We start from the raw sequence: 72,089 nt of genomic DNA, 5'->3' as shown, positions 1-72,089 counted from the left end.
AGGAAAACACTGTGAACTAATGTATTCTTGTGTTCTGTGCGTTTTTAAGGCTTCTCTCAGCCTGCAAACGCCTTAATACTCAAGAAAGCACAAAAACTTAGTTTGAACAAAAAAGGTTGGAAAACTATTCACAGACCATCATACCATCATAAAACAGATAGATGTACATTCCTGAGGTGCTAGTTTGAGGAAAACACTGTGAAACAATGCATTCTTGTGTTCTGTGCGTTTTTAAGGCTTCTCTCGTCCTGCAAACGCCTTAATAGTGAAGAAACCACCAAAACTTAGTTTGAACAAAAAAGGTTGGAAAACTATTCACAAACCATGATACCATCATGAAAAGGATAAATGTACTTTCCTAAGGTGCTAGTTTGAGGAGAACAATGTTAACCAATGCATTCTTGTGTTATGTAAGTTTTCAGCTTTCTCTCGTCCTGCAAACGCCTTAGTAGTGAAGAAAGCACCAAAACTTAGTTTGAACAAAAAAGGTTGGAAAACTATTCACAAACCATGATACCATCATAAAACAGATAGATGTACATTCCTGAGGTGCTAGTTTGAGGAAAATACTGTGAACTAATGTATTCTTGTGTTCTGTGCGTTTTTAAGGCTTCTCTCAGCCTGCAAACGCCTTAATAGTCAAGAAAGCACAAAAACTTAGTTTGAACAAAAAAGGTTGGAAAACTATTCACAGACCATGATACCATAATAAAACAGATAAATGTACTTTCCTGAGGTGCTAGTTTGAGGAAAACACTGTGAACTAATGTATTCTTGTGTTCTGTGCGTTTTTAAGGCTTCTCTCAGCCTGCAAACGCCTTAATAGTGAAGAAAGCACCAAAACTTAGTTTGAACAAAAAAGGTTGGAAAACTATTCACAAACCATGATACCATCATGAAAAGGATAAATGTACTTTCCTAAGGTGCTAGTTTGAGGAGAACAATGTTAACCAATGCATTCTTGTGTTATGTAAGTTTTCAGCTTTCTCTCGTCCTGCAAACGCCTTAATAGTGAAGAAAGCACCAAAACTTAGTTTGAACAAAAAAGGTTGGAAAACTATTCACAAACCATGATACCATCATAAAACAGATAGATGTACATTCCTGAGGTGCTAGTTTGAGGAAAACACTGTGAACTAATGTATTCTTGTGTTCTGTGCGTTTTTAAGGCTTCTCTCAGCCTGCAAACGCCTTAATAGTAGAGAAAGCACAAAAACTTAGTTTGAACAAAAAAGGTTGGAAAACTATTCACAAACCATGATACCATCATAAAACAGATAAATGTACTTTCCTGAGGTGCTAGCTTGAGGAAAACACTGTGAACTAATGTATTCTTGTGTTCTGTGCGTTTTTAAGGCTTCTCTCAGCCTGCAAACGCCTTAATACTCAAGAAAGCACAAAAACTTAGTTTGAACAAAAAAGGTTGGAAAACTATTCACAAACCATGATACCATCATGAAAAGGATAAATGTACTTTCCTAAGGTGCTAGTTTGAGGAGAACAATGTTAACCAATGCATTCTTGTGTTCTGTGCGTTTTCAGCTTTCTCTCGTCCTGCAAACGCCTTAATAGTGAAGAAAGCACCAAAACTTAGTTTGAACAAAAAAGGTTGGAAAACTATTCACAAACCATGATACCATCATAAAACAGATAAATGTACTTTCCTGAGGTGCTAGCTTGAGGAAAACACTGTGAACTAATGTATTCTTGTGTTCTGTGCGTTTTTAAGGCTTCTCTCAGCCTGCAAACGCCTTAATACTCAAGAAAGCACAAAAACTTAGTTTGAACAAAAAAGGTTGGAAAACTATTCACAAACCATGATACCATCATGAAAAGGATAAATGTACTTTCCTAAGGTGGTAGTTTGAGGAGAACAATGTTAACCAATGCATTCTTGTGTTCTGTGCGTTTTCAGCTTTCTCTCGTCCTGCAAACGCCTTAATAGTGAAGAAACCACCAAAACTTAGTTTGAACAAAAAAGGTTGGAAAACTATTCACAAACCATGATACCATCATAAAACAGATAGATGTACATTCCTGAGGTGCTAGTTTGAGGAAAACACTGTGAACTAATGTTTTCTTGTGTTCTGTGCGTTTTTAAGGCTTCTCTCAGCCTGCAAACGCCTTAATAGTAGAGAAAGCACAAAAACTTAGTTTGAACAAAAAAGGTTGGAAAACTATTCACAGACCATGATACCATCATAAAACAGATAGATGTACATTCCTGAGGTGCTAGTTTGAGGAAAACACTGTGAACTAATGTATTCTTGTGTTCTGTGCGTTTTTAAGGCTTCTCTCAGCCTGCAAACGCCTTAATAGTAGAGAAAGCACAAAAACTTAGTTTGAACAAAAAAGGTTGGAAAACTATTCACAAACCATGATACCATCATGAAAAGGATAAATGTACTTTCCTGAGGTGCTAGTTTGAGGAAAACACTGTGAACTAATGTATTCTTGTGTTCTATGCGTTTTTAAGGCTTCTCTCAGCCTGCAAACGCCTTAATACTCAAGAAAGCACAAAAACTTAGTTTGAACAAAAAAGGTTGGAAAACTATTCACAGACCATCATACCATCATAAAACAGATAGATGTACATTCCTGAGGTGCTAGTTTGAGGAAAACACTGTGAAACAATGCATTCTTGTGTTCTGTGCGTTTTTAAGGCTTCTCTCGTCCTGCAAACGCCTTAATAGTGAAGAAAGCACCAAAACTTAGTTTGAACAAAAAAGGTTGGAAAACTATTCACAAACCATGATACCATCATGAAAAGGATAAATGTACTTTCCTAAGGTGCTAGTTTGAGGAGAACAATGTTAACCAATGCATTCTTGTGTTATGTAAGTTTTCAGCTTTCTCTCGTCCTGCAAACGCCTTAATAGTGAAGAAAGCACCAAAACTTAGTTTGAACAAAAAAGGTTGGAAAACTATTCACAAACCATGATACCATCATAAAACAGATAGATGTACATTCCTGAGGTGCTAGTTTGAGGAAAATACTGTGAACTAATGTATTCTTGTGTTCTGTGCGTTTTTAAGGCTTCTCTCAGCCTGCAAACGCCTTAATAGTAGAGAAAGCACAAAAACTTAGTTTGAACAAAAAAGGTTGGAAAACTATTCACAAACCATGATACCATCATGAAAAGGATAAATGTACTTTCCTGAGGTGCTAGTTTGAGGAAAACACTGTGAACTAATGTATTCTTGTGTTCTGTGCGTTTTTAAGGCTTCTCTCAGCCTGCAAACGCCTTAATAGTGAAGAAGGCACCAAAACTTAGTTTGAACAAAAAAGGTTGGAAAACTATTCACAGACCATGATACCATTATAAAACAGATAGATGTACATTCCTGAGGTGCTAGTTTGAGGAAAACACTGTGAACTAATGTATTCTTGTGTTCTGTGCGTTTTTAAGGCTTCTCTCAGCCTGCAAACGCCTTAATACTCAAGAAAGCACAAAAACTTAGTTTGAACAAAAAAGGTTGGAAAACTATTCACAAACCATGATACCATCATGAAAAGGATAAATGTACTTTCCTAAGGTGCTAGTTTGAGGAGAACAATGTTAACCAATGCATTCTTGTGTTCTGTGCGTTTTCAGCTTTCTCTCGTCCTGCAAACGCCTTAATAGTGAAGAAAGCACCAAAACTTAGTTTGAACAAAAAAGGTTGGAAAACTATTCACAAACCATGATACCATCATAAAACAGATAAATGTACTTTCCTGAGGTGCTAGTTTGAGGAAAACACTGTGAACTAATGTATTCTTGTGTTCTGTGCGTTTTTAAGGCTTCTCTCAGCCTGCAAACGCCTTAATAGTGAAGAAAGCACCAAAACTTAGTTTGAACAAAAAAGGTTGGAAAACTATTCACAAACCATGATACCATCATGAAAAGGATAAATGTACTTTCCTAAGGTGCTAGTTTGAGGAGAACAATGTTAACCAATGCATTCTTGTGTTATGTAAGTTTTAAGCTTTCTCTCGTCCTGCAAACGCCTTAATAGTGAAGAAAGCACCAAAACTTAGTTTGAACAAAAAAGGTTGGAAAACTATTCACAAACCATGATACCATCATAAAACAGATAGATGTACATTCCTGAGGTGCTAGTTTGAGGAAAACACTGTGAACTAATGTATTCTTGTGTTCTATTCGTTTTTAAGGCTTCTCTCAGCCTGCAAACGCCTTAATAGTAGAGAAAGCACAAAAACTTAGTTTGAACAAAAAAGGTTGGAAAACTATTCACAAACCATGATACCATCATGAAAAGGATAAATGTACTTTCCTAAGGTGCTAGTTTGAGGAGAACACTGTTAACCAATGCATTCTTGTGTTCTGTGCGTTTTTAAGGCTTCTCTCGTCCTGCAAACGCCTTAATAGTGAAGAAAGCACCAAAACTTAGTTTGAACAAAAAAGGTTGGAAAACTATTCACAAACCATGATACCATCATGAAAAGGATAAATGTACTTTCCTAAGGTGCTAGTTTGAGGAGAACAATGTTAACCAATGCATTCTTGTGTTCTGTGCGTTTTCAGCTTTCTCTCGTCCTGCAAACGCCTTAATAGTCAAGAAAGCACAAAAACTTAGTTTGAACAAAAAAGGTTGGAAAACTATTCACAGACCATGATACCATCATAAAACAGATAAATGTACTTTCCTGAGGTGCTAGTTTGAGGAAAACACTGTGAACCAATGCATTCTTGTGTTCTGTGCGTTTTTAAGGCTTTTCTCGTCCTGCAAACGCCTTAATACTCAAGAAAGCACCAAAACTTAGTTTGAACAAAAAAGGTTGGAAAACTATTCACAGACCATCATACCATCATAAAACCGATAGATGTACATTCCTGAGGTGCTAGTTTGAGGAAAACACTGTGAAACAATGCATTCTTGTGTTCTGTGCGTTTTTAAGGCTTCTCTCGTCCTGCAAACGCCTTAATAGTGAAGAAAGCACCAAAACTTAGTTTGAACAAAAAAGGTTGGAAAACTATTCACAAACCATGATACCATCATAAAACAGATAAATGTACTTTCCTGAGGTGCTAGTTTGAGGAAAACACTGTGAACTAATGTATTCTTGTGTTCTGTGCGTTTTTAAGGCTTCTCTTAGCCTGCAAACGCCTTAATAGTCAAGAAAGCACAAAAACTTAGTTTGAACAAAAAAGGTTGGAAAACTATTCACAGACCATGATACCATCATGAAAAGGATAAATGTACTTTCCTAAGGTGCTAGTTTGAGGGGAACACTGTTAACCAATGCATTCTTGTGTTCTGTGCGTTTTTAAGGCTTCTCTCGTCCTCCAAACGCCTTAATACTCAAGAAAGCACCAAAACTTAGTTTGAACAAAAAAGGTTGGAAAACTATTCACAGACCATCATACCATCATAAAACAGATAAATGTACTTTCCTGAGGTGCCAGATTTAGGAAATCACTGTAAACCAATGCATTCTTGTGTTCTGTGCGTTTTCAGCTTTCTCTCGTCCTGCAAACGCCTTAATACTCAAGAAAGCACCAAAATTTAGTTTGAACAAAAAAGATTGGAAAACTATTCACAGACCATGATACCATCATAAAACAGATAAATGTACTTTCCTGAGGTGCTAGTTTGAGGAAAACACTATGAACTAATGTATTCTTGTGTTCTGTGCGTTTTTAAGGCTTCTCTCAGCCTGCAAACGCCTTAATACTCAAGAAAGCACAAAAACTTAGTTTGAACAAAAAAGGTTGGAAAACTATTCACAAACCATGATACCATCATGAAAAGGATAAATGTACTTTCCTAAGGTGCTAGTTTGAGGAGAACAATGTTAACCAATGCATTCTTGTGTTCTGTGCGTTTTCAGCTTTCTCTCGTCCTGCAAACGCCTTAATAGTGAAGAAAGCACCAAAACTTAGTTTGAACAAAAAAGGTTGGAAAACTATTCACAAACCATGATACCATCATAAAACAGATAAATGTACTTTCCTGAGGTGCTAGTTTGAGGAAAACACTGTGAACTAATGTATTCTTGTGTTCTGTGCGTTTTTAAGGCTTCTCTAAGCCTGCAAACGCCTTAATACTCAAGAAAGCACAAAAACTTAGTTTGAACAAAAAAGGTTGGAAAACTATTCACAGACCATCATACCATCATTAAACAGATAGATGTACATTCCTGAGGTGCTAGTTTGAGGAAAACACTGTGAAACAATGCATTCTTGTGTTCTGTGCGTTTTTAAGGCTTCTCTCGTCCTGCAAACGCCTTAATAGTGAAGAAAGCACCAAAACTTAGTTTGAACAAAAAAGGTTGGAAAACTATTCACAAACCATGATACCATCATGAAAAGGATAAATGTACTTTCCTAAGGTGCTAGTTTGAGGAGAACAATGTTAACCAATGCATTCTTGTGTTATGTAAGTTTTCAGCTTTCTCTCGTCCTGCAAACGCCTTAATACTCAAGAAAGCACCAAAATTTAGTTTGAACAAAAAAGATTGGAAAACTATTCACAGACCATGATACCATCATAAAACAGATAGATGTACATTCCTGAGGTGCTAGTTTGAGGAAAACACTGTGAACTAATGTATTCTTGTGTTCTGTGCGTTTTTAAGGCTTCTCTCTGCCTGCAAACGCCTTAATAGTAGAGAAAGCACAAAAACTTAGTTTGAATAAAAAAGGTTGGAAAACTATTCACAAACCATGATACCATCATAAAACAGATAGATGTACATTCCTGAGGTGCTAGTTTGAGGAAAACACTGTGAACTAATGTATTCTTGTGTTCTGTGCGTTTTTAAGGCTTCTCTCAGCCTGCAAACGCCTTAATAGTCAAGAAAGCACAAAAACTTAGTTTGAACAAAAAAGGTTGGAAAACTATTCACAGACCATGATACCATCATAAAACAGATAAATGTACTTTCCTGAGGTGCTAGTTTGAGGAAAACACTGTGAACTAATGTATTCTTGTGTTCTGTGCGTTTTTAAGGCTTCTCTCAGCCTGCAAACGCCTTAATAGTGAAGAAAGCACCAAAACTTAGTTTGAACAAAAAAGGTTGGAAAACTATTCACAAACCATGATACCATCATGAAAAGGATAAATGTACTTTCCTAAGGTGCTAGTTTGAGGAGAACAATGTTAACCAATGCATTCTTGTGTTATGTAAGTTTTAAGCTTTCTCTCGTCCTGCAAACGCCTTAATAGTGAAGAAAGCACCAAAACTTAGTTTGAACAAAAAAGGTTGGAAAACTATTCACAAACCATGATACCATCATAAAACAGATAGATGTACATTCCTGAGGTGCTAGTTTGAGGAAAACACTGTGAACTAATGTATTCTTGTGTTCTATTCGTTTTTAAGGCTTCTCTCAGCCTGCAAACGCCTTAATAGTAGAGAAAGCACAAAAACTTAGTTTGAACAAAAAAGGTTGGAAAACTATTCACAAACCATGATACCATCATGAAAAGGATAAATGTACTTTCCTAAGGTGCTAGTTTGAGGAGAACAATGTTAACCAATGCATTCTTGTGTTCTGTGCGTTTTCAGCTTTCTCTCGTCCTGCAAACGCCTTAATAGTGAAGAAAGCACCAAAACTTAGTTTGAACAAAAAAGGTTGGAAAACTATTCACAGACCATCATACCATCATAAAACAGATAGATGTACATTCCTGAGGTGCTAGTTTGAGGAAAACACTGTGAAACAATGCATTCTTGTGTTCTGTGCGTTTTTAAGGCTTCTCTCGTCCTGCAAACGCCTTAATAGTGAAGAAAGCACCAAAACTTAGTTTGAACAAAAAAGGTTGGAAAACTATTCACAAACCATGATACCATCATAAAAAGGATAAATGTACTTTCCTAAGGTGCTAGTTTGAGGAGAACAATGTTAACCAATGCATTCTTGTGTTCTGTGCGTTTTTAAAGCTTCTCTCGTCCTGCAAACGCCTTAATAGTGAAGAAAGCACAAAAACTTAGTTTGAACAAAAAAGGTTGGAAAACTATTCACAGACCATCATACCATCATAAAACAGATAGATGTACATTCCTGAGGTGCTAGTTTGAGGAGAACACTGTTAACCAATGCATTCTTGTGTTCTGTGCGTTTTCAGCTTTCTCTCGTCCTGCAAACGCCTTAATAGTGAAGAAAGCACCAAAACTTAGTTTGAACAAAAAAGGTTGGAAAACTATTCACAAACCATGATACCATCATAAAAAGGATAAATGTACTTTCCTAAGGTGCTAGTTTGAGGAGAACAATGTTAACCAATGCATTCTTGTGTTCTGTGCGTTTTTAAAGCTTCTCTCGTCCTGCAAACGCCTTAATAGTGAAGAAAGCACAAAAACTTAGTTTGAACAAAAAAGGTTGGAAAACTATTCACAGACCATCATACCATCATAAAACAGATAGATGTACATTCCTGAGGTGCTAGTTTGAGGAAAACACTGTGAAACAATGCATTCTTGTGTTCTGTGCGTTTTTAAGGCTTCTCTCAGCCTGCAAACGCCTTAATAGTAGAGAAAGCACAAAAACTTAGTTTGAATAAAAAAGGTTGGAAAACTATTCACAAACCATGATACCATCATGAAAAGGATAAATGTACTTTCCTAAGGTGCTAGTTTGAGGAGAACAATGTTAACCAATGCATTCTTGTGTTCTGTGCGTTTTCAGCTTTCTCTCGTCCTGCAAACGCCTTAATACTCAAGAAAGCACCAAAATTTAGTTTGAACAAAAAAGATTGGAAAACTATTCACAGACCATGATACCATCATAAAACAGATAGATGTACATTCCTGAGGTGCTAGTTTGAGGAAAACACTGTGAACTAATGTATTCTTGTGTTCTGTGCGTTTTTAAGGCTTCTCTTAGCCTGCAAACGCCTTAATAGTCAAGAAAGCACAAAAACTTAGTTTGAACAAAAAAGGTTGGAAAACTATTCACAGACCATGATACCATCATAAAACAGATAGATGTACATTCCTGAGGTGCTAGTTTGAGGAAAACACTGTGAACTAATGTATTCTTGTGTTCTGTGCGTTTTTAAGGCTTCTCTCAGCCTGCAAACGCCTTAATAGTCAAGAAAGCACAAAAACTTAGTTTGAACAAAAAAGGTTGGAAAACTATTCACAGACCATGATACCATCATGAAAAGGATAAATGTACTTTCCTAAGGTGCTAGTTTGAGGGGAACACTGTTAACCAATGCATTCTTGTGTTCTGTGCGTTTTTAAGGCTTCTCTCGTCCTCCAAACGCCTTAATACTCAAGAAAGCACCAAAACTTAGTTTGAACAAAAAAGGTTGGAAAACTATTCACAGACCATCATACCATCATAAAACAAATAGATATACATTCCTGAGGTGCTAGTTTGAGGAAAACACTGTGAAACAATGCATTCTTATGTTCTGTGCGTTTTTAAGCTTTCTCTCGGCCTGCAAACGCCTTAATACTCAAGAAAGCACCAAAACTTAGTTTGAACAAAAAAGGTTGGAAAACTATTCACAAACCATGATAACATCATAAAACAGATAAATGTACTTTCCTGAGGTGCCAGATTTAGGAAATCACTGTAAACCAATGCATTCTTGTGTTCTGTGCGTTTTCAGCTTTCTCTCGTCCTGCAAACGCCTTAATACTCAAGAAAGCACCAAAATTTAGTTTGAACAAAAAAGATTGGAAAACTATTCACAGACCATGATACCATCATAAAACAGATAAATGTACTTTCCTGAGGTGCTAGTTTGAGGAAAACACTATGAACTAATGTATTCTTGTGTTCTGTGCGTTTTTAAGGCTTCTCTCAGCCTGCAAACGCCTTAATAGTAGAGAAAGCACAAAAACTTAGTTTGAACAAAAAAGGTTGGAAAACTATTCACAAACCATGATACCATCATGAAAAGGATAAATGTACTTTCCTATGGTGCTAGTTTGAGGAGAACAATGTTAACCAATGCATTCTTGTGTTCTGTGCGTTTTCAGCTTTCTCTCGTCCTGCAAACGCCTTAATAGTGAAGAAAGCACCAAAACTTAGTTTGAACAAAAAAGGTTGGAAAACTATTCACAAACCATGATACCATCATAAAACAGATAAATGTACTTTCCTGAGGTGCTAGTTTGAGGAAAACACTGTGAACTAATGTATTCTTGTGTTCTGTGCGTTTTTAAGGCTTCTCTCAGCCTGCAAACGCCTTAATACTCAAGAAAGCACAAAAACTTAGTTTGAACAAAAAAGGTTGGAAAACTATTCACAGACCATCATACCATCATAAAACAGATAGATGTACATTCCTGAGGTGCTAGTTTGAGGAAAACACTGTGAAACAATGCATTCTTGTGTTCTGTGCGTTTTTAAGGCTTCTCTCGTCCTGCAAACGCCTTAATAGTGAAGAAAGCACCAAAACTTAGTTTGAACAAAAAAGGTTGGAAAACTATTCACAAACCATGATACCATCATAAAACAGATAAATGTACTTTCCTGAGGTGCCAGATTTAGGAAAACACTGTAAACCAATGCATTCTTGTGTTCTGTGCGTTTTCAGCTTTCTCTCGTCCTGCAAACGCCTTAATAGTAGAGAAAGCACCAAAACTTAGTTTGAACAAAAAAGGTTGGAAAACTATTCACAAACCATGATACCATCATGAAAAGGATAAATGTACTTTCCTAAGGTGCTAGTTTGAGGGGAACACTGTTAACCAATGCATTCTTGTGTTCTGTGCGTTTTCAGCTTTCTCTCGTCCTGCAAACGCCTTAATAGTGAAGAAAGCACCAAAACTTAGTTTGAACAAAAAAGGTTGGAAAACTATTCACAGACCATGATACCATCATAAAACAGATAGATGTACATTCCTGAGGTGCTAGTTTGAGGAAAACACTATGAACTAATGTATTCTTGTGTTCTGTGCGTTTTTAAGGCTTCTCTCAGCCTGCAAACGCCTTAATACTCAAGAAAGCACAAAAACTTAGTTTGAACAAAAAAGGTTGGAAAACTATTCACAGACCATCATACCATCATAAAACAGATAGATGTACATTCCCGAGGTGCTAGTTAGAGGAGAACACTGTGAACCAATGCATTCTTGTGTTCTGTGCGTTTTTAAGGCTTCTCTCAGCCTGCAAACGCCTTAATACTCAAGAAAGCACAAAAACTTAGTTTGAACAAAAAAGGTTGGAAAACTATTCACAGACCATCATACCATCATAAAACAGATAGATATACATTCCTGAGGTGCTAGTTTGAGGAAAACACTGTGAAACAATGAATTCTTATGTTCTGTGCGTTTTTAAGCTTTCTCTCGGCCTGCAAACGCCTTAATACTCAAGAAAGCACCAAAACTTAGTTTGAACAAAAAAGGTTGGAAAACTATTTACAAACCATGATACCATCATGAAAAGGATAAATGTACTTTCCTGAGGTGCTAGTTTGAGGAGAACAATGTTAACCAATGCATTCTTGTGTTCTGTGCGTTTTTAAGGCTTCTCTCGTCCTGCAAACGCCTTAATAGTGAAGAAAGCACCAAAACTTAGTTTGAACAAAAAAGGTTGGAAAACTATTCACAAACCATGATAACATCATAAAACAGATAAATGTACTTTCCTGAGGTGCCAGATTTAGGAAATCACTGTAAACCAATGCATTCTTGTGTTCTGTGCGTTTTCAGCTTTCTCTCCTCCTGCAAACGCCTTAATACTCAAGAAAGCACCAAAATTTAGTTTGAACAAAAAAGATTGGAAAACTATTCACAGACCATGATACCATCATAAAACAGATAGATGTACATTCCTGAGGTGCTAGTTTGAGGAAAACACTGTGAACTAATGTATTCTTGTGTTCTGTGCGTTTTTAAGGCTTTTCTCAGCCTGCAAACGCCTTAATAGTCAAGAAAGCACAAAAACTTAGTTTGAACAAAAAAGGTTGGAAAACTATTCACAAACCATGATACCATCATGAAAAGGATAAATGTACTTTCCTAAGGTGCTAGTTTGAGGGGAACACTGTTAACCAATGCATTCTTGTGTTCTGTGCGTTTTCAGCTTTCTCTCGTCCTGCAAACGCCTTAATAGTGAAGAAAGCGCCAAAACTTAGTTTGAACAAAAAAGGTTGGAAAACTATTCACAGACCATGATACCATCATAAAACAGATAGATGTACATTCCTGAGGTGCTAGTTAGAGGAGAACACTGTGAACCAATGCATTCTTGTGTTCTGTGCGTTTTTAAGGCTTCTCTCAGCCTGCAAACGCCTTAATACTCAAGAAAGCACAAAAACTTAGTTTGAACAAAAAAGGTTGGAAAACTATTCACAGACCATCATACCATCATAAAACAGATAGATATACATTCCTGAGGTGCTAGTTTGAGGAAAACACTGTGAAACAATGAATTCTTATGTTCTGTGCGTTTTTAAGCTTTCTCTCGGCCTGCAAACGCCTTAATACTCAAGAAAGCACCAAAACTTAGTTTGAACAAAAAAGGTTGGAAAACTATTTACAAACCATGATACCATCATGAAAAGGATAAATGTACTTTCCAGAGGTGCTAGTTTGAGGAGAACAATGTTAACCAATGCATTCTTGTGTTCTGTGCGTTTTTAAGGCTTCTCTCGTCCTGCAAACGCCTTAATAGTGAAGAAAGCACCAAAACTTAGTTTGAACAAAAAAGGTTGGAAAACTATTCACAAACCATGATACCATCATGAAAAGGATAAATGTACTTTCCTAAGGTGCTAGTTTGAGGAGAACAATGTTAACCAATGCATTCTTGTGTTATGTAAGTTTTAAGCTTTCTCTCGTCCTGCAAACGCCTTAATAGTGAAGAAAGCACCAAAACTTAGTTTGAACAAAAAAGGTTGGAAAACTATTCACAAACCATGATACCATCATAAAACAGATAGATGTACATTCCTGAGGTGCTAGTTTGAGGAAAACACTGTGAACTAATGTATTCTTGTGTTCTATTCGTTTTTAAGGCTTCTCTCAGCCTGCAAACGCCTTAATAGTAGAGAAAGCACAAAAACTTAGTTTGAACAAAAAAGGTTGGAAAACTATTCACAAACCATGATACCATCATGAAAAGGATAAATGTACTTTCCTAAGGTGCTAGTTTGAGGAGAACAATGTTAACCAATGCATTCTTGTGTTCTGTGCGTTTTCAGCTTTCTCTCGTCCTGCAAACGCCTTAATAGTGAAGAAAGCACCAAAACTTAGTTTGAACAAAAAAGGTTGGAAAACTATTCACAAACCATGATACCATCATAAAACAGATAAATGTACTTTCCTGAGGTGCTAGTTTGAGGAAAACACTGTGAACTAATGTATTCTTGTGTTCTGTGCGTTTTTAAGGCTTCTCTCAGCCTGCAAACGCCTTAATACTCAAGAAAGCACAAAAACTTAGTTTGAACAAAAAAGGTTGGAAAACTATTCACAGACCATCATACCATCATAAAACAGATAGATGTACATTCCTGAGGTGCTAGTTTGAGGAAAACACTGTGAAACAATGCATTCTTGTGTTCTGTGCGTTTTTAAGGCTTCTCTCGTCCTGCAAACGCCTTAATAGTGAAGAAAGCACCAAAACTTAGTTTGAACAAAAAAGGTTGGAAAACTATTCACAAACCATGATACCATCATAAAAAGGATAAATGTACTTTCCTAAGGTGCTAGTTTGAGGAGAACAATGTTAACCAATGCATTCTTGTGTTCTGTGCGTTTTTAAAGCTTCTCTCGTCCTGCAAACGCCTTAATAGTGAAGAAAGCACAAAAACTTAGTTTGAACAAAAAAGGTTGGAAAACTATTCACAGACCATCATACCATCATAAAACAGATAGATGTACATTCCTGAGGTGCTAGTTTGAGGAAAACACTGTGAAACAATGCATTCTTGTGTTCTGTGCGTTTTTAAGGCTTCTCTCAGCCTGCAAACGCCTTAATAGTAGAGAAAGCACAAAAACTTAGTTTGAATAAAAAAGGTTGGAAAACTATTCACAAACCATGATACCATCATGAAAAGGATAAATGTACTTTCCTAAGGTGCTAGTTTGAGGAGAACAATGTTAACCAATGCATTCTTGTGTTCTGTGCGTTTTCAGCTTTCTCTCGTCCTGCAAACGCCTTAATACTCAAGAAAGCACCAAAATTTAGTTTGAACAAAAAAGATTGGAAAACTATTCACAGACCATGATACCATCATAAAACAGATAGATGTACATTCCTGAGGTTCTAGTTTGAGGAAAACACTGTGAACTAATGTATTCTTGTGTTCTGTGCGTTTTTAAGGCTTCTCTTAGCCTGCAAACGCCTTAATAGTCAAGAAAGCACAAAAACTTAGTTTGAACAAAAAAGGTTGGAAAACTATTCACAGACCATGATACCATCATAAAACAGATAGATGTACATTCCTGAGGTGCTAGTTTGAGGAAAACACTGTGAACTAATGTATTCTTGTGTTCTGTGCGTTTTTAAGGCTTCTCTCAGCCTGCAAACGCCTTAATAGTCAAGAAAGCACAAAAACTTAGTTTGAACAAAAAAGGTTGGAAAACTATTCACAAACCATGATACCATCATGAAAAGGATAAATGTACTTTCCTAAGGTGCTAGTTTGAGGGGAACACTGTTAACCAATGCATTCTTGTGTTCTGTGCGTTTTCAGCTTTCTCTCGTCCTGCAAACGCCTTAATAGTGAAGAAAGCACCAAAACTTAGTTTGAACAAAAAAGGTTGGAAAACTATTCACAGACCATGATACCATCATAAAACAGATAGATGTACATTCCTGAGGTGCTAGTTAGAGGAGAACACTGTGAACCAATGCATTCTTGTGTTCTGTGCGTTTTTAAGGCTTCTCTCAGCCTGCAAACGCCTTAATACTCAAGAAAGCACAAAAACTTAGTTTGAACAAAAAAGGTTGGAAAACTATTCACAGACCATCATACCATCATAAAACAGATAGATATACATTCCTGAGGTGCTAGTTTGAGGAAAACACTGTGAAACAATGAATTCTTATGTTCTGTGCGTTTTTAAGCTTTCTCTCGGCCTGCAAACGCCTTAATACTCAAGAAAGCACCAAAACTTAGTTTGAACAAAAAAGGTTGGAAAACTATTTACAAACCATGATACCATCATGAAAAGGATAAATGTACTTTCCTGAGGTGCTAGTTTTAGGAAAACACTGTTAACCAATGCATTCTTGTGTTCTGTGCGTTTTCAGCCTTCTCTCGGCTTGCAAACGCCTTAACAGATATGAATGCACCAAAACTTAATTTGAACAAAAATGGTTGGTAAACTATTCACAAACCATGATACCATCATAAAACAGATAAATTTACTTTCCTGATGTGCTAGTTTTAGGTAAACACTGTTAACCAATGCATTCTTGTGTTCTGTGCGTTTTCAGCTTTCTCTCGGCCTGAAAACGCCTTAATAGTCACGAATGAACCAAAACTTAGTTTGAACAAAAAAGATTGGAAAACTATTCACAAACCATGATACCATCATAAAACAGATAAATGTACTTTCCTGAGGTGCTGGTTTTAGGAAAACACTGTTAACCAATGCATTCTTGTGTTCTGTGCGTTTTCAGCGTTCTCTCGGCCTGCAAACGCCTTAACAGTCACGAATGCACCAAAACTTAGTTTGAACAAAAAAGATTGGAAAACTATTCACAAACCATGATACCATCATGAAAAGGATAAATGTACTTTCCTGAGGTTCTAGTTTTAGGAAAGCACTGTTAACCAATGCATTCTTGTGTTCTGTGCGTTTTCAGTGTCCTCTCGGCCTGAAAACGCCTTAACAGTCACGAATGCACTAAAACTTAGTTTGAACAAAAAAGATTGGAAAACTACCTAATTTGAACAAAAATGGTTGGTAAACTATTCACAAACCATGATACCATCATAAAACAGATAAATTTACTTTCCTGATGTGCTAGTTTTAGGTAAACACTGTTAACCAATGCATTCTTGTGTTCTGTGCGTTTTCAGCTTTCTCTCGGCCTGCAAACGCCTTAATAGTCACGAATGCACCAAAACTTAGTTTGAACAAAAAAGGTTGGAAAACTATTCACAAATCAAGATACCATCATAAAACAGATAAATGTACTTTCCTGAGGTGCTAGTTTTAGGAAAACACTGTTAACCAATGCATTCTTGTGTTCTGTGCGTTTTTAAGCCTTCTCTCGGCCTGAAAACGCCTTAGTAGTCAAGAAAGCACCAAAACTTAGTTTGAACAAAAAAGGTTGGAAAACTATTCACAAACCATAATACCATCATGAAAATGATAAATGTACTTTCCTGAGGTGCTAGTTTTAGGAAAACACTGTTAACCAATGCATTCTTGTGTTCTGTGCGTTTTCAGCTTTCTCTCGGCCTGCAAACGCCTTAATAGTCACGAATGCACCAAAACTTAGTTTGAACAAAAAAGGTTGAAAAACTATTCACAAATCATGATACCATCATAAAAAAGATAAATGTACTTTCCTGAGGTGCTAGTTTTAGGAAAACACTGTTAACCAATGCATTCTTGTGTTCTGTGCGTTTTCAGCTTTCTCTCGGCCTGCAAACGCCTTAATAGTCACGAATGCACCAAAACTTAGTTTGAACAAAAAAGGTTGGAAAACTGTTCACAAATCATGATACCATCATAAAACAGATAAATGTACTTTCCTGAGGTGCTAGTTTTAGGAAAACACTGTTAACCAATGCATTCTTGTGTTCTGTGCGTTTTCAGCTTTCTCTCGGCCTGCAAACGCCTTAATAGTCACGAATGCACCAAAACTTAGTTTGAACAAAAAAGGTTGGAAAACTATTCACAAATTATGATACCATCATTAAAACAGATAAATGTACTTTCCCGACGTGAAAGTTTTAGGAAAACACTGTTAACCAATGCATTCTTGTGTTCTGTGCGTTTTCAGCTTTCTCTCGGCCTGCAAACGCCTTAATAGTCACGAATGCACCAAAACTTAGTTTGAACAAAAAAGGTTGGAAAACTGTTCACAAATCATGATACCATCATAAAACAGATAAATGTACTTTCCTGAGGTGCTAGTTTTAGGAAAACACTGTTAACCAATGCATTCTTGTGTTCTGTGCGTTTTCAGCTTTCTCTCGGCCTGCAAACGCCTTAATAGTCACGAATGCACCAAAACTTAGTTTGAACAAAAAAGGTTGGAAAACTATTCACAAACCATGATACTATTAAGGCGTTTGCAGGCCGAGAGAAAGCTGAAAACGCACAGAACACAAGAATGCATTGGTTAACAGTGTTTTCCTAAAACTAGCACCTCAGGAAAGTACATTTATCTGTTTTATGATGGTATCATGGTTTGTGAATAGTTTTCCAACCTTTTTTGTTCAAACTAAGTTTTGGTGCTTTCTTGACTATTAAGGCGTTTTCAGGCCGAGAGAAGGCTTAAATACGCACAGAACACAAGATTGCATTGGTTAACAGTGTTTTCCTAAAACTAGCACCTCAGGAAGGAATATTCATCCTTTTCATGATGGTATCATGGTTTGTGAATAGTTTTCCAACCTTTTTTGTTCAAACTAAGTTTTGGTGCATTCGTGGCTATTAAGGCGTTTGCAGGCCGAGAGAAAGCTGAAAACGCACAGAACACAAGAATGCATTGGTTAACAGTGTTTTCCTAAAACTAGCACCTCAGGAAAGTACATTTGTCTGTTTTATGATGGTATCATGATTTGTGAATAGTTTTCCAACCTTTTTTGTTCAAACTAAGTTTTGGTGCATTCGTGACTATTAAGGCGTTTGCAGGCCGAGAGAAAGCTGAAAACGCACAGAACACAAGAATGCATTGGTTAACAGTGTTTTCCTAAAACTAGCACCTCAGGAAAGTATATTCATCCTTTTCATGATGGTATCATGGTTTGTGAATAGTTTTCCAACCTTTTTTGTTCAAACTAAGTTTTGGTGCTTTCTTGACTATTAAGGCGTTTTCAGGCCGAGAGAAGGCTTAAATACGCACAGAACACAAGAATGCATTGGTTAACAGTGTTTTCCTAAAACTAGCACCTCAGGAAAGTACATTTATCCTTTTCATGATGGTATCATGGTTTGTGAATAGTTTTCCAACCTTTTTTGTTCAAACTAAGTTTTGGTGCATTGATGACTATTAAGGCGTTTTCAGGCCGAGAGAAGGCTTAAATACGCACAGAACACAAGAATGCATTGGTTAACAGTGTTTTCCTAAAACTAGCACCTCAGGAAAGTACATTTATCCTTTTCATGATGGTATCATGGTTTGTGAATAGTTTTCCAACCTTTTTTGTTCAAACTAAGTTTTGGTGCATTCGTGACTATTAAGGCGTTTTCAGGCCGAGAGAAAGCTGAAAACGCACAGAACACAAGAATGCATTGGTTAACAGTGTTTTCCTAAAACTAGCACCTCAGGAAAGTACATTTATCTGTTTTATGATGGTATCATGGTTTGTGAATAGTTTTCCAACCTTTTTTGTTCAAACTAAGTTTTGGTGCTTTCTTGACTATTAAGGCGTTTTCAGGCCGAGAGAAGGCTTAAATACGCACAGAACACAAGATTGCATTGGTTAACAGTGTTTTCCTAAAACTAGCACCTCAGGAAGGTATATTCATCCTTTTCATGATGGTATCATGGTTTGTGAATAGTTTTCCAACCTTTTTTGTTCAAACTAAGTTTTGGTGCTTTCTTGACTATTAAGGCGTTTTCAGGCCGAGAGAAGGCTTAAATACGCACAGAACACAAGAATGCATTGGTTAACAGTGTTTTCCTAAAACTAGCACCTCAGGAAAGTGCCGTTGATGTACTGTGTCATCACTACGGCAGGTAACTTTTTCATTACCCCCCCGTTAGTGGCATCATGGGCAATATATGTATGACACTGTGTATGTTCATGCATGACAATGATATCCATCGCAAAGGCCTGTGCCATGTATTTGTATGTGCGGCAATGACAGACTGCCAGGTACTGAGTATCAGCATGCTGTCGTCTGGTCAAGACACGCATCGCATCGTTGACACTTGAAAATAGCAATACGACCATGGATGCATCAACTGTGGTATTGGTGGGCCACGTCATATATACATCATGCGCCTGTCGAGTTACTGCGATGGTGCCATTGTCGCACACTGGCACCATCACCTGTGACGGATCACTACCCTCCGTGTCCAACGATATGTCTGCATCGCCTACAGTGTCCTCTTCGTCCACGACGTGAACGTAGTCGGTCTGGCTCAAGGCCTGCATAACGATATGCGCAAGTGCAGCAAAATCCGACATGTCGCCGCTGAGTACACTGTTCGGCGGCGGGTCCGCTGTCTCATTTTGTACGCACTGCTCTTGAATATATGTAACAAGTAACTTGCTATACACGGCATAGGGCCTATCGTAATCCGCATCCTGGGATGTAGTTGCTGGTAATGCATACCGGAGGTTGTTATCCACCGTGGACAGATTGGGGCTTGACATGGGCGTACGGTCCCCCGGTGATACATTGAGGTCTTGAGCGTGTATACCATCTATGACATGCACACAATCCACAGTGTCGATAGCTTGTATGATAGACCTCGCAAACGCAGCAAACTCGGAGCCGTCATTATCAAGCACATTTGTAGATACCGGTGCCGCATTCTCGCGCCTCATGCAATTGTTGATGATATGTCCAGTCAGTAAGAGTGTGTAGGGCAGGTGTAGGTGTTTATTGCGTGCGTGAGGGTCATCCTGTGATTCGGGCCTTATGGGACTCCTGCTCCGACTGCGCTGACGATGTTGCCCGGCCGATATTACGGCAGTTGGAACGGCCCGTTTTGATGCACGTCGACCCCACACGGAGCCCTTTGCCCTGGACGGCAGTCCATTATCTCTGTGAGCTGTACTGGTATCTGTACTCACAAGGTCAGGAGTGGGGATGCTAGCAGTACTGGTATCTGTAATCGCAGGGTCGAGCGTGGGGGTGATAGCATCGTGTGCTTGCACTATGGGTACGGCCGATCTGCTAGGGAGGTCGTGGACTGTACTATGCACTCTAGACAGGATTCCATCCAGGATCGGGTTCCCGATTGTACTCCGGGTACAGGATGTAGGGGTTGTTAACAGGCATCTGATTGTTAAGCATTCATACAGGGCCACATTGAAGGCAGTGTACTGTTTGATTGAGAAGTGGAGTTTGCTGGGAGAGGTTAAAAACATGTCAAGCGTATCACAAGCGCTGCATAACAGTGTATCGCATACCGCATCAATATCATCATCAGCCCCCAGTACATCATACAGCCTTGTATATACATTGGTAGATATTACGCTTCTATCCCTTTGACCCATGGTGAGTACAATCTCATCAATATTCTCAACCCCAAATTCCGCGAATGTGGAGCGGATACGATTCACATCTGCAGACCGACGCAATGTACATGCAGCAGCTATGTCAATCAGTGCAGCTTTAGCGTTGGCTTCGTATCCCCTCAGGTCACTATTCCTTTGTTGTAGTATCACATCTTTGGTAGATATAATGTCATCAAATTCCCGTTGCTCTGCATCGCGGCCAGTGGTGCATTCGTGCAGCTGTGTTGTGAGGTGATGTAGTTGTGCCTGGATACACGTCACCTCAGATGTAAGAGCCTGTGCTTTAGTGCGATGGGTCCCATCGTCTTTTAAAAACTGCTTATGATACTCTGTGTAGTCGGCGAGCTCCGCCGTAAGTGTCTTGACAGTTTTTTGGAGCGCGACTTTATTATCTCTGAGATTTGCGATTTGTTGTTGAGCCACCATCTGGTCATCCGTTAGGAGCTGGATGTCAACATACGCGGCAGCTAAGTCGGTTGCAAGATGTTTGGTCTTTTCCGTGGCCTTGGCTATTTCGATGGATTGGATATCGACCCGACACTCACTGTCGTGTATCTGCATGCGTAGATTTGATATATCCGTCTGTTGTGCATCGATAATGGACTGCGATGTGGACAGCGATGCAGTCAGGGTGTTGCTATGTGCCACGCTGGCCTGTAACTGCTTACGGATGTCACCAATGGTCTCTGCTGCTGTGGTGACATCCTGCAATGCAGCTGTACGCGCTGTGCGCTCAGCGCATAGGGAGTTGGTGACAGTGGCCAAGCGATCCGTGAGTTCGATTGACGCGTTCCTACCGGCCGCTAAATCTTGATCTGCGCTGATCAGTAAGTCCCCAAGAGCTTCTAGTATACGCGTTCCAAAGGTCGGATCGGGTGTATCGTGACCCCCCTCAGCAATTAATGCGATCAAGATGTCACAGTCGGCCCTGCGAGCTACAATGGCATGAGCAATTACCAATGCCTTTTTATGGCCGTCAGCAAATGTATCATATGTGGGGGTTATCCGCTCGACGCATTCCCTGGCGGATAGTTCATAACAGCAACACACAATCATCAGCAAGGCCACCTGGACCTCTGCCGATCCGACACGGTCATGAATGAGCTCCATCAGACTCCCGTGCTTTTCGAATAGTCGCCTCATTCGTCGAAGGGGATGTTGGGGGTCACCCATCGGACCCGAAGGGCTTGATCCATCCAAGTGGAACAGAGATGATATGGCGGCCTCTATAGCCACACGTGTATCCGGACCAGTGTGATGTGTATGTGATTGACGCTGTTGTCTCGCCCCCCCTCTGTCGCTCTCGGTAGCTGTGTGCCTCGAAGAGATTCCAGAGCCGCGATGACGGCTCTGGAATGTAGTCTCTCCCGAGCCGTTCCCGCTTCTGCCAGAGCCACCAGTATGGATCCGGTTCGTCAAGACCTCCGTTGTCCTGCGCGAGTGCTTGTGTGCGGAGGTTCGGGGTCCATGTGCTCTCTCCCGCCCCTGTGTACCCGTGGCGGCATGTCTGCGCGAGATCGGATTTGTCATATTGCCCCTCTCTGCTTTCACAGTACGCCCGAGTATGTGTGATGCACCATTGCGTAAATTGCGGTTTGTTGCGGCAGGACCCATATCGTCTTCGCTCGAGCTCGTCATTGTCTATGATCGTATGCTGCACACGTGAACAGAGTGAGGTACACAATGGCCCCAGTATGATGCTATCTAACTGGCGCACCGCTATACACGATCGCGGTATACAATCCCCTGTCAGTAGGTTTGGTGCGTGGGGTGGTATTACACAAGATGCACCACATCGGTTGCACACTGGGAACTGTCTGAGGTATTCTGTGTACAGTCCCTCTGATACGTCGCAATTTAAATATTCCTTCCAGCAGTCAAGTGCCCGTGTACAATACGCGGCCAATATAACTGTGTTGTATGACACCGCCTCCTCCTGCGTATGTCTCGATGAAATAGCTCGGAGTAGACCGTGGCCGATAACAACTGAGACTGGGTCAGTCTCAGTCACGCTGTTATTGCCGATGCTCCTAGGAGCCGATGAAGGCATCCCGTCCCAGACCACATTTGTGCCCCATGGTACCCCATTAAAAGTATCCAATGAACCCAGGAGTACACAAGAGGCCTGTCGCTGCTGTTCAAGAAGAACACGCATAGAAAGTGGTGCAGCGAGAATTGCCAGCGTTTGCCTGGTGAGCATTTTCACCATGTCCTCGGAATATGACACGCCCTGGGTTAACATGTATCTACGATAAGCACCTCCGATGGTGGTTAACACTGTCCTGACACGATGGGGTACATCATCTCCGTGAACGAATGGTGCATATTGGATAGAACTATCCAAGACTTCAACCCAACCGAATGGCGCTTTTGCAAGAGTGTCTGTCACATTTGTCAGCCGGTAGACACATTTCCTATATGTACCCCGCGTGTAAACGTCACTAGTGATGATACCTGTCTGTGATGTGGATTCGCACGCTCCATACATCACTACGAGGACACTGTCAGGGACAGTGTCCATCGCATGTATACGAATATCATATACATGTGCCTGATCGGTGTCTCCCGTACAGTGTACTTTGTGTTCTACAGGGATCGCTAGAGCCGCTGAAGCGCGCCTACACCATATATAGCGAAATATAGCATTAGGTATTTTAGTTACACTAATTCGTAGCGTTAGCATTGGCACCGACTCCATAGCACATGTAAATAATGTCATGCACTATTTATTACCGATCCAACTAGTGTAAATACACCTTACATCAAGTATGTTGTATTCATATGCGTATCTCCTCATAGACTGATCACTGACTGGATACATATTAATATCGGTTTTGTTATCTCATGGCTGTCCAGATGATGGTACCCTGGGTGCAATATGTTAATATCGGTTTTGTTATCCCATGGCTGTCCAGATGATGGTACCCTGGGTGCATTATGGCCTCTCATCGCTGGCGAGGGACTTACTGCATTATAGTGTAATCGTATTGCTGCCTATATCGTACAGACGACTGGTATAACCCAGGACCCTGTGCGTAGTTCATATACGGTTAGAGCAACCGGTCGTATAAAAATGCAATTTAGCTGTACAGATATACAATGGTTGAACACTAGCATTTATTTACCCGTATTTACAAATTGACTCTTCCATGTCAACGAGCGTATTTACAAATTGACTTTGTACAGATTTACATCAGTGTAGGCGTCACATTCCATGTCAACAAATTGACTTTGTACAGATTTACATCAGTGTAGGCGTCACATTCCATGTCAACAAATTGACTTTGTACAGATTTACATCAGTGTAGGCGTCACATTCCATGTCAACGAACGTACCCAGCCGGTTAACACATCGCATCTACATTGTCAGTGGCGTAGACAGGTCTACATGGGTTGGGTGTTCCGCATACTAATAGCGGAGGGGTGCGTGAAATGGATCCAGTAGATGAATTCCGGATACGCGCTCTTGCTGTATAGATGTAGGCAAGCGGATTGGTGACGCAGTACATGTGGCCCAACATTGTACATATGTTCATGACGGCGCCCATGTTACACGTAACTGTATTGGTTAGCCAGCTAACAGCTAGCGTACATAGCAGATTAATGCTATTACTAGCTGATGCAGCTAACTAGCTAACGTTAGTTCCTGTATAACCCCTCCCCGGTGGAGTCGATTCATCTTCAATGGATACCTGATGACTTAAGGTAACTGTACCTGGATACTAAACTCATTTAAGGCTCTGGGATGTGTCTCTGATTAGGAAACTAGCAGTTGACTTGCAGACGTTAGCTTGTCTTCTCGTCATCACCGTTAACATTAATAATATATCTATATTCATCTTCACATTCGTTTACAAAAGATACACACCTTACACATACTGGAGTACAACTCCAATAACTGCATTTTAAAGGCATGTCAATATTAACCATCAAAACGTTACTTCTGACTCACACTCATGTGAAACAACAATAATTAATGTGTAGTTTACTATAATAAGATCTCAATGCGTCACTTTAGTTTGAAAATTGTTCTGGAATATATTTCGGATATGTTTTTAGTGAATAATGAATTTTTGAGGCAAACTCAACAAATAATTGCATTTTTATTTATGCATTTATTTGTTCATCTCAGTTGCCAAGTATACCAAATATTTTGCTTAAGCAAAGACTTGATTAACACCACTTTTGACTAACACTACATTGGAAAAAAGGTCATATAATGCTTATCAGATGTTGAAAGGAAGTCATATGCACTAGTGGAGTATTTTTCTGATTCTGCTTGCACTTGGACAGCATTTTAGTTAAAATGTATATTAATACAGACTATTTTTCTATTATATATTTTATAGTTTGTACTCTCGTATCGACATAAATCAAGATTTTACTGTTGCAGTATGTGTCAATTTCTGCACATTAATTAATTGATTGGTGTTTCAGTTCTACACTTATACTGGTACTATAAACTGGTGAATAATGACATTTACAACAAGAAATGTTTCAAGCGTTTATTATATTTTGAATGCATAAATCATCATTTATGATGTAACTAAAGTTGTCCAATTAAAAACATTTACACTACTCAAGTAAATCTCCTTTATAATATTTTAATTGAATGTTGATAAGCATTTACTGTAGTAAACACTGGAGTGTATCTAACCGATTCGCTCCGAAGGAACTGAAATGAACCGACGTGTTCCTCTGTGTCCGTAGGAAAGGGAGGAAAGAATCGTCGACGTGGAAAGAACGAGAATGAGTCTGAGAAGAGGGAGCTGGTGTTCAAAGAGGACGGACAGGGTGAGTTCTGGTCCTCAGCTGATCAGGAGAGAAACGTTTTCCCCCCCATACGTTAACCGAAGATCCGTCTGGCTGCAGGGAATAGTTAGTTTATGATAGTTCAATAAACACACACGTGACAAGCTGTGAAACCAGAGAAAACATCACCGGTGAATGAAGCTTAAACCCTTTAATTAAATAATTAATAATAATTAAACTTTTTTTCTTTTTTGAAAGTAAACTGAATGACCTGAAGACTTCAGCTTTGAGAAATCCGCTCAACGAAAAACACTGAATCGGTTGATTGATTATGAGAATAACGGTTTGTTGTAATTGGTCCGGCTGCAGCGGTTACACCACAAAGTTATTATTGCTGATTCTCCTTTGTGGCTGGTCTCAGCAGGCTAATCAGCAGGTTAGGAGAAGAGTTATTTTTAAGACAACGGATAATAAAACGTAAACATGTAGAATCGGCTCACGTTTAAAGATCACAGAAACCTGTTTGAAGAAGAGTACTTTTATTTTGACGTGGCAGAAGCATCTGCCTGCAGAGCTCGGCGCTGCCAGAATCCCGTTGTCACGGCAACAAGCCCAGCGGCTTTGTCGCCATAAGAAGCCTGTTCCACTGGTGAAGGGTTCCTCTAATGCAGGGGGGGGGGGAATCTTCATGAATTGTGTCAACAATGGTCGGTGTTTGTACAAATGAGCGTCCTTGTGAAGCCCTCGTATTCCTTAAGGGAGGATCTAGAATTGACCTGTCCCCATGGGTATAGTTTCTCGGTTCTTCCCCGTGTAGTATCCCCTCCTTTTTTCCAAGGGAGGATTGATTACTCTGCTATTATGCTGGGTGCTACTGCGCATCAATGGTGATTCGCAAACGGTCTGTTCAACTTCATCGCAATGCTGCTCAAGAGGGTCCCGCACAAATGAATCTACGTCGAGGTAGGTATCATTGTTTTGGTATACGGACCTTACAGCTGATATGGCATCTGGGTCTTCAGTCCCCAGGATGGATTCTATAGCACTGTTCGTCCTATCTTGGTCGTCTCCAATTACGCACGTCCCGTCGATCTGCCACCCACCACCGATGCCTTGGCCGATGGTATCCAGGGGTACAGGGTCTTTCTCCGGGGCCGGGGGTATAGCCGTATTTAATCGGTCCGTGTCCCCTTCCGCGGTATCATCATCTTCGCCATCTGAAGTGAGGTCTATGCTGGGGACATACACTTCACTATCTAGCGGCGCACGGAGAAAAGTGGTTACAGTAGCCGGGGCGTTTGTGGTATCAGGTGGTACACTAACATCAGCAACCGGTGCAGCTATTGATGTCCAGTCGTCTTTATACGGTGAACACGCCGGCGCGACAGACGGTAGTGTCATCCTACGCAATGTAACTACTGCCACTTTCTTCTCCAACGCGATCATATGCTCCGGTGACTCTCTGCTAGCTCCTTCATCGTGTGTATTTTTACAGCTACTGGATGTAACAGACGTAGTGGCGCCGAGTGTATCGTTGCTAGCTCCTGCATTATTTGCCTTTTTACAGCCACTGGATGTACCAGCCGTAGTGGCCCCGAGTGCATCCCTCGTGAGACGAGGCCTCTTTGGTACAACAACCTTTTTTGGTACAGCGCCCTTTTGGGGGGGGACCTTTGGTACATTTGCTCTTTTTGCAGTGGCCTTCTTTGCAGGAGCCTTCGACCCGGGTGCCTTCGACCCGGGTGCCCTCGGCCCGGGAGCTTTTGGCGCGGGAGCTTTTGGCGCGGGAGCCTTTGGCGCGGGAGCCTTTGGCGCGGGTGCCTTCGGCCCGGGAGCCTTTGGCGCGGGAGCCTTCGGTGCGGGAGCCGTCGGCGCGGGGGCCTTCTTTGCAGGGGCCGTCGACGCGGGAGCCGTCAGCGCGGGGGCCTTTTCACTTTCATCCTCTGAATCTGAGGACTCTGAGGATGAACTGGATGATGATGATGATGATGACGATGATGATTCACTTGATTCAGAGTCTGACCCGGACCCCGCCTCCCTTGTAGTAACACATGCGCCCGTAGAAGTCACAGGAATAGTACCTCTCTTATCTGACGTGTCCTCACCTTCTTCCTCAGATTCCGAGGATAACACTGTGGATGTTGATGCCATTGGCTCCTTCCATTCACGTTTCCTGCTAGTGCCCCCGCCAATAGGCGGGCCCCTGGTCATGCAAGGGTCTGACTGATTAGTCTGATTACCGGTACAGTGGAATACATGTGCGTCATGTGTTGTCCGCTGTTCTCTGTCACCATGATTGGCTTTAGGTATCTTGTAGGCATTATTCATAGGGTTGGGATGGCCGTACATCGGTGGACCTTTGTGTTGCCTATAGCCACCGTTACGATTCAGTTCATCTTTGCGCAATGATCCAGATCTCGGCACACTCGTGTATTGTCCCCTGGTTTCGGCGGGTCCACTTCTACCCCAGTCGTCTGCCGTTGTCTGACTCCGTTGACGTCCATGTTTGTCATGGGGCCGCTGTGTACGAAATAAACAATGGTAAGGTCCTAAACAATAACATATTATAGTATCATACTCATATGTTTGGATGTAGTACTACATACCGTGTTATCATACGGATTATATCTAGGTCGCTCATTACTCTGGACACCGAGCCTGTTTGCTTGACTCTGTCGAGGCGAATTGGGCCCCGGATCAGGCCTCGGCCTGGACCTGGGTCTATTGAGTCTTCCGAATTCCAATACACGCGAGCCCCTTGCCGCGGTTGTACGATGTTTTGTGTATGAAGACGACGGCTTGAATTGCCGATCATATCGGACACTTTGATGGCCGTACTGATCCAGTGTCTGTTGTTGGTCGGCGACGCGCCTCATGAACAGGTTGTCCCTCAGGGTATTATTTGGGGCGGTGTTCATCTTTACACGTCTACTGTCATCGGTATCTGTGGATCATTTAACCGGGATGGACATTGTGTTTATATACTGTCACCATAATCCTATAATTACACATAAGGGATTAGTGGTACGTGTGATGTAATCAAATTTCCATTACACATGTCGACCTAGACAATGACACTTTTATTATATTATCATGACAATATGAAATGGATACGATAATACCATGGAATGAATACGACAATATCTTAAATGTTCGATTACATAGTACATGACTGCCAATGAATAAATGAATGGTACTGACCACAGTACATTGATGATCATTGGACGATGGGACCCTGTTACCTCCTCGTGTCAGACTACACTGGAGGAGAACTGAACTGGATATTGTATTATATACACATGCCTTGCCTACTTGAATATGTGCTACGTGGCCATTCATTCGACTGAAGGGGGTTACGTGGCCATATATATATCTCATGTGTACTATGTGGCCATTCATTTCAATGGACGGGACTACGTGGCCATTCATTTCAATGGACGGGACTACGTGGCCATTCATTTCAATGGACGGGACTACGTGGCCATATATATATCCCATGTGTACTACGTGGCCATTCATTTCAATGGACGGGACTACGTGGCCATTCATTTCAATGGACGGGACTACGTGGCCATTCATTTCAATGGACGGGACTACGTGGCCATATATATATCCCATGTGTACTACGTGGCCATCCATTTCAATGGACGGGACTACGTGGCCATTCATTTCAATGGACGGGACTACGTGGCCATTCATTTCAATGGACGGGACTACGTGGCCATATATATATCCCATGTGTACTACGTGGCCATCCATTTCAATGGACGGGACTACGTGGCCATTCATTTCAATGGACGGGACTACGTGGCCATATATATATCCCATGTGTACTACGTGGCCATCCATTTCAATGGACGGGACTACGTGGCCATTCATTTCAATGGACGGGACTACGTGGCCATTCATTTCAATGGACGGGACTACGTGGCCATATATATATCCCATGTGTACTACGTGGCCATCCATTTCAATGGACGGGACTACGTGGCCATTCATTTCAATGGACGGGACTACGTGGCCATTCATTTCAATGGACGGGACTACGTGGCCATATATATATCCCATGTGTACTACGTGGCCATCCATTTCAATGGACGGGACTACGTGGCCATTCATTTCAATGGACGGGACTACGTGGCCATTCATTTCAATGGACGGGACTACGTGGCCATATATATATCCCATGTGTACTACGTGGCCATCCATTTCAATGGACGGGACTACGTGGCCATTCATTTCAATGGACGGGACTACGTGGCCATTCATTTCAATGGACGGGACTACGTGGCCATTCATTTCAATGGACGGGACTACGTGGCCATATATATATCCCATGTGTACTACGTGGCCATCCATTTCAATGGACGGGACTACGTGGCCATTCATTTCAATGGACGGGACTACGTGGCCATTCATTTCAATGGACGGGACTACGTGGCCATATATATATCCCATGTGTACTACGTGGCCATCCATTTCAATGGACGGGACTACGTGGCCATTCATTTCAATGGACGGGACTACGTGGCCATTCATTTCAATGGACGGGACTACGTGGCCATTCATTTCAATGGACGGGACTACGTGGCCATATATATATCCCATGTGTACTACGTGGCCATCCATTTCAATGGACGGGACTACGTGGCCATTCATTTCAATGGACGGGACTACGTGGCCATTCATTTCAATGGACGGGACTACGTGGCCATTCATTTCAATGGACGGGACTACGTGGCCATATATATATCCCATGTGTACTACGTGGCCATCCATTTCAATGGACGGGACTACGTGGCCATTCATTTCAATGGACGGGACTACGTGGCCATTCATTTCAATGGACGGGACTACGTGGCCATATATATATCCCATGTGTACTACGTGGCCATTCATTTCAATGGACGGGACTACGTGGCCATTCATTTCAATGGACGGGACTACGTGGCCATTCATTTCAATGGACGGGACTACGTGGCCATATATATATCCCATGTGTACTACGTGGCCATCCATTTCAATGGACGGGACTACGTGGCCATTCATTTCAATGGACGGGACTACGTGGCCATTCATTTCAATGGACGGGACTACGTGGCCATTCATTTCAATGGACGGGACTACGTGGCCATATATATATCCCATGTGTACTACGTGGCCATCCATTTCAATGGACGGGACTACGTGGCCATTCATTTCAATGGACGGGACTACGTGGCCATTCATTTCAATGGACGGGACTACGTGGCCATATATATATCCCATGTGTACTACGTGGCCATCCATTTCAATGGACGGGACTACGTGGCCATTCATTTCAATGGACGGGACTACGTGGCCATTTATTTCAATGGACGGGACTACGTGGCCATATATATATCCCATGTGTACTACGTGGCCATCCATTTCAATGGACGGGACTACGTGGCCATTCATTTCAATGGACGGGACTACGTGGCCATTCATTTCAATGGACGGGACTACGTGGCCATATATATATCCCATGTGTACTACGTGGCCATCCATTTCAATGGACGGGACTACGTGGCCATTCATTTCAATGGACGGGACTACGTGGCCATTCATTTCAATGGACGGGACTACGTGGCCATATATATATCCCATGTGTACTACGTGGCCATCCATTTCAATGGACGGGACTACGTGGCCATTCATTTCAATGGACGGGACTACGTGGCCATTCATTTCAATGGACGGGACTACGTGGCCATATATATATCCCATGTGTACTACGTGGCCATCCATTTCAATGGACGGGACTACGTGGCCATTCATTTCAATGGACGGGACTACGTGGCCATTCATTTCAATGGACGGGACTACGTGGCCATATATATATCCCATGTGTACTACGTGGCCATCCATTTCAATGGACGGGACTACGTGGCCATTCATTTCAATGGACGGGACTACGTGGCCATTCATTTCAATGGACGGGACTACGTGGCCATTCATTTCAATGGACGGGACTACGTGGCCATATATATATCCCATGTGTACTACGTGGCCATCCATTTCAATGGACGGGACTACGTGGCCATTCATTTCAATGGACGGGACTACGTGGCCATTCATTTCAATGGACGGGACTACGTGGCCATATATATATCCCATGTGTACTACGTGGCCATCCATTTCAATGGACGGGACTACGTGGCCATTCATTTCAATGGACGGGACTACGTGGCCATTCATTTCAATGGACGGGACTACGTGGCCATTCATTTCAATGGACGGGACTACGTGGCCATATATATATCCCATGTGTACTACGTGGCCATCCATTTCAATGGACGGGACTACGTGGCCATTCATTTCAATGGACGGGACTACGTGGCCATTCATTTCAATGGACGGGACTACGTGGCCATTCATTTCAATGGACGGGACTACGTGGCCATATATATATCCCATGTGTACTACGTGGCCATCCATTTCAATGGACGGGACTACGTGGCCATTCATTTCAATGGACGGGACTACGTGGCCATTCATTTCAATGGACGGGACTACGTGGCCATATATATATCCCATGTGTACTACGTGGCCATTCATTTCAATGGACGGGACTACGTGGCCATTCATTTCAATGGACGGGACTACGTGGCCATTCATTTCAATGGACGGGACTACGTGGCCATATATATATCCCATGTGTACTACGTGGCCATCCATTTCAATGGACGGGACTACGTGGCCATTCATTTCAATGGACGGGACTACGTGGCCATTCATTTCAATGGACGGGACTACGTGGCCATATATATATCCCATGTGTACTACGTGGCCATCCATTTCAATGGACGGGACTACGTGGCCATTCATTTCAATGGACGGGACTACGTGGCCATTCATTTCAATGGACGGGACTACGTGGCCATATATATATCCCATGTGTACTACGTGGCCATTCATTTCAATGGACGGGACTACGTGGCCATTCATTTCAATGGACGGGACTACGTGGCCATTCATTTCAATGGACGGGACTACGTGTTCAATGGACGGGACTACGTGGCCATTCATTTCAATGGACGGGACTACGTGGCCATTCATTTCAATGGACGGGACTACGTGGCCATTCATTTCAATGGACGGGACTACGTGGCCATATATATATCCCATGTGTACTACGTGGCCATCCATTTCAATGGACGGGACTACGTGGCCATTCATTTCAATGGACGGGACTACGTGGCCATTCATTTCAATGGACGGGACTACGTGGCCATATATATATCCCATGTGTACTACGTGGCCATCCATTTCAATGGACGGGACTACGTGGCCATTCATTTCAATGGACGGGACTACGTGGCCATTCATTTCAATGGACGGGACTACGTGGCCATTCATTTCAATGGACGGGACTACGTGGCCATATATATATCCCATGTGTACTACGTGGCCATCCATTTCAATGGACGGGACTACGTGGCCATTCATTTCAATGGACGGGACTACGTGGCCATTCATTTCAATGGACGGGACTACGTGGCCATATATATATCCCATGTGTACTACGTGGCCATTCATTTCAATGGACGGGACTACGTGGCCATTCATTTCAATGGACGGGACTACGTGGCCATTCATTTCAATGGACGGGACTACGTGGCCATATATATATCCCATGTGTACTACGTGGCCATTCATTTCAATGGACGGGACTACGTGGCCATTCATTTCAATGGACGGGACTACGTGGCCATTCATTTCAATGGACGGGACTACGTGGCCATATATATATCCCATGTGTACTACGTGGCCATCCATTTCAATGGACGGGACTACGTGGCCATTCATTTCAATGGACGGGACTACGTGGCCATTCATTTCAATGGACGGGACTACGTGGCCATTCATTTCAATGGACGGGACTACGTGGCCATATATATATCCCATGTGTACTACGTGGCCATCCATTTCAATGGACGGGACTACGTGGCCATCCATTTCAATGGACGGGACTACGTGACCATTTACATGACCATTTGAATGAGTGGACAGTACCATATGACCACTTACATGGCCATTTGAATGAGTGGATGGTACTACGTGGCTGTGCATTTCAATGGCCGATACTACGTGGCCGTTCATTTGGCTGGGCGGTACTATGTGGCCATTCATTTGGATGGGCGGGACTACGTGGCCATATGCGTGTTACGCGACAACCATAGCACTACATAAAGGCTCAGATGAGAGTAATATAGCTATAGTGAGGACTAGATCCGTTACTCGACTGTGATATCTAATCATGGACATGGAACTTTGGATAGTATGGATATGCATTGAATGACATTATGCTACCACTGTGATTATTCACTTCTCCCGATCAAACATATGAAACCTTGTTGTGTAAGGATCTGTCTTTCCATCATGGGATTGTATATGATACATATATATTCTGTATAAACCATATGAATTCCACATGTATAATCATGTAACCTATACATGATTATACACAATGCAGAGTCCAAAACGGAGTAATGGGTTACATAAACCTACTCGATTCCATGGCTGCGCACTTGGACCTTTAATAACCACTGACGTGTTGCCAAAGAACAGACGGGTTTTATTCCTGTCACTATCCACTAAAGAACTAACAGCGTCGGACGGCACACTCAGATTATCAGCCATGTCACCCAATGTGAAATCTACATTCCAGTGGCTTCTATATCTCACATATCAACTCAAGGGTGATATGTTACAGATAACGATGGAAAATCCCGACTTCATGGACATGGGTCTCAATGTACGGGAGGATCAGGCAGGAGCCAGGATGTTTTGTTTCATACTCCCTATGCCAGGCAAACACCCAAAGAAGACTAATGCGATGGCCTCACTCAGTTCATGTAGTGATACTGTGAATGTAATGAAATGTTCATTCATGAAGCTTCAAATGGTGCGTAAGAAACTCGCTCTGTTAAACAGGGTAATGGTTTCAGGGCCATTTGACTGCGACAAGGCTCTATCCGACAGTATCGATATTTCCAAGGACACTATAGTTGGACAGTTCACGGCATTTGATGCCGTGAAAGCCATGCAAGGAACACTGTTTTCCAGATACGACAGGGATGCTACAATACCCCAATCTATTGCAAATCTGACCGTGCACGCAGTCGAGTCTGTGCTCAGAGATACAGTGAATATACGTGTGAACAGTGGGGCAGATGATAAGTTCTTCGCACATGTCGCTGACACCCTCTCGTACAAGCACGTTGCTGATCATCACGCGATGAAAGCATACGTGTCTTCGATGTGTCACGATCGAGAGTATGTTGATCAGCTCATGTGTATGTTGTTCGGAATTGCTGGGGGGCGGCGCAAGGATGGCACATTCCCTGTGCATACTGGGAACGCAATTGTGTTCCGATACAGAATGAGTGACATGATCAAGGATAACGAGCCCGCCGTCTTTGAGGAATTGTGTCTACATAGACACTATGCCCTACATACGAGCAGTCTACACACCATTGTAATACCACCGACTACATCCCAGCATAAGTGTACTACATGCGATTCGCATCCCTGTTCCCTCTCGTGCCCAGCAACTGCTAATCGGTATTACAATACTCTAAAAGATGACCCTATGAGTGTGGGGATGTTGATTCAACAGAACTTATTAGGTACCATCTTCCCCCATTTGGCAAAGCTCGTAACAGTGGCACAGGCTATAAAAGCATCGAGTGAAAAAGGCCTCAACTTTTGCATCATAGCAGACACCATGTTTGCTATGATGCTCAACATGACATCGGGGGGACATCCGGATGCCCCCCCCTACTATTGTGAGCTGGGACACTACGTAAAGGTTGAATCCCCTGGGTCATCCTTTGCCCTCGCAAGTCATGTTCCTTTTGTTGCAGACCGATTGGAAACGGCTGCAAAAGCACTCACGTCAGATAGCACAGGGACGGGATTGTGCCCTCTCAAATGCTTCGATGCTGCCTTGATACGATTCCTATTCACTGAACAGTTCAATACCACTAGACTGTTCCAGGCATCGACTGTGTTCAATTACGTTATAACCAACACAGCGCCACGTGATACAGTAGAGAGGGTTATGATCATGAACCTAACCGGACCATGCGAGGGAAAGACATATGTCAACAACCTGATAACGCAATTACTATCACTGGTGCCAGGGTGTATTGAGAGACTGACGTCATTCACCCCTCATTCATTCAAGTACAGTACAACAGTCCGTACGTCCAAAACCCTATTCATCGACGATGGTCATGTTGCTCACAAGGGGGCCTTACGTGGACACGGAAAGGAGGCTGATGTAACTCCAGGGACATTCAAAGTGTTACTGGACACAAGTTTGCTGGAAAGCGATGTGATCAGAAAGACAAACGGTGGCCTGGTGACAACCCGTCACACAGTGCTACAGAACTGCGGTTTCGTATGGAACAGTAATACGGCTACCTTTCTCAGCGACGCTTGGCAGGACAGGTGTGTGCTACTAGACAGTGAGCATTGCCCGATAAGCAACCGTACCTGTACTGATGTACGTATACGCGGCCTCATCAAAGAGGAGCGCATGGACATTGTTGGTGCTTTATGTCTGTATAGACAGAATGTAGTGCAGTCAGTAACAGCCCTCGCGGACCCCCAACTGCTTCAGTTCACACGCAACTATGATAGTGCCAGGGATTGCTGTATGCGTAATTACAAGGCACGGTCCCTTGGCTATGGGGAGAGGCCCCATCGCACTGTGGTCCAGATCAACCATATGGTCTTTGCGGAAAGCATGAAGTTGGCATGTGCCTTCATATTTGACATCTGGATACCCCCCTGGACACAGATGTTACCTGAAATGACGTTAACGCAGGCTCGACTCGCAGCGTTGGACAGACTTCCTTTCGGGCAATTGTGTCTGGAGGTGATTGCCATGCAACGGATATGCGCTGCCGCCTGTCTTCCTGATCTAGTTCCAAGGCTCCTCGATCAGGGAAGTCGATACGCGTGTGGCATTCTAGGCTTTGTCCTCTCCCACATTGACGGGTGCAATGCTAAGGTTGCTGGTGGATCCCTTACCATACAACTGTCACGCATGAACTTTGATGGATGCGGCCTAGGATCCCTCCGGGACGTACATGATAATCTCATCAAGTGCACTATGTGCACCGTGCCGCCCCGAGACCCGCTGTCAACCAAGACAGGATTGATGCACAGTGAACACATGTGCACCGTGGTTATTAAGCAAGGGCGTACCACAGTGCCGACACGGGGTGTAGCCATTGGCCAGCGACATAGGGAGGTATCAAGCGTGAGTGTTCCCATGTCAGTACTCTATGACTTGCTGGCATTACATTGCCCTACCGCGCATCAAACACTATGGGACAGGCTCGAACGTGGAATTACGCAGGCAGTGGTGACCGTCAATAATACAGTAAGGTTGACTTTATCATTCACGGATACCGAGACTGTACAGATGATGTGTCTGATGGCCATGGCATATGTGGAACCATTGGCTGCACTCGAAATCACCACCCCCGTGTCCGGTAAAATAGGCTATACTAATCGAACGTTCAGTGTCACGGTGCCTGACTATTGGGGAGCACTGCGGTTCGGTGCGTCTCCAAGGACTGAGGAGACATCTGTGCAAATCAAGTGTCACGCTGCAGAGTACCATATCGGACCGCCGGGGACACGACACGGCCCTCGACTATGTATGTACGGTCCTATGTTCAGTGGTATGTATGGCAGTAACATCAGTTCCTTCTGCCCCACCAGGACCGTGTATGACAAGGACACGATTACTCTCAACACAGACACCAGTCCCTACGCATGTGACACTGCCACATTACCAAAGGACTGGGAATGGCTAGATGCTTGCGATGTACTCAATAGTAACAGACGACAGGGGGAGTACACGTTCGATGCAAGAACGCTGCAATGCGATTACAGCTGCACTGTCATAAACACTACTGGACCTTTTGAGAGCAACGAAGCGGCTTTGGTTAGACGCCTGAGGGGTTACCAGGGCCAATCGCATCCCCCTTTGCCGCCAATGTATAGCGCCGGTGCATTCTCGTCGCATGACCATCATTCGCGGAAAAGGCATTCTGCTGAGCGTGCCACCAGTAAGGCGAAGAGACGGCATGTGTACCAATAGGCACATCATAGCAGACAGGGGATGACAGTGAATGTGTTGTTGATATGTATGTGCACAATAAAATAACAGTGACAAACAGGCAGCGTGAGCATGGTGTTTTATTATAAACATGTTGCCATTTGCATGCAGCATTGTATTTTATTTCCACGTAATACAAATTCATTATACGGGTTCCCCCCCGCGTGTCAATTATCAAGTCCGTCTGTTCGTGTTCGAAGGCGTGTTCTGTATGCCCTGGGGTGGTGAGATGCGATCATCCGGATGGTAATGTATACGCTACGTGGATCACGGGGAGGAGTACGGACAACACACATCCGGTCCACCGCACCGCTGTTCCGGTGGTAACTGTAAGTGAATACACATGATATATATTATGATGTTATATTGAGACCGTAATAGTTATACACCCTCCCCTTACCTGAGGTATTGCTTTCTAGGGGTAGGTCGGGGCAAGGATAACAGAAACCCTCCACTGTATGTCCTCTGCTTGCAATGTATTTTATTAGACAATGAGTTACGGCAGATCATACTCGCGGCATATACCTAATGACAGTGAATACAGGGGATGTGCAGTTGTATCATTGACTTGCATACATACAGTTAACGGAAGCCATGTAATAGCAAATACATTGTAGGATGCATATCGATAACAATGATAACAACAAGATGCCATATGGGATTCAACAGATCTGTAACCTTAATACCGGTAAAAAAAAGATACAAATGCCATATTGTTCGAGGGATAGTACAAATATCATATTTTTTGGAATGCACATAAATCAGTATAAAAGATGTTAGTATGAAATGCAACGTATAAAAATGCAACGTATAAAAATGTAACGTATAAAATGTAACGTATAAAATGTAACGTATAGAACCGGACTACCCTGTTTGCCGTGGTACATAATACTTCATTTCCCTATTCAATGACCATGTGATTAATAGTACATCGCTTCCCTGTCAGTGGGCTTAATCTAAATGGTATTGCGCATACCACTTACACTTCATCGTACTATGAGATGTACGTCCATTCATAATACGTACTACATGTACACATCGACATTCGTCGTGACAATGTAATTGTGCTGCGATTCGTACAACGCATACTCTGCAGACATGTTGAGTGTGGCATCACGTGCCCTCTCAGGTACCCGTTTCCCCACATCCACCCCCACCCGCATAGATGCCTCTACGTCACAGGGCATGGCCACGGTAGATGCCAGTCCCTCTTCATCTAAAGGCAGGGCGAGTTTTTTGCATATGGCGGACACATGATACCATAGGTCCCCCCGGAGTGTAGAACATGCAGTCGCTACATGGAATGGGCAGTCAATGCACCCATACATTACCTTCAGACGCGCAGCTAATGCATACATGTACACTGAGAACCGTGAAACTACATCGACCGGCATATCACCGACATGCATTCTGGTATTTGTGTTCTTGTTTACAAACCATATTACGAGTATGGTGGAATCATGGAACAGGAAGCAGCACCAGTGCATAGCCCACATTTGATCACATGTAAGTAGATGGGTCTCATATGTTGATACCCTAGTTGTGCTGGCCGAGACAATGTGACCTGTGAAGGTAGGATTGTAGACCAGGGATACATACGCCACAGCCTCATCCCTTGTATGCGCCCCTTCGAAGTTGCTTCGATGGAGATCCTTAATCGACATCATGTGGTCTGTGGACACGAAAAGTTCAATTATTCATTAGTCGTCCATTCACTGGTCACAAGGAGAGGTATATACACGCATGTCAGATAACAATACTTGACGTGGACCTACCCCAAGTCGTAACGGCGGCTACAGTGGGCCACATTACGCTGTCATAGGGGTCCATGATGTCTCGTGCGGCAGTCCTGAGATTCTGGAAGCTGCTGCTACAATCCCACATTATCTTATCAATAGTCCAGTTGACCACAGACCTCGTTGATGTCATTTTGTGTATTGCACAGCTGTTCTTCATACCGGTGTCGTGTACGCAGAAGAAACACGAGGCTTGGTTGCAACAGGGGAGTTGTATCGGACAGTTGGACATCAACTTGTTCTCTATCACTTTCACTTGGGTGTTGAATTCAATCCTACAGCCACTGCATTGACTACTTTCCTGCAATATCTGCAGCAGTAAGGTTGTATTCCATGCCACTGTTTGACCAGTCGTCATCGCATACTGTTGCCCGGGGTACTTTTGGGGTGGGTGATCTGAGGTGGACGATGGCGATTGATCAGTTGCATGTACACAAGGCCTGGTTGGTGGTAGTAGAGGTGGCGGCATGGCGATGGATGGGGGCGGTGTAGCAGTCGGTGGACCTGGATGGGGGTCACATTGATGGTGTGCATATTCTGGCGCCGTTGACTGATGTGGGTCATACCGATGTACATATCCCGGCGTCGATGACTGCTGTGGTTCATGTCGTGGCAATGTGGGGTTGTACTGCGTTGGCGACAAGTGAACATACTGCAGTGGTGACGACATACGTTCCTGTTGTGTCTCACATCCCATCGATGGCATATGCTGGCCATGTTGTGATTGATCACGTCCCACTGGTGACATGTGGATATATTGTACCGCCGATGTATGCTGTCCATACGTTGGTGGCACGTCAGTGGGATGATACGGTACCTGTACCGAAGGTTTGGGTACCGGAGGGGGGTTAGGGTTTGGTACCGGAGGGGGGTTAGGGCTGGGAATGATGGGTCCCACATGTCCTGGTTCCGACACGCTGATATCATCACACATGCTGCTGAGACATATTATGCTCTGTTCAACTTCATCGCAATGCTGCTCAAGAGGGTCCCGCACAAATGAATCTACGTCGAGGTAGGTATCATTGTTTTGGTATACGGACCTTACAGCTGATATGGCATCTGGGTCTTCAGTCCCCAGGATGGATTCTATAGCACTGTTCGTCCTATCTTGGTCGTCTCCAATTACGCACGTCCCGTCGATCTGCCACCCACCACCGATGCCTTGGCCGATGGTATCCAGGGGTACAGGGTCTTTCTCCGGGGCCGGGGGTATAGCCGTATTTAATCGGTCCGTGTCCCCTTCCGCGGTATCATCATCTTCGCCATCTGAAGTGAGGTCTATGCTGGGGACATACACTTCACTATCTAGCGGCGCACGGAGAAAAGTGGTTACAGTAGCCGGGGCGTTTGTGGTATCAGGTGGTACACTAACATCAGCAACCGGTGCAGCTATTGATGTCCAGTCGTCTTTATACGGTGAACACGCCGGCGCGACAGACGGTAGTGTCATCCTACGCAATGTAACTACTGCCACTTTCTTCTCCAACGCGATCATATGCTCCGGTGACTCTCTGCTAGCTCCTTCATCGTGTGTATTTTTACAGCGACTGGATGTAACAGACGTAGTGGCGCCGAGTGTATCGTTGCTAGCTCCTGCATTATTTGCCTTTTTACAGTCACTGGATGTACCAGCCGTAGTGGCCCCGAGTGCATCCCTCGTGAGACGAGGCCTCTTTGGTACAACAACCTTTTTTGGTACAGCGCCCTTTTGGGGGGGGACCTTTGGTACATTTGCTCTTTTTGCAGTGGCCTTCTTTGCAGGAGCCTTCGACCCGGGTGCCTTCGACCCGGGTGCCCTCGGCCCGGGAGCTTTTGGCGCGGGAGCTTTTGGCGCGGGAGCCTTTGGCGCGGGAGCCTTTGGCGCGGGTGCCTTCGGCCCGGGAGCCTTCGGTGCGGGAGCCGTCGGCGCGGGGGCCTTCTTTGCAGGGGCCGTCGACGCGGGAGCCGTCAGCGCGGGGGCCTTTTCACTTTCATCCTCTGAATCTGAGGACTCTGAGGATGAACTGGATGATGATGATGATGATGACGATGATGATTCACTTGATTCAGAGTCTGACCCGGACCCCGCCTCCCTTGTAGTAACACATGCGCCCGTAGAAGTCACAGGAATAGTACCTCTCTTATCTGACGTGTCCTCACCTTCTTCCTCAGATTCCGAGGATAACACTGTGGATGTTGATGCCATTGGCTCCTTCCATTCACGTTTCCTGCTAGTGCCCCCGCCAATAGGCGGGCCCCTGGTCATGCAAGGGTCTGACTGATTAGTCTGATTACCGGTACAGTGGAATACATGTGCGTCATGTGTTGTCCGCTGTTCTCTGTCACCATGATTGGCTTTAGGTATCTTGTAGGCATTATTCATAGGGTTGGGATGGCCGTACATCGGTGGACCTTTGTGTTGCCTATAGCCACCGTTACGATTCAGTTCATCTTTGCGCAATGATCCAGATCTCGGCACACTCGTGTATTGTCCCCTGGTTTCGGCGGGTCCACTTCTACCCCAGTCGTCTGCCGTTGTCTGACTCCGTTGACGTCCATGTTTGTCATGGGGCCGCTGTGTACGAAATAAACAATGGTAAGGTCCTAAACAATAACATATTATAGTATCATACTCATATGTTTGGATGTAGTACTACATACCGTGTTATCATACGGATTATATCTAGGTCGCTCATTACTCTGGACACCGAGCCTGTTTGCTTGACTCTGTCGAGGCGAATTGGGCCCCGGATCAGGCCTCGGCCTGGACCTGGGTCTATTGAGTCTTCCGAATTCCAATACACGCGAGCCCCTTGCCGCGGTTGTACGATGTTTTGTGTATGAAGACGACGGCTTGAATTGCCGATCATATCGGACACTTTGATGGCCGTACTGATCCAGTGTCTGTTGTTGGTCGGCGACGCGCCTCATGAACAGGTTGTCCCTCAGGGTATTATTTGGGGCGGTGTTCATCTTTACACGTCTACTGTCATCGGTATCTGTGGATCATTTAACCGGGATGGACATTGTGTTTATATACTGTCACCATAATCCTATAATTACACATAAGGGATTAGTGGTACGTGTGATGTAATCAAATTTCCATTACACATGTCGACCTAGACAATGACACTTTTATTATATTATCATGACAATATGAAATGGATACGATAATACCATGGAATGAATACGACAATATCTTAAATGTTCGATTACATAGTACATGACTGCCAATGAATAAATGAATGGTACTGACCACAGTACATTGATGATCATTGGACGATGGGACCCTGTTACCTCCTCGTGTCAGACTACACTGGAGGAGAACTGAACTGGATATTGTATTATATACACATGCCTTGCCTACTTGAATATGTGCTACGTGGCCATTCATTCGACTGAAGGGGGTTACGTGGCCATATATATATCTCATGTGTACTACGTGGCCATTCATTTCAATGGACGGGACTACGTGGCCATTCATTTCAATGGACGGGACTACGTGGCCATTCATTTCAATGGACGGGACTACGTGGCCATATATATATCCCATGTGTACTACGTGGCCATCCATTTCAATGGACGGGACTACGTGGCCATTCATTTCAATGGACGGGACTACGTGGCCATTCATTTCAATGGACGGGACTACGTGGCCATATATATATCCCATGTGTACTACGTGGCCATCCATTTCAATGGACGGGACTACGTGGCCATTCATTTCAATGGACGGGACTACGTGGCCATTCATTTCAATGGACGGGACTACGTGGCCATATATATATCCCATGTGTACTACGTGGCCATCCATTTCAATGGACGGGACTACGTGGCCATTCATTTCAATGGACGGGACTACGTGGCCATTCATTTCAATGGACGGGACTACGTGGCCATATATATATCCCATGTGTACTACGTGGCCATCCATTTCAATGGACGGGACTACGTGGCCATTCATTTCAATGGACGGGACTACGTGGCCATTCATTTCAATGGACGGGACTACGTGGCCATATATATATCCCATGTGTACTACGTGGCCATCCATTTCAATGGACGGGACTACGTGGCCATTCATTTCAATGGACGGGACTACGTGGCCATTCATTTCAATGGACGGGACTACGTGGCCATATATATATCCCATGTGTACTACGTGGCCATCCATTTCAATGGACGGGACTACGTGGCCATTCATTTCAATGGACGGGACTACGTGGCCATTCATTTCAATGGACGGGACTACGTGGCCATTCATTTCAATGGACGGGACTACGTGGCCATATATATATCCCATGTGTACTACGTGGCCATCCATTTCAATGGACGGGACTACGTGGCCATTCATTTCAATGGACGGGACTACGTGGCCATTCATTTCAATGGACGGGACTACGTGGCCATTCATTTCAATGGACGGGACTACGTGGCCATATATATATCCCATGTGTACTACGTGGCCATCCATTTCAATGGACGGGACTACGTGGCCATTCATTTCAATGGACGGGACTACGTGGCCATTCATTTCAATGGACGGGACTACGTGGCCATTCATTTCAATGGACGGGACTACGTGGCCATATATATATCCCATGTGTACTACGTGGCCATCCATTTCAATGGACGGGACTACGTGGCCATTCATTTCAATGGACGGGACTACGTGGCCATTCATTTCAATGGACGGGACTACGTGGCCATTCATTTCAATGGACGGGACTACGTGGCCATATATATATCCCATGTGTACTACGTGGCCATCCATTTCAATGGACGGGACTACGTGGCCATTCATTTCAATGGACGGGACTACGTGGCCATTCATTTCAATGGACGGGACTACGTGGCCATTCATTTCAATGGACGGGACTACGTGGCCATATATATATCCCATGTGTACTACGTGGCCATCCATTTCAATGGACGGGACTACGTGGCCATTCATTTCAATGGACGGGACTACGTGGCCATTCATTTCAATGGACGGGACTACGTGGCCATTCATTTCAATGGACGGGACTACGTGGCCATATATATATCCCATGTGTACTACGTGGCCATCCATTTCAATGGACGGGACTACGTGGCCATTCATTTCAATGGACGGGACTACGTGGCCATTCATTTCAATGGACGGGACTACGTGGCCATATATATATCCCATGTGTACTACGTGGCCATTCATTTCAATGGACGGGACTACGTGGCCATTCATTTCAATGGACGGGACTACGTGGCCATTCATTTCAATGGACGGGACTACGTGGCCATATATATATCCCATGTGTACTACGTGGCCATCCATTTCAATGGACGGGACTACGTGGCCATTCATTTCAATGGACGGGACTACGTGGCCATTCATTTCAATGGACGGGACTACGTGGCCATTCATTTCAATGGACGGGACTACGTGGCCATATATATATCCCATGTGTACTACGTGGCCATCCATTTCAATGGACGGGACTACGTGGCCATTCATTTCAATGGACGGGACTACGTGGCCATTCATTTCAATGGACGGGACTACGTGGCCATATATATATCCCATGTGTACTACGTGGCCATTCATTTCAATGGACGGGACTACGTGGCCATTCATTTCAATGGACGGGACTACGTGGCCATTCATTTCAATGGACGGGACTACGTGGCCATATATATATCCCATGTGTACTACGTGGCCATCCATTTCAATGGACGGGACTACGTGGCCATTCATTTCAATGGACGGGACTACGTGGCCATTCATTTCAATGGACGGGACTACGTGGCCATTCATTTCAATGGACGGGACTACGTGGCCATATATATATCCCATGTGTACTACGTGGCCATCCATTTCAATGGACGGGACTACGTGGCCATTCATTTCAATGGACGGGACTACGTGGCCATTCATTTCAATGGACGGGACTACGTGGCCATATATATATCCCATGTGTACTACGTGGCCATCCATTTCAATGGACGGGACTACGTGGCCATCCATTTCAATGGACGGGACTACGTGACCATTTACATGACCATTTGAATGAGTGGACAGTACCATATGACCACTTACATGGCCATTTGAATGAGTGGATGGTACTACGTGGCTGTGCATTTCAATGGCCGATACTACGTGGCCGTTCATTTGGCTGGGCGGTACTATGTGGCCATTCATTTGGATGGGCGGGACTACGTGGCCATATGCGTGTTACGCGACAACCATAGCACTACATAAAGGCTCAGATGAGAGTAATATAGCTATAGTGAGGACTAGATCCGTTACTCGACTGTGATATCTAATCATGGACATGGAACTTTGGATAGTATGGATATGCATTGAATGACATTATGCTACCACTGTGATTATTCACTTCTCCCGATCAAACATATGAAACCTTGTTGTGTAAGGATCTGTCTTTCCATCATGGGATTGTATATGATACATATATATTCTGTATAAACCATATGAATTCCACATGTATAATCATGTAACCTATACATGATTATACACAATGCAGAGTCCAAAACGGAGTAATGGGTTACATAAACCTACTCGATTCCATGGCTGCGCACTTGGACCTTTAATAACCACTGACGTGTTGCCAAAGAACAGACGGGTTTTATTCCTGTCACTATCCACTAAAGAACTAACAGCGTCGGACGGCACACTCAGATTATCAGCCATGTCACCCAATGTGAAATCTACATTCCAGTGGCTTCTATATCTCACATATCAACTCAAGGGTGATATGTTACAGATAACGATGGAAAATCCCGACTTCATGGACATGGGTCTCAATGTACGGGAGGATCAGGCAGGAGCCAGGATGTTTTGTTTCATACTCCCTATGCCAGGCAAACACCCAAAGAAGACTAATGCGATGGCCTCACTCAGTTCATGTAGTGATACTGTGAATGTAATGAAATGTTCATTCATGAAGCTTCAAATGGTGCGTAAGAAACTCGCTCTGTTAAACAGGGTAATGGTTTCAGGGCCATTTGACTGCGACAAGGCTCTATCCGACAGTATCGATATTTCCAAGGACACTATAGTTGGACAGTTCACGGCATTTGATGCCGTGAAAGCCATGCAAGGAACACTGTTTTCCAGATACGACAGGGATGCTACAATACCCCAATCTATTGCAAATCTGACCGTGCACGCAGTCGAGTCTGTGCTCAGAGATACAGTGAATATACGTGTGAACAGTGGGGCAGATGATAAGTTCTTCGCACATGTCGCTGACACCCTCTCGTACAAGCACGTTGCTGATCATCACGCGATGAAAGCATACGTGTCTTCGATGTGTCACGATCGAGAGTATGTTGATCAGCTCATGTGTATGTTGTTCGGAATTGCTGGGGGGCGGCGCAAGGATGGCACATTCCCTGTGCATACTGGGAACGCAATTGTGTTCCGATACAGAATGAGTGACATGATCAAGGATAACGAGCCCGCCGTCTTTGAGGAATTGTGTCTACATAGACACTATGCCCTACATACGAGCAGTCTACACACCATTGTAATACCACCGACTACATCCCAGCATAAGTGTACTACATGCGATTCGCATCCCTGTTCCCTCTCGTGCCCAGCAACTGCTAATCGGTATTACAATACTCTAAAAGATGACCCTATGAGTGTGGGGATGTTGATTCAACAGAACTTATTAGGTACCATCTTCCCCCATTTGGCAAAGCTCGTAACAGTGGCACAGGCTATAAAAGCATCGAGTGAAAAAGGCCTCAACTTTTGCATCATAGCAGACACCATGTTTGCTATGATGCTCAACATGACATCGGGGGGACATCCGGATGCCCCCCCCTACTATTGTGAGCTGGGACACTACGTAAAGGTTGAATCCCCTGGGTCATCCTTTGCCCTCGCAAGTCATGTTCCTTTTGTTGCAGACCGATTGGAAACGGCTGCAAAAGCACTCACGTCAGATAGCACAGGGACGGGATTGTGCCCTCTCAAATGCTTCGATGCTGCCTTGATACGATTCCTATTCACTGAACAGTTCAATACCACTAGACTGTTCCAGGCATCGACTGTGTTCAATTACGTTATAACCAACACAGCGCCACGTGATACAGTAGAGAGGGTTATGATCATGAACCTAACCGGACCATGCGAGGGAAAGACATATGTCAACAACCTGATAACGCAATTACTATCACTGGTGCCAGGGTGTATTGAGAGACTGACGTCATTCACCCCTCATTCATTCAAGTACAGTACAACAGTCCGTACGTCCAAAACCCTATTCATCGACGATGGTCATGTTGCTCACAAGGGGGCCTTACGTGGACACGGAAAGGAGGCTGATGTAACTCCAGGGACATTCAAAGTGTTACTGGACACAAGTTTGCTGGAAAGCGATGTGATCAGAAAGACAAACGGTGGCCTGGTGACAACCCGTCACACAGTGCTACAGAACTGCGGTTTCGTATGGAACAGTAATACGGCTACCTTTCTCAGCGACGCTTGGCAGGACAGGTGTGTGCTACAAGACAGTGAGCATTGCCCGATAAGCAACCGTACCTGTACTGATGTACGTATACGCGGCCTCATCAAAGAGGAGCGCATGGACATTGTTGGTGCTTTATGTCTGTATAGACAGAATGTAGTGCAGTCAGTAACAGCCCTCGCGGACCCCCAACTGCTTCAGTTCACACGCAACTATGATAGTGCCAGGGATTGCTGTATGCGTAATTACAAGGCACGGTCCCTTGGCTATGGGGAGAGGCCCCATCGCACTGTGGTCCAGATCAACCATATGGTCTTTGCGGAAAGCATGAAGTTGGCATGTGCCTTCATATTTGACATCTGGATACCCCCCTGGACACAGATGTTACCTGAAATGACGTTAACGCAGGCTCGACTCGCAGCGTTGGACAGACTTCCTTTCGGGCAATTGTGTCTGGAGGTGATTGCCATGCAACGGATATGCGCTGCCGCCTGTCTTCCTGATCTAGTTCCAAGGCTCCTCGATCAGGGAAGTCGATACGCGTGTGGCATTCTAGGCTTTGTCCTCTCCCACATTGACGGGTGCAATGCTAAGGTTGCTGGTGGATCCCTTACCATACAACTGTCACGCATGAACTTTGATGGATGCGGCCTAGGATCCCTCCGGGACGTACATGATAATCTCATCAAGTGCACTATGTGCACCGTGCCGCCCCGAGACCCGCTGTCAACCAAGACAGGATTGATGCACAGTGAACACATGTGCACCGTGGTTATTAAGCAAGGGCGTACCACAGTGCCGACACGGGGTGTAGCCATTGGCCAGCGACATAGGGAGGTATCAAGCGTGAGTGTTCCCATGTCAGTACTCTATGACTTGCTGGCATTACATTGCCCTACCGCGCATCAAACACTATGGGACAGGCTCGAACGTGGAATTACGCAGGCAGTGGTGACCGTCAATAATACAGTAAGGTTGACTTTATCATTCACGGATACCGAGACTGTACAGATGATGTGTCTGATGGCCATGGCATATGTGGAACCATTGGCTGCACTCGAAATCACCACCCCCGTGTCCGGTAAAATAGGCTATACTAATCGAACGTTCAGTGTCACGGTGCCTGACTATTGGGGAGCACTGCGGTTCGGTGCGTCTCCAAGGACTGAGGAGACATCTGTGCAAATCAAGTGTCACGCTGCAGAGTACCATATCGGACCGCCGGGGACACGACACGGCCCTCGACTATGTATGTACGGTCCTATGTTCAGTGGTATGTATGGCAGTAACATCAGTTCCTTCTGCCCCACCAGGACCGTGTATGACAAGGACACGATTACTCTCAACACAGACACCAGTCCCTACGCATGTGACACTGCCACATTACCAAAGGACTGGGAATGGCTAGATGCTTGCGATGTACTCAATAGTAACAGACGACAGGGGGAGTACACGTTCGATGCAAGAACGCTGCAATGCGATTACAGCTGCACTGTCATAAACACTACTGGACCTTTTGAGAGCAACGAAGCGGCTTTGGTTAGACGCCTGAGGGGTTACCAGGGCCAATCGCATCCCCCTTTGCCGCCAATGTATAGCGCCGGTGCATTCTCGTCGCATGACCATCATTCGCGGAAAAGGCATTCTGCTGAGCGTGCCACCAGTAAGGCGAAGAGACGGCATGTGTACCAATAGGCACATCATAGCAGACAGGGGATGACAGTGAATGTGTTGTTGATATGTATGTGCACAATAAAATAACAGTGACAAACAGGCAGCGTGAGCATGGTGTTTTATTATAAACATGTTGCCATTTGCATGCAGCATTGTATTTTATTTCCACGTAATACAAATTCATTATACGGGTTCCCCCCCGCGTGTCAATTATCAAGTCCGTCTGTTCGTGTTCGAAGGCGTGTTCTGTATGCCCTGGGGTGGTGAGATGCGATCATCCGGATGGTAATGTATACGCTACGTGGATCACGGGGAGGAGTACGGACAACACACATCCGGTCCACCGCACCGCTGTTCCGGTGGTAACTGTAAGTGAATACACATGATATATATTATGATGTTATATTGAGACCGTAATAGTTATACACCCTCCCCTTACCTGAGGTATTGCTTTCTAGGGGTAGGTCGGGGCAAGGATAACAGAAACCCTCCACTGTATGTCCTCTGCTTGCAATGTATTTTATTAGACAATGAGTTACGGCAGATCATACTCGCGGCATATACCTAATGACAGTGAATACAGGGGATGTGCAGTTGTATCATTGACTTGCATACATACAGTTAACGGAAGCCATGTAATAGCAAATACATTGTAGGATGCATATCGATAACAATGATAACAACAAGATGCCATATGGGATTCAACAGATCTGTAACCTTAATACCGGTAAAAAAAAGATACAAATGCCATATTGTTCGAGGGATAGTACAAATATCATATTTTTTGGAATGCACATAAATCAGTATAAAAGATGTTAGTATGAAATGCAACGTATAAAAATGCAACGTATAAAAATGTAACGTATAAAATGTAACGTATAAAATGTAACGTATAGAACCGGACTACCCTGTTTGCCGTGGTACATAATACTTCATTTCCCTATTCAATGACCATGTGATTAATAGTACATCGCTTCCCTGTCAGTGGGCTTAATCTAAATGGTATTGCGCATACCACTTACACTTCATCGTACTATGAGATGTACGTCCATTCATAATACGTACTACATGTACACATCGACATTCGTCGTGACAATGTAATTGTGCTGCGATTCGTACAACGCATACTCTGCAGACATGTTGAGTGTGGCATCACGTGCCCTCTCAGGTACCCGTTTCCCCACATCCACCCCCACCCGCATAGATGCCTCTACGTCACAGGGCATGGCCACGGTAGATGCCAGTCCCTCTTCATCTAAAGGCAGGGCGAGTTTTTTGCATATGGCGGACACATGATACCATAGGTCCCCCCGGAGTGTAGAACATGCAGTCGCTACATGGAATGGGCAGTCAATGCACCCATACATTACCTTCAGACGCGCAGCTAATGCATACATGTACACTGAGAACCGTGAAACTACATCGACCGGCATATCACCGACATGCATTCTGGTATTTGTGTTCTTGTTTACAAACCATATTACGAGTATGGTGGAATCATGGAACAGGAAGCAGCACCAGTGCATAGCCCACATTTGATCACATGTAAGTAGATGGGTCTCATATGTTGATACCCTAGTTGTGCTGGCCGAGACAATGTGACCTGTGAAGGTAGGATTGTAGACCAGGGATACATACGCCACAGCCTCATCCCTTGTATGCGCCCCTTCGAAGTTGCTTCGATGGAGATCCTTAATCGACATCATGTGGTCTGTGGACACGAAAAGTTCAATTATTCATTAGTCGTCCATTCACTGGTCACAAGGAGAGGTATATACACGCATGTCAGATAACAATACTTGACGTGGACCTACCCCAAGTCGTAACGGCGGCTACAGTGGGCCACATTACGCTGTCATAGGGGTCCATGATGTCTCGTGCGGCAGTCCTGAGATTCTGGAAGCTGCTGCTACAATCCCACATTATCTTATCAATAGTCCAGTTGACCACAGACCTCGTTGATGTCATTTTGTGTATTGCACAGCTGTTCTTCATACCGGTGTCGTGTACGCAGAAGAAACACGAGGCTTGGTTGCAACAGGGGAGTTGTATCGGACAGTTGGACATCAACTTGTTCTCTATCACTTTCACTTGGGTGTTGAATTCAATCCTACAGCCACTGCATTGACTACTTTCCTGCAATATCTGCAGCAGTAAGGTTGTATTCCATGCCACTGTTTGACCAGTCGTCATCGCATACTGTTGCCCGGGGTACTTTTGGGGTGGGTGATCTGAGGTGGACGATGGCGATTGATCAGTTGCATGTACACAAGGCCTGGTTGGTGGTAGTAGAGGTGGCGGCATGGCGATGGATGGGGGCGGTGTAGCAGTCGGTGGACCTGGATGGGGGTCACATTGATGGTGTGCATATTCTGGCGCCGTTGACTGATGTGGGTCATACCGATGTACATATCCCGGCGTCGATGACTGCTGTGGTTCATGTCGTGGCAATGTGGGGTTGTACTGCGTTGGCGACAAGTGAACATACTGCAGTGGTGACGACATACGTTCCTGTTGTGTCTCACATCCCATCGATGGCATATGCTGGCCATGTTGTGATTGATCACGTCCCACTGGTGACATGTGGATATATTGTACCGCCGATGTATGCTGTCCATACGTTGGTGGCACGTCAGTGGGATGATACGGTACCTGTACCGAAGGTTTGGGTACCGGAGGGGGGTTAGGGTTTGGTACCGGAGGGGGGTTAGGGCTGGGAATGATGGGTCCCACATGTCCTGGTTCCGACACGCTGATATCATCACACATGCTGCTGAGACATATTATGCTCTGTTCAACTTCATCGCAATGCTGCTCAAGAGGGTCCCGCACAAATGAATCTACGTCGAGGTAGGTATCATTGTTTTGGTATACGGACCTTACAGCTGATATGGCATCTGGGTCTTCAGTCCCCAGGATGGATTCTATAGCACTGTTCGTCCTATCTTGGTCGTCTCCAATTACGCACGTCCCGTCGATCTGCCACCCACCACCGATGCCTTGGCCGATGGTATCCAGGGGTACAGGGTCTTTCTCCGGGGCCGGGGGTATAGCCGTATTTAATCGGTCCGTGTCCCCTTCCGCGGTATCATCATCTTCGCCATCTGAAGTGAGGTCTATGCTGGGGACATACACTTCACTATCTAGCGGCGCACGGAGAAAAGTGGTTACAGTAGCCGGGGCGTTTGTGGTATCAGGTGGTACACTAACATCAGCAACCGGTGCAGCTATTGATGTCCAGTCGTCTTTATACGGTGAACACGCCGGCGCGACAGACGGTAGTGTCATCCTACGCAATGTAACTACTGCCACTTTCTTCTCCAACGCGATCATATGCTCCGGTGACTCTCTGCTAGCTCCTTCATCGTGTGTATTTTTACAGCTACTGGATGTAACAGACGTAGTGGCGCCGAGTGTATCGTTGCTAGCTCCTGCATTATTTGCCTTTTTACAGTCACTGGATGTACCAGCCGTAGTGGCCCCGAGTGCATCCCTCGTGAGACGAGGCCTCTTTGGTACAACAACCTTTTTTGGTACAGCGCCCTTTTGGGGGGGGACCTTTGGTACATTTGCTCTTTTTGCAGTGGCCTTCTTTGCAGGAGCCTTCGACCCGGGTGCCTTCGACCCGGGTGCCTTCGACCCGGGTGCCTTCGACCCGGGTGCCCTCGGCCCGGGAGCTTTTGGCGCGGGAGCTTTTGGCGCGGGAGCCTTTGGCGCGGGAGCCTTTGGCGCGGGTGCCTTCGGCCCGGGAGCCTTTGGCGCGGGAGCCTTCGGTGCGGGAGCCGTCGGCGCGGGGGCCTTCTTTGCAGGGGCCGTCGACGCGGGAGCCGTCAGCGCGGGGGCCTTTTCACTTTCATCCTCTGAATCTGAGGACTCTGAGGATGAACTGGATGATGATGATGATGATGACGATGATGATTCACTTGATTCAGAGTCTGACCCGGACCCCGCCTCCCTTGTAGTAACACATGCGCCCGTAGAAGTCACAGGAATAGTACCTCTCTTATCTGACGTGTCCTCACCTTCTTCCTCAGATTCCGAGGATAACACTGTGGATGTTGATGCCATTGGCTCCTTCCATTCACGTTTCCTGCTAGTGCCCCCGCCAATAGGCGGGCCCCTGGTCATGCAAGGGTCTGACTGATTAGTCTGATTACCGGTACAGTGGAATACATGTGCGTCATGTGTTGTCCGCTGTTCTCTGTCACCATGATTGGCTTTAGGTATCTTGTAGGCATTATTCATAGGGTTGGGATGGCCGTACATCGGTGGACCTTTGTGTTGCCTATAGCCACCGTTACGATTCAGTTCATCTTTGCGCAATGATCCAGATCTCGGCACACTCGTGTATTGTCCCCTGGTTTCGGCGGGTCCACTTCTACCCCAGTCGTCTGCCGTTGTCTGACTCCGTTGACGTCCATGTTTGTCATGGGGCCGCTGTGTACGAAATAAACAATGGTAAGGTCCTAAACAATAACATATTATAGTATCATACTCATATGTTTGGATGTAGTACTACATACCGTGTTATCATACGGATTATATCTAGGTCGCTCATTACTCTGGACACCGAGCCTGTTTGCTTGACTCTGTCGAGGCGAATTGGGCCCCGGATCAGGCCTCGGCCTGGACCTGGGTCTATTGAGTCTTCCGAATTCCAATACACGCGAGCCCCTTGCCGCGGTTGTACGATGTTTTGTGTATGAAGACGACGGCTTGAATTGCCGATCATATCGGACACTTTGATGGCCGTACTGATCCAGTGTCTGTTGTTGGTCGGCGACGCGCCTCATGAACAGGTTGTCCCTCAGGGTATTATTTGGGGCGGTGTTCATCTTTACACGTCTACTGTCATCGGTATCTGTGGATCATTTAACCGGGATGGACATTGTGTTTATATACTGTCACCATAATCCTATAATTACACATAAGGGATTAGTGGTACGTGTGATGTAATCAAATTTCCATTACACATGTCGACCTAGACAATGACACTTTTATTATATTATCATGACAATATGAAATGGATACGATAATACCATGGAATGAATACGACAATATCTTAAATGTTCGATTACATAGTACATGACTGCCAATGAATAAATGAATGGTACTGACCACAGTACATTGATGATCATTGGACGATGGGACCCTGTTACCTCCTCGTGTCAGACTACACTGGAGGAGAACTGAACTGGATATTGTATTATATACACATGCCTTGCCTACTTGAATATGTGCTACGTGGCCATTCATTCGACTGAAGGGGGTTACGTGGCCATATATATATCTCATGTGTACTACGTGGCCATTCATTTCAATGGACGGGACTACGTGGCCATTCATTTCAATGGACGGGACTACGTGGCCATTCATTTCAATGGACGGGACTACGTGGCCATATATATATCCCATGTGTACTACGTGGCCATCCATTTCAATGGACGGGACTACGTGGCCATTCATTTCAATGGACGGGACTACGTGGCCATTCATTTCAATGGACGGGACTACGTGGCCATTCATTTCAATGGACGGGACTACGTGGCCATATATATATCCCATGTGTACTACGTGGCCATTCATTTCAATGGACGGGACTACGTGGCCATTCATTTCAATGGACGGGACTACGTGGCCATTCATTTCAATGGACGGGACTACGTGGCCATATATATATCCCATGTGTACTACGTGGCCATCCATTTCAATGGACGGGACTACGTGGCCATTCATTTCAATGGACGGGACTACGTGGCCATTCATTTCAATGGACGGGACTACGTGGCCATATATATATCCCATGTGTACTACGTGGCCATCCATTTCAATGGACGGGACTACGTGGCCATTCATTTCAATGGACGGGACTACGTGGCCATTCATTTCAATGGACGGGACTACGTGGCCATATATATATCCCATGTGTACTACGTGGCCATCCATTTCAATGGACGGGACTACGTGGCCATTCATTTCAATGGACGGGACTACGTGGCCATTCATTTCAATGGACGGGACTACGTGGCCATATATATATCCCATGTGTACTACGTGGCCATCCATTTCAATGGACGGGACTACGTGGCCATTCATTTCAATGGACGGGACTACGTGGCCATTCATTTCAATGGACGGGACTACGTGGCCATATATATATCCCATGTGTACTACGTGGCCATCCATTTCAATGGACGGGACTACGTGGCCATTCATTTCAATGGACGGGACTACGTGGCCATTCATTTCAATGGACGGGACTACGTGGCCATATATATATCCCATGTGTACTACGTGGCCATCCATTTCAATGGACGGGACTACGTGGCCATTCATTTCAATGGACGGGACTACGTGGCCATTCATTTCAATGGACGGGACTACGTGGCCATATATATATCCCATGTGTACTACGTGGCCATCCATTTCAATGGACGGGACTACGTGGCCATTCATTTCAATGGACGGGACTATTTGGCCATTCATTTCAATGGACGGGACTACGTGGCCATTCATTTCAATGGACGGGACTACGTGGCCATTCATTTCAATGGACGGGACTACGTGGCCATATATATATCCCATGTGTACTACGTGGCCATCCATTTCAATGGACGGGACTACGTGGCCATTCATTTCAATGGACGGGACTACGTGGCCATTCATTTCAATGGACGGGACTACGTGGCCATTCATTTCAATGGACGGGACTACGTGGCCATATATATATCCCATGTGTACTACGTGGCCATCCATTTCAATGGACGGGACTACGTGGCCATTCATTTCAATGGACGGGACTACGTGGCCATTCATTTCAATGGACGGGACTACGTGGCCATTCATTTCAATGGACGGGACTACGTGGCCATATATATATCCCATGTGTACTACGTGGCCATCCATTTCAATGGACGGGACTACGTGGCCATTCATTTCAATGGACGGGACTACGTGGCCATTCATTTCAATGGACGGGACTACGTGGCCATATATATATCCCATGTGTACTACGTGGCCATTCATTTCAATGGACGGGACTACGTGGCCATTCATTTCAATGGACGGGACTACGTGGCCATTCATTTCAATGGACGGGACTACGTGGCCATATATATATCCCATGTGTACTACGTGGCCATCCATTTCAATGGACGGGACTACGTGGCCATTCATTTCAATGGACGGGACTACGTGGCCATTCATTTCAATGGACGGGACTACGTGGCCATTCATTTCAATGGACGGGACTACGTGGCCATATATATATCCCATGTGTACTACGTGGCCATCCATTTCAATGGACGGGACTACGTGGCCATTCATTTCAATGGACGGGACTACGTGGCCATTCATTTCAATGGACGGGACTACGTGGCCATATATATATCCCATGTGTACTACGTGGCCATTCATTTCAATGGACGGGACTACGTGGCCATTCATTTCAATGGACGGGACTACGTGGCCATTCATTTCAATGGACGGGACTACGTGGCCATATATATATCCCATGTGTACTACGTGGCCATCCATTTCAATGGACGGGACTACGTGGCCATTCATTTCAATGGACGGGACTACGTGGCCATTCATTTCAATGGACGGGACTACGTGGCCATTCATTTCAATGGACGGGACTACGTGGCCATATATATATCCCATGTGTACTACGTGGCCATCCATTTCAATGGACGGGACTACGTGGCCATTCATTTCAATGGACGGGACTACGTGGCCATATATATATCCCATGTGTACTACGTGGCCATCCATTTCAATGGACGGGACTACGTGGCCATCCATTTCAATGGACGGGACTACGTGACCATTTACATGACCATTTGAATGAGTGGACAGTACCATATGACCACTTACATGGCCATTTGAATGAGTGGATGGTACTACGTGGCTGTGCATTTCAATGGCCGATACTACGTGGCCGTTCATTTGGCTGGGCGGTACTATGTGGCCATTCATTTGGATGGGCGGGACTACGTGGCCATATGCGTGTTACGCGACAACCATAGCACTACATAAAGGCTCAGATGAGAGTAATATAGCTATAGTGAGGACTAGATCCGTTACTCGACTGTGATATCTAATCATGGACATGGAACTTTGGATAGTATGGATATGCATTGAATGACATTATGCTACCACTGTGATTATTCACTTCTCCCGATCAAACATATGAAACCTTGTTGTGTAAGGATCTGTCTTTCCATCATGGGATTGTATATGATACATATATATTCTGTATAAACCATATGAATTCCACATGTATAATCATGTAACCTATACATGATTATACACAATGCAGAGTCCAAAACGGAGTAATGGGTTACATAAACCTACTCGATTCCATGGCTGCGCACTTGGACCTTTAATAACCACTGACGTGTTGCCAAAGAACAGACGGGTTTTATTCCTGTCACTATCCACTAAAGAACTAACAGCGTCGGACGGCACACTCAGATTATCAGCCATGTCACCCAATGTGAAATCTACATTCCAGTGGCTTCTATATCTCACATATCAACTCAAGGGTGATATGTTACAGATAACGATGGAAAATCCCGACTTCATGGACATGGGTCTCAATGTACGGGAGGATCAGGCAGGAGCCAGGATGTTTTGTTTCATACTCCCTATGCCAGGCAAACACCCAAAGAAGACTAATGCGATGGCCTCACTCAGTTCATGTAGTGATACTGTGAATGTAATGAAATGTTCATTCATGAAGCTTCAAATGGTGCGTAAGAAACTCGCTCTGTTAAACAGGGTAATGGTTTCAGGGCCATTTGACTGCGACAAGGCTCTATCCGACAGTATCGATATTTCCAAGGACACTATAGTTGGACAGTTCACGGCATTTGATGCCGTGAAAGCCATGCAAGGAACACTGTTTTCCAGATACGACAGGGATGCTACAATACCCCAATCTATTGCAAATCTGACCGTGCACGCAGTCGAGTCTGTGCTCAGAGATACAGTGAATATACGTGTGAACAGTGGGGCAGATGATAAGTTCTTCGCACATGTCGCTGACACCCTCTCGTACAAGCACGTTGCTGATCATCACGCGATGAAAGCATACGTGTCTTCGATGTGTCACGATCGAGAGTATGTTGATCAGCTCATGTGTATGTTGTTCGGAATTGCTGGGGGGCGGCGCAAGGATGGCACATTCCCTGTGCATACTGGGAACGCAATTGTGTTCCGATACAGAATGAGTGACATGATCAAGGATAACGAGCCCGCCGTCTTTGAGGAATTGTGTCTACATAGACACTATGCCCTACATACGAGCAGTCTACACACCATTGTAATACCACCGACTACATCCCAGCATAAGTGTACTACATGCGATTCGCATCCCTGTTCCCTCTCGTGCCCAGCAACTGCTAATCGGTATTACAATACTCTAAAAGATGACCCTATGAGTGTGGGGATGTTGATTCAACAGAACTTATTAGGTACCATCTTCCCCCATTTGGCAAAGCTCGTAACAGTGGCACAGGCTATAAAAGCATCGAGTGAAAAAGGCCTCAACTTTTGCATCATAGCAGACACCATGTTTGCTATGATGCTCAACATGACATCGGGGGGACATCCGGATGCCCCCCCCTACTATTGTGAGCTGGGACACTACGTAAAGGTTGAATCCCCTGGGTCATCCTTTGCCCTCGCAAGTCATGTTCCTTTTGTTGCAGACCGATTGGAAACGGCTGCAAAAGCACTCACGTCAGATAGCACAGGGACGGGATTGTGCCCTCTCAAATGCTTCGATGCTGCCTTGATACGATTCCTATTCACTGAACAGTTCAATACCACTAGACTGTTCCAGGCATCGACTGTGTTCAATTACGTTATAACCAACACAGCGCCACGTGATACAGTAGAGAGGGTTATGATCATGAACCTAACCGGACCATGCGAGGGAAAGACATATGTCAACAACCTGATAACGCAATTACTATCACTGGTGCCAGGGTGTATTGAGAGACTGACGTCATTCACCCCTCATTCATTCAAGTACAGTACAACAGTCCGTACGTCCAAAACCCTATTCATCGACGATGGTCATGTTGCTCACAAGGGGGCCTTACGTGGACACGGAAAGGAGGCTGATGTAACTCCAGGGACATTCAAAGTGTTACTGGACACAAGTTTGCTGGAAAGCGATGTGATCAGAAAGACAAACGGTGGCCTGGTGACAACCCGTCACACAGTGCTACAGAACTGCGGTTTCGTATGGAACAGTAATACGGCTACCTTTCTCAGCGACGCTTGGCAGGACAGGTGTGTGCTACTAGACAGTGAGCATTGCCCGATAAGCAACCGTACCTGTACTGATGTACGTATACGCGGCCTCATCAAAGAGGAGCGCATGGACATTGTTGGTGCTTTATGTCTGTATAGACAGAATGTAGTGCAGTCAGTAACAGCCCTCGCGGACCCCCAACTGCTTCAGTTCACACGCAACTATGATAGTGCCAGGGATTGCTGTATGCGTAATTACAAGGCACGGTCCCTTGGCTATGGGGAGAGGCCCCATCGCACTGTGGTCCAGATCAACCATATGGTCTTTGCGGAAAGCATGAAGTTGGCATGTGCCTTCATATTTGACATCTGGATACCCCCCTGGACACAGATGTTACCTGAAATGACGTTAACGCAGGCTCGACTCGCAGCGTTGGACAGACTTCCTTTCGGGCAATTGTGTCTGGAGGTGATTGCCATGCAACGGATATGCGCTGCCGCCTGTCTTCCTGATCTAGTTCCAAGGCTCCTCGATCAGGGAAGTCGATACGCGTGTGGCATTCTAGGCTTTGTCCTCTCCCACATTGACGGGTGCAATGCTAAGGTTGCTGGTGGATCCCTTACCATACAACTGTCACGCATGAACTTTGATGGATGCGGCCTAGGATCCCTCCGGGACGTACATGATAATCTCATCAAGTGCACTATGTGCACCGTGCCGCCCCGAGACCCGCTGTCAACCAAGACAGGATTGATGCACAGTGAACACATGTGCACCGTGGTTATTAAGCAAGGGCGTACCACAGTGCCGACATAGGGAGGTATCAAGCGTGAGTGTTCCCATGTCAGTACTCTATGACTTGCTGGCATTACATTGCCCTACCGCGCATCAAACACTATGGGACAGGCTCGAACGTGGAATTACGCAGGCAGTGGTGACCGTCAATAATACAGTAAGGTTGACTTTATCATTCACGGATACCGAGACTGTACAGATGATGTGTCTGATGGCCATGGCATATGTGGAACCATTGGCTGCACTCGAAATCACCACCCCCGTGTCCGGTAAAATAGGCTATACTAATCGAACGTTCAGTATCTTATCTGAAGTCTGCTGCCGTGGAGGTGGACACCTGTGACGATGATGTTAATTGGTAATTTACCATGAAGATATTGAATACGATTTGGTACATATGTTGATGATGTGTAGTGTAAAACTGGAAAGCGTAACATATAGGTTAGACAGTTATGAAAACAATATACCGTGATGTGTCCTAAATAACGATGTATGTGATCATGTAACATGTTGATAATAAACGATTGGACAATAATCTGTAATTTGAAGCTTGTCGTGTTTGATCGCAATGAAAGGATGGGACATAGTCCCCGCCTCTTTGTACACATAACATATAAGGCACCGGTAGAAGCACTACACTGATAATGCGCCACATGGCTAATTATAAAGGATTCTCTCGCCGCGAGTGTAGGTATATTTTAACCTTTCAGGCACTTGACCATGACAATCTACGTGATGTCGCCAATGATCTTCGGTGCCTTCTCTCGGCACAGTGGCGTGGCTGGTGGACCGTGAGTTGTACCCCTGTCATACCAGTACTGACTGACGGTGGGTTGCAAACGGCTAGATACAATTGGGACATATACACAGGCATCCACACGAAGCAGCTAGTTGTGCTGGCTATAGGTACTCTTGCCGCCCGAGTTCACGTAGAGGTTGCTGCCGTTCCTGTTAGCGCCGTGGTTGACGCGATACAGCTCAAGGCGAAATATAAGGTATGTACGCGCAATGATTTTAACATGACCCCTACATGGTACTGTGTGACCATTCGTGGGTGCTACGTGATACTAATATTGATACTGCCCAATAGGTCCCGGGGTCACTGAGACCGATTGTAGCTGTGGAGGCATACGTACGACAGACATCGTACGCCACCCCGCCGACATTGGGATTCTCCCTACCCCAGAAGAGACATATCCCCATACCCCGCCAACCAAAGTGATCTGGAAACAATGTACCCTGGTCCGGCGGATACGTCTCCGGGCACAGCCCTATGGACATCAGACGACAGTGACGTATGGCTGACTGTTGACAGGGCTGCTTCACCTGCAAATTGTACATAGGCACCTGACACCAATACGTGCGACATAATATGTATTTTATTGGAAATCTCGCAACAAAACAGACCAATAAACACAACTGTTCCACAGTCTAGCGCGTGTATGTAATCCCTTTTTGCACAGCGGGCTTGAAATACAGATGCAGGACCGCATTTTGCGGCACCTTGTGGAGGGCGTCGTGCAACGAATAGAATCCTTTTGTACTCCTGTTTTGCACCTTTGGTACCATGCGGTTGTCCAGGTCAGTGAGCGTCTCGTACAACCCTGCCATATTATGGCAGAGTGTGTTCAGTGCGGACTCAAAAATACCCATGCAGTAGGCGGCGTCCCAGACCGAAGCGTTGATAGACACTCTCTGTTTGCGCACTCTGCCGTGTTTCCCAAGCGCAGGAACCCAGAAGCGACACACCACGGTGTCAGCGCTGGTGCCGCGGCCATTGCGGGTATGGGGACATAGCGAATAACGGGCAGTGTACAGATCCAGCAGTCCGTCTTTCAATTTATGTCTACGGTGCCATTCATTCCGTGCCAACACGGGGTCTGTGCCATACGTGGTCCACATGGCGCGTGGCTTGTTGTAGTTAATACAGTCCAGTGACGGCATCGCAGTGTTCATTGCAGCCTAGCGCAGTATGACTGGCCACTAGGTAGACGCGGTGCATTATATGCAAAGGTATGGGTCACGCCTCCTCTGTTTCCCAGTCTACTGGGAGGACATATCGGGCCCCGCCGTCGCCTCCCCCTCACCCTGCCAGAGAGAACACTCGGTGTTTGTACAAATGAGCGTCCTTGTGAAGCCCTCGTATTCCTTAAGGGAGGATCTAGAATTGACCTGTCCCCATGGGTATAGTTTCTCGGTTCTTCCCCGTGTAGTATCCCCTCCTTTTTTCCAAGGGAGGATTGATTACTCTGCTATTATGCTGGGTGCTACTGCGCATCAATGGTGATTCGCAAACGGTCCCCCCTTGACTGGCAAAGACGCCACAGTTTATTCAATGTGATGCAGGAGGCCCTATCTACTCAAGAACACTCCGCTACTCAGAGGATAAACCTTTCTCCTTCATCTGATGTATAGTACAACTATAACTCGTTGCTGCGCCTCATCAGTTTCATATGGAGTTATTTGGTTTCCTTTAGTCTTCAGGACCCCCCACTTCCAGGGTCCTTATAGACTATGTGAATTGATAGGATGCGAGTTCGTTTGCCCCCCCTCCTCCATTCTGCCAAAAGCACACTGAGCCATCCATTGAGGTCGATCTGCTGCGGCCACTTATCATTGTCGATTGGATGTACAAGTTATATATACGGAGACTACTACCATAAGTGTCTTTTAAGATTTCTTTATTATAGAGAACAGTTAAAACAATGAGCTGGAGGAAATTACACAGGTTGTTAGTTTGTACAACAACGCATACATCGTTAAGTCGTCATCTTATAACAAGTACACTTTAGTTACAACCAACGGTTCCTGGGGTTCTTCACTGAGGATTCAGTAGGAGGTAAAACAAGGAATAGCTATTCGATACATTGTAATTTAGTCTTTGCGCATTCTGTCTGGCCAAAGCCAGTTCAGAGGTATGTTTCTGGGTTTACCAAACGTCTATGTAGGCCATAGGCACGTCTGTAGGCGGGAAGCCGTCGTATCGCCGGGTCCCCGGGCAATGGACATCCGCCCTTATTTATCCCTAGGACAACCACCCTAGGAAGTGCAGGTCGCACCGAGCATGGTCCAGATAAGGGCATTTCAGGGCTCCCTAGGCCATGTGGCAGGGACCATGTCTTCGTGCATTTCCCCCGTCAACTTGCGATGTGTCTTCCATCTGGCGCAGTCCAGCCAGACCACAAACGGTTTCATGCCGGCACTATGGAGAATCAGGAATTGGCGCCCAAGTCCTTCACTGTCCATGGTGCTCCAGTGAGTCACACTGCAGCGGGTCCGTCTGGGGGTATCGCGGTAAGATCCTCCTGGATCCATCCCCCCAGGACGTTCAGCTAGGATGACAGACCCGGACAGTAGCCTCATAAGACCGCATGTGCTGGGTTGCGGGATGGATTGTTCACCCCATCGTACGTGGGTTGCCGTCAGGAGAGTTTTGACTACGGTGAGTCCGAGCACCAGCTCCCATAGATTGCCTTGGGGTGTCTGGACATACAATCGTAGTCTCTGCCTAATCGTTGAGTCGCCTCCGATGGTTTGGATGACTTGTTCATTCCATGAAGCTAATGGTGGTTTATGTGGGGGGTTGTTACCGATGTCGTTATTACTGGTGTCTATCGGAGCTAATGCAGGGAAAGCAGGCCCCGGAGTTGACTCGGGCTCTGGGGGAGCATGGCCTTTCTTTTTTTTACGCTTGGTCTTGTTAGGGGCTGTAACGCCTCTGGTAGGTTCTGCTAGGGGTTCTTCGATGGGAACTGGGATTACGAGTAGGTCCTGTTCTTTCCCTAAAGGAGGTAGGGGTTCCGCACAGGTGTAAGATGAACTGATAGGGCAAATCACTGCACCGAGCTCTGTCGGGTCGTCTGCGCTTGTTTGCGGCCGTGATGGCTTGCTACTTCTGGTGGATGTTGCGGGCGTCTGACTAATGCACATCGACGACTGTACCATCTCGGTTGTTCCCAGATATTTGAGTGCATTGGCGAGTTCGCTGAGCTCGGCCTCGCCTGCGTGCGTCTCCTGGAATAGTTCTTCATCCTCATGCATGATGGAGCCTATGGGTACCCAAGAGGTTTCCCTGCTGGGCAGAGGGGAGCCTACTCTTATGGGGGAACCGGACCATATATCTACACCATCGGGCTCGCCGTTGGTGTCCCGGGATCCCTCTTGACTGTGAGGTAGAGTCGCTTCCAGCGCCGCGCTTACATCATCTTTGCCCTGTTACCCAGAAGACATAGACAAGAATACTTATTACAGTTATGATCGGCCCTGCGCGCTCGAATTCCCATTAGTTAAAATGAACAGAAACCTTTATTTACCCACAACCGGCCGACTTCCATTTGCGACAGGGGTAGGTACATCTACACGGCGGGACAGTAAGGTCTGGAGAGATCTTCGAGACTTCTATGGGCAAAGCCGGGTGATAATGGCTGTTCACAGCAATCTATTGTTTGGTCAGGATCATCGTTAAGGAGAGTAATGTATGCAATGATCAACGCTCACAAATAAAGATCAGATACAATACATTTAAGTAGTGGGAACGCCCTCTTGAAGCCCCACCCATTCCGACCATTCGTTTGCATGGCCACGTAGTACCGACCATTCGTTTGCACGGCCACGTAGTACCGACCATTCATTTTGCATGGCCACGTAGTACCGTCCATTCGTTTGCATGGCCACGTAGTACCGACCATTCATTTTGCATGTCCACGTAGTACCGACCATTCATTTTGCATGGCCATGTAGTACCGTCCATTCGTTTGCACGGCCACGTAGTACCGACCATTCATTTTGCATGTCCACGTAGTACCGACCATTCATTTTGCATGGCCACGTAGTACCGCCCATTCGTTTGCATGGCCACGTAGTACCGACCATTCATTTTGCATGGCCACGTAGTACCGACCATTCATTTTGCACGGCCACGTAGTACCGTCCATTCGTTTGCACGGCCACGTAGTACCGACCATTCATTTTGCATGGCCACGTAGTACCGTTTGTACATTTGCCATATGTGAAGTTGCCCATACGAGATCATTCGCCGAATATGTGTACGCACCATGGAACGACACGAACTCACCAAACAGTACATAATCATCCATTACCCGGCCGCACCCATTGTACTACAGCCAGATCACATTGTATGGCCAACAAGGCCCGCGTGCAATGTTTTGACAGGGACCCGTGTTGGGATGAAAATACCCTTCAGGTGTGTGGCTACGACTACTTATTTTTGTCTGAATGGAGTCATTGGACTTGTGTGTGTACTTACGCGTGTGTTGATGTCTGTATTCTCTACGATTTTCCTATATTCTAGTTAGGAAAAAACATCAGGAATCAGGAAACGTTATTTATTACCATCGCATGTCAGACCTACAAGGAATTTGACTTCGAGACAGTCGGCGCATTACATTCCAGGTCATTTAGCTGACGCTTTTATCCAAAGCGACTAACATTACATTTATAACCCATGACTTTTTACATTTTGTCCGGGGAGCAATCAGGGGTCAGGTGTCTCAGGGACACTTTAACTTCGGACACGGAGCAGCGACCTCTCTACCCCTGCGCCACGTTAACCCCTATTGCATAACAGCAGACAGTATAACAATGGACGAAGAGACAACAGTGCATGCGAAATCAAATATAATGCTATAGTTTATTTAAAAACATACACTGAATTAGATCTAATGATACAAAAAGTTAAGAATATTTACACATACACTAATTTGTGGCAGTGGACCAGAGATTAAACACCAGCCGCCATACATTGCGTTTGGTGTATTTATTTTTCTAATGTTATTCAAATATGTCCACTGGCTTCTGATTCAGATATTATACAGCAATACACAAAAAATGATGATTTGCAAGCTCCTGGGAAATAGATGTGAGATGAGATGTACGCAGAACATACAAAAACACAATCTTAATCTTGACTTAATTCTTCTCCGAAACAAGCTTTTGTGAGTTTGATGGATCGGAGACTCTTCAGCAAGTCTGGCTTATCTGCCGTCACCAGTTTTCGATGCTCTTGGTCCAATCGTCTACCAACAGCGCCCTTCCTCACTTCATCCCAGTCCTTGTCGGGTTACACACACACACACACACATGTTAAAATATAAAAACATTCTCAGTGCACACAGGTGGCCAATCATCAGGGTGCAGAATCACTCATTTGTTAGTAGCACATTACTGTAACTTCTCACCGTGTTTGGGAAGGCCTCTCCTTTGTAGTACGACTTGTCTGCTGGATATTCCATTCCTTCATTATGTAGCTGCTCCAGGCTTGAAGCCACCAAATACAGCTCCTCTCCATCGTATGTGTACAGCTCTTTGTCCTCGCAGGGCGTCATAACGAGATGGCCTGGATATACACGACGTGCCAAAGAGATATTGCTTCAATCATGGTACTCGAATACTCATCATAGTAAGAATGTACAACTTGTGAAGCAAAGGCGTGTGCAGTCTACCTTTCTGTCCTTTATCATCCTCTATGGGCAAAGACGGGTGATAATGTCTGTTCGCAACAATGTGTTGTTTGGTCAGGATCATCGGTAAGGAGAGTACTTTATGCGATGATCGACGCTCACAGACCGAATCCGCCCTGGCAGAGGGAGAGCGCGCTCGGGGCCCGAGTCCGCCCTGGCAGAGGGAGAGCGCGCTCGGGGCCCGTTTTAAAAAAGGGGGGGGGGGGTCGGCCAGGGACTTGCATCGCACATATACCTACCAGCCGGCTTCCGACGCGTTCCCTCGTCCGGCCTTGCGCAGCGGTGGTCGACGGAGACCCCCGAACGTACACCACTTACCTCGCCAGGCGGAGTAAGCGTTGTCGTCCAGGAACCCCCGTCGACCCGCGTGCTGCCCTGGCCGGGCCCACGTCCGGGGCCCCACAGCGCCCCCCCGTGGCATGAACACACAAAGAGCGCCTAAACGCGCGCGCTCGGCCAGGAGTCCGCCCTGGCAGAGGGAGAGCGCGCTCGGGGCCCGGGAGTCCGCCCTGGCAGAGGGAGAGCGCGCTCGGGGCCCGTTTTAAAAAAGGGGGGGGGGGGGTCGGCCAGGGACTTGCATCGCACATATACCTACCAGCCGGCTTCCGACGCGTTCCCTCGTCCGGCCTTGCGCAGCGGTGGTCGACGGAGACCCCCGAACGTACACCACTTACCTCGCCAGGCGGAGTAAGCGTTGTCGTCCAGGAACCCCCGTCGACCCGCGTGCTGCCCTGGCCGGGCCCACGTCCGGGGCCCCACAGCGCCCCCCCGTGGCATGAACACACAAAGAGCGCCTAAACGCGCGCGCTCGGCCAGGAGTCCGCCCTGGCAGAGGGTCTCGCTGTATGGAATGAATACATCCTAGGACCTGAAATCGGTCTTAAATGTCTGATTCCCCCCCCCCTTTCATCTCGGGCTACAAAAAGGGGAGTGGATAGGTAATGCATTCTAGGGGGGGTGTAGGTATGCTCAATTGTAAATTATAAACTATGAACGTTGAACATAAGTGGTAGCATCAGTGACTGACGCCAAGCTGCTTTCATTGATCCACAGTCTTGTACACGGATCAACATGCCGTTGGTGCTGTAACCATCCATGTAATGTAGACACGTATTGTTTTCCGAGGTGTTGAAAGTCCCCTTTGCTTCTTCACCGCTGGTCACAGGTACCATCCGATCCTGGGCATGGCAATGGGACATAGTTGGAACTGCTCGTGGTGGCTATGCATCAGAATATCACTCCTTGACTTGTGGAGGGGGAGGTTGATTGTTAATACAGTGTCAAGGGGGGGGATAGCAAATGCTTATATAGTCACACCACCATCCGCTGTCTTTTGGGGCCGGGCCTGGAAATGAGCATCATTGAGTGCATTGAATAACCTGTTCCGGTGCGACAGTTCCATGGGGTCTGTTGATCGACTAGATGCGCGAATGGACTGTGTTCGCATACGACATGAGTGAGGCGCTGCGCAGTCTCTCACTTGCTTGCACATACAGGACAGCCATGGGAATATCCTCCTGAGCGTCGTTGACATATTGGGTCTCGTGCACCTGTACATATAGACCTTCGGTTCTCCGGGCCTGACCACAAGTAGATATGCGCATGTGCGCTCGGCTATACTGGGGTAGGTTGCAGAGAACATGAGCCATGTCAGCCATAGTTGGAGGTTGTAGCGCCACATCGTTGCTTTATCGAGATACGGGCAATGCATTGTTTTCAGTTCAAGCAATACCCACATATGTCTTACACGATCATACGACACTAAATCCACCTCTGTACAAGAGGTCTCCATATCTGGACCAAGGTGGGCGCAGCCCTGGCTGCACCCATTATGGCAACCACCTGCCGATGCGTCAGGCCGCTGTACATATGCCACCTTAACGCCACCAGCGATGAAGACCTGCTTAAGGGCTGATAGTTGTGTACATATCATTTGAGTGACTGGACCTGTATTTTCCACATCTACAAGGCCATTGAACACATCTTTACATTCCTTGTCAACTGTATTACCTATAGAAGTGGACATCATGATACCAGTCCAGGCTTTACCGCATGCGGTAAAGCTCAGCATTCTCGGCGCCGTGCATATGCGGCACTTGATACGGCCAATGAACTGCTCCGCCTTACCTTTCGGTACATTGAGCGCTTCCAGGTAGGACGCAAGCCAGTCCAGGATCGCTTTTCGGCTATTAGTCTGGCTTCGCCGAGTGGTGCACTGTATCCCATGGTTTACCATCGTGATCAATTTCCGGTACATGTACATCACACTCAGATTGACTTTGTATTCGGCCCTCCTACGCATTGCGAGTGTGGCTATCTTGGTCGTTATGCCCCTAGCGACGTGTTCTTCGGTACAGGCAACATGGCGAACATTTACGATCCCTGCCCGCACTCTGAATACAACACATGCGGTGGGTAACGTTATATCATGACTGGGTCCATTGTCTACATCCCCTCCCCTTGCAACAGTGTCGCGCCGAACACACCACTTGTCATGATCACGGCATTCTGCTGCGCCTCTGCGGCAGTGCGTTTGAGTCAACGTGTGCCCCATCAGTCCCCTTTGTGTACTTAAAGACCGTTGGATGCGCATAGCTGTGTTATCACAGATCGAGCCTATTGGGACATTACACTGCGCACCGCTGTTATTCACCTCGACATAGTCATCCTGGGCCGAGTATGAGTAGGAAGAGAGCAGCCGGAGCGGCTGCCGCTGAACACATGTTGAACCTGAAGGACTCCGTTGTGTCTGTGTCTAAGCATGGCATGAAATTCCGGGCTAGCGTAAGCAGCACTGTCCTCGCGATTAATGTACTCGTTGTGGGCTTCCTGGTAATACCCACCAACGTGCTGTATTTCCTCAACCATACGCACAGGGTTGTGTTACACCCGGGCGTATCCACCAGTGGACCGCCAACCGACAACGACACCTCCCCCGCATACCACTCACATCTACATTCCGGTATAGGGCTGGTTGTGTTAGGGACACTGGCGCTAGTCACCAGCATTGTGATGTCTGTCTTTGTGGTGAGGCGCAGGAAGAAGGCCATGGTCACGGATGTAGTGGTCAAGACGTCCATCAACTCTGTGATTGCATGTCTGGTGCTGATGAATGTCGAGCTCTTCATGGCCATCATCGCTGGCGCAATGGAACTACTCTACCGCCCTCTGGCAAAGAGTGCTGATGCAGCTTACACGACAGAATGTGTAGTGTCTGCGACTAATCTGATCGTATATGCCATGTATATCGTCAGCGTAGTCCTCACCACAAGAATGATGTCAAAGGACCCTGCTGCGCGGTATCGACCATCCGATAACCCGCATGTCTTTGACTATGGTGAAGATTGGAAGCATTCCCGCTCTACTCAATGGGACAATTACGGCGAGGGCCTTCACAGCAATGGACCTCTGTGATCAGGATGCCATTCAAGGATTTGTACTGTACTAGTGTGTGATGTTCCCAAATATACACAAATAAAGCGTAAGCATACTGACATGCCTGTATCTGATGTTGTCTTTTGAAATACTGGTGTGTAGTAATGAAGACAGTAATTATTTTATTTTCACACACAAACATAATACATACATTACATGTGCCGTATGTGCACGTGTACTGTTTATACAAGACATGCGTGTATCTGATGTTGTCTGTTGCAAACACTGGTATATTATAAAATATCATAATCACCAACATGTATAGTAAGATAGTAATTATTTTATTTTCACACATAAACATAATACATACATTACATGTGCCGTATGTGCATGTGTAATGTTTTACACATGCACAACGTCTGTCTGCATCAGAGATAATGTCTTGATTCCTGTTGACGATAGTGCCAGCATCCATACTCTCAGAAGGTATCGGGCATACTGCAACAATCGGATGCCCCGGTCCCCACCACTCAACGTTGTCATGACCCTGGCTTCCTCTTCCCTCCTTGTCCCCTGTCTCCCTCTTGTGGTACTCTCAGGCAAACACCCCCTGCCCTTGCTCTCTCTCTCCCCTCATTATCCCTCACAGCTGATTCCCCTCGTCCTCATCATTGTCTCACCTGAAACCTCTTCCACCTGATTTTGCCTGCTTCTTATTCCCTCCCTCTAGCCTTGTCTTGTTGTCGGATTATTCCATGAATGTAGGCACACGCGTCAGCACTCGTCTCGTCCTGTCTTGCCCTGCACCTTCACCGTCCGCGTATTTGTGACTGTGCCATTCCAGAGTGCCCGACCGGCGCGCTCCCCCGGCAGCTCATCTGCTTTCACCTCTCTGCTGGATCCGGCTGGTAGGGAGCACCCCGGGATCCCCGAACGCTGTCCTCACGGGAGTAATCCTTATGCCCCTAAGTTCCTGATTTCCCCTGTCTGCTTTTGTTATGTTTCCGGCCAACGCCAGAGGACTTTGAGTTTATTCATTATTGAGGACTGTTTTTCCTTTTGACCATTAAAAGACTCTTTACCGCATCTCGCTCCTGGTTTCCCATCATTCCATCGTAACAGAATAATCCGACCAGAAGATGGACCAGGCGAGTGGCAATCATCTCCACCAGGCCGTCGAACTTCAGGGAGCCCTCTTGGGTAAACACGAAGAGGACCTATCTTCCGCAAGACTGACCATTGACTCCCTGACCGCCCAGATCTTGGACCTCACCCAGCAGTTCCACCTCCATCGCCTCGAGGCTACTGGGTCGACCGGGGCGCGCACCTCATCTGAGCCGCGAATTAACAACCCGCCTTGCTACTCGGGTGAGCCAAAACAGTGTCGAGCTTTCCTCACCCAATGCGAGGTTGTTTTTTCTCTCCAGCCGTCCACTTATGCCAGGGAGAGGTCCAGAGTGGCCTACGTTATTTCCCTTCTCGACGGGCGCGCAAGAGAGTGGGCGGTGGCCAACTGGGAGGTAGAGGCAGACTGCATGTCTGAGTTTTCCCTCTTCAAGGGAGAGATGATCAGAGTTTTCGACCGGTCTGCACACGGAGATGAAGCATCCCGCCTCCTATCGACGCTGCGCCAAGGAGGAAGATCTGTTACGGACTTCTCTATTGAATTCCGCACCCTGGCCACCACTAGTGGTTGGAACGAGACGGCCCTCGTCGCCCGTTTCCTCGAGGGTCTTAACCCTGAGCTCAAGGATGAGATCCTTGCCCGTGAGGTCCCCGATGCCCTCGATGCCCTCGTCGATTTGGCTCTCCGCATAGAGAGGCGTTTCGAGACACGACGGAGGACCCGCAGGATGGACCTTCCGCCATTTCCGGCCTCTGCAGCAGCACCCCCTCCGCAACCATCTCCTGCTGATCCTGAGCCAATGCAGCTGGGGGGGCTCCGTATATCTCCACAAGAACGACAGCGCAGGATTATGAACCGCCTGTGCATGTACTGTGCTGCGGCTGGCCATTTTGCCTCAAAGTGCCCAGTAA

The 72,089-nt window shown here is 45.5% G+C and overlaps 3 protein-coding genes across 3 annotated transcripts; all 3 read right to left on the bottom strand.

Moving 5' to 3' along the window:
* Positions 1 to 25,306: 25,306 nt before the first annotated feature.
* LOC144388786 (uncharacterized) lies at positions 25,307 to 36,171 on the bottom strand. The gene is made up of 3 exons (XM_078090628.1): positions 35,886 to 36,171; positions 27,654 to 27,991; positions 25,307 to 27,567 (listed from the first exon to the last, which is right to left on the bottom strand). The coding sequence occupies exons 1-3, from the start codon at positions 35,965 to 35,967 to the stop codon at positions 25,813 to 25,815; spliced, it is 2,175 nt and encodes a 724-aa protein (XP_077946754.1). The 5' UTR covers positions 35,968 to 36,171; the 3' UTR covers positions 25,307 to 25,812.
* A 4,376-nt stretch (positions 36,172 to 40,547) lies between these two features.
* Positions 40,548 to 48,136, bottom strand: LOC144388846 (uncharacterized). Its single transcript, XM_078091303.1, has 4 exons — positions 47,851 to 48,136; positions 41,650 to 41,987; positions 40,739 to 41,563; positions 40,548 to 40,556 (listed from the first exon to the last, which is right to left on the bottom strand). The coding sequence occupies exons 1-4, from the start codon at positions 47,930 to 47,932 to the stop codon at positions 40,548 to 40,550; spliced, it is 1,254 nt and encodes a 417-aa protein (XP_077947429.1). The 5' UTR covers positions 47,933 to 48,136.
* A 1,101-nt stretch (positions 48,137 to 49,237) lies between these two features.
* On the bottom strand, positions 49,238 to 60,084 carry LOC144388879 (uncharacterized). The gene is made up of 4 exons (XM_078091442.1): positions 59,801 to 60,084; positions 53,660 to 53,997; positions 50,951 to 53,573; positions 49,238 to 50,847 (listed from the first exon to the last, which is right to left on the bottom strand). Exons 1-4 carry the CDS (start codon positions 59,880 to 59,882, stop codon positions 50,201 to 50,203), a joined length of 3,690 nt encoding a protein of 1,229 aa, XP_077947568.1. The 5' UTR covers positions 59,883 to 60,084; the 3' UTR covers positions 49,238 to 50,200.
* Positions 60,085 to 72,089: the final 12,005 nt, after the last annotated feature.

Source organism: Gasterosteus aculeatus, chromosome 16 (assembly GCF_964276395.1).
Source record: "Gasterosteus aculeatus chromosome 16, fGasAcu3.hap1.1, whole genome shotgun sequence".
Classification (NCBI taxonomy): Eukaryota; Metazoa; Chordata; class Actinopteri; order Perciformes; family Gasterosteidae; genus Gasterosteus; species Gasterosteus aculeatus.
The sequence above is the reverse complement of the archived record's forward strand: the minus strand, read 5'-3'. Positions and strand labels throughout refer to the sequence as shown.

What these genes read in the sequence shown, in the direction of transcription:
- LOC144388786 (XM_078090628.1), bottom strand. Translation starts at nt 35,967, where the DNA reads ATGGCAATCACCTCCAGACACAATTGCCCGAAAGGAAGTCTGTCCAAC. An exon ending in CTGCGTTAACGTCATTTCAG is followed by an intron (nt 27,992 to 35,885) that starts GTAACATCTGTG and finishes AATGATCCACAG; the next exon opens with ATACCGATGACAGTAGACGT. An exon ending in ATAATCCGTATGATAACACG is followed by an intron (nt 27,568 to 27,653) that starts GTATGTAGTACT and finishes TTTCGTACACAG; the next exon opens with CGGCCCCATGACAAACATGG.
- LOC144388846 (XM_078091303.1), bottom strand. Translation starts at nt 47,932, where the DNA reads ATGGCAATCACCTCCAGACACAATTGCCCGAAAGGAAGTCTGTCCAAC. An exon ending in CTGCGTTAACGTCATTTCAG is followed by an intron (nt 41,988 to 47,850) that starts GTAACATCTGTG and finishes AATGATCCACAG; the next exon opens with ATACCGATGACAGTAGACGT. An exon ending in ATAATCCGTATGATAACACG is followed by an intron (nt 41,564 to 41,649) that starts GTATGTAGTACT and finishes TTTCGTACACAG; the next exon opens with CGGCCCCATGACAAACATGG.
- LOC144388879 (XM_078091442.1), bottom strand. Translation starts at nt 59,882, where the DNA reads ATGGCAATCACCTCCAGACACAATTGCCCGAAAGGAAGTCTGTCCAAC. An exon ending in ATAATCCGTATGATAACACG is followed by an intron (nt 53,574 to 53,659) that starts GTATGTAGTACT and finishes TTTCGTACACAG; the next exon opens with CGGCCCCATGACAAACATGG. An exon ending in AGCCGCCGTTACGACTTGGG is followed by an intron (nt 50,848 to 50,950) that starts GTAGGTCCACGT and finishes TCGTGTCCACAG; the next exon opens with ACCACATGATGTCGATTAAG.